General features: G+C 48.2%; 1 protein-coding gene across 1 annotated transcript; it reads left to right on the forward strand.

The window, feature by feature from the left end:
• Positions 1 to 17048: 17048 nt before the first annotated feature.
• Positions 17049 to 54697, forward strand: LOC147526288 (syncytin-2-like). The gene is made up of 2 exons (XM_086630127.1): positions 17049 to 17786; positions 54485 to 54697. Exons 1-2 carry the CDS (start codon positions 17049 to 17051, stop codon positions 54695 to 54697), a joined length of 951 nt encoding a protein of 316 aa, XP_086486253.1.
• The last annotated feature ends 17392 nt before the right edge of the window (positions 54698 to 72089 follow it).

Below are 72089 nucleotides of genomic sequence, written 5' to 3' on the forward strand. Positions count from 1 at the left end.
CAACAGAGTCGTGAAGGTGGTGGCTTTGGTTCCACAGGACTTCCGCAAGTTTACTGGACTGCGGATATCTCCAGCCAAAAGCCACAGATGACTTGCACCTTAATATTGCCAGATGCCCAGCCGTCCAGGATTCAGCTCCGAGGTTTGATTGACACAGGTGCTGATGTGACAATCGTCTCCTTCTCCGCATGGCCTCCTACATGGCCTTTAGCCCCCGCGGGGTCAGCCATTGCAGGACTGGGAGGAACCACACAGAGTTATCGAAGCGAACGACCTGTGGTGGTAAAGAACGCAGAGGGTCAAACAGCTACAATTCGGCCCTATGTCACTACAGCTCCATTTAACCTCTGGGGGTGAGATGTCTTGGCGGCCTGGGGAGTACGTATCGGGACAAATTTTTGATGGGGGCCACTGTACTGAAGGGCGCACGGTATCCTACGTTGCCTTTGCGATGGTTAGCAAACCAACCCATCTGACAACCCCAGTGGCCCCTACCGAAAGAAAAATTCGTTGCCCTTCATCACCTAGTTAAGGAACAATTACAACAGGGACACCTTGAAACTTCTACCAGTCCCTGGAATACGCCTGTCTTCGTAATTAAGAAGAAATCAGGAAAATGCTGCAAGACCTCCGAAAAATCAATGCAGTAATGGAAAGCATGGGGGCATTGCAGCCTGGTATGCCCTCACCCACCATGATTCCAGCAGGGTGGGAAGTCTTGATTATTGATTTGAAGGACTGTTTTTTCATGATCCCCTTACATCCTAATGACAAACCAAAATTTGCCTTTACTGTACCTGCGGTTAACAATGCTGAACCTGCAAAGAGATATCAATGGAAGGTCCTACCTCAGGGCATGAAGAACAGCCCGACTATCTGTCAATGGTACGTTGCTCAAGCTTTGTCCGGAATCCGTAAGCAGTTCCCTGAAGCATACTGCTACCATTACATGGATGATATCCTGGTAGCAGCATCCACCCAGGACGAGCTGCTGAAGATACAGCCTCGGCTACTCGCTGCTCTGCATTCTTATTGATTGCAAGTGGCTCTAGAGAAAGTTCAACAGCATCCTCCTTGGAGATATTTAGGAGTCAAAATTTTGGACCAAACTATACAACACCAAGAGGTGCAATTCTCGAGTTCTATTAAGACCTTGAATGACGCTCAAACTGTTGGGCGTCATCAATTGGTTACGTCCCTATCTAGGGCTAACCACGGCACAACTTGCGCCGCTCTTTAATATTTTAAAGGGGGACCCTGAATTGAATTCACCTCGAAAATTGACTCCTGAAGCGCGACGGGCACTAGAGGAGGTTCAACAGGCCATTTCTGCTCGTCAGGTTTACCGAATAGATCCCTCCATTGATATTACCGTTTTTATTACCACTCCAGATTCTCATCCAACAGGTATCATTGGCCAATGGAACAAACAGTGGTCTGACCTCTTGCATATTCTGGAATGGGTCTTTTTGCCGCACCAACCAAAAAAGACAGCATCTACGTTATTTGGATTAATTGCTTGTCTGATAATCAAATGCCGTCAGCGCTGTCTACAATTGATGGCAGCAGATCCTGCAATAATTGTTCTGCCAGTACAGCAGGAATACTTTGAGTGGAGCCTTACTAACAGTGCTCCTCTCCAAAGTGCGCTGGAAAATTTCTCAGGACAAATTGCATACCATCTGCCTAGCCATAAATTGCTGCAATTGGCAAGATCGACAAGCTTTACCTTGCGGTCAAAAAATAGCCGAGTGCCAGTACAAGGACCCACCGTCTTCACTGATGGGTCTGGGAAAACTGGGAAAGCTATTGTTACCTGGAAGGAGGAATCTGAGTGGCAGGTGCTGGAAGGCCACGAGTCAGGCTCAGCCCAGTTGGTTGAACTAAGGGCTGTTGCCATGGCCTTTCAACAGTTCTCGCAGGTACCTTTGAATTTGGTCACCGATTCCACCTATGTGGCAGATATAACGCAACGCTTAGATTGTTCACTTCTGAAAGAAGTGAATAATGCAGCTCTGTTTTCTCTATTAAAAACCTTATGGTGTGCAATTCAAGATCGATTTCACCCATATTACATCCTGCATATCCATAGTCATACTAATTTGCCAGGCTTTATAATGGAAGGCAACGCCAGGGCTGACATGCTAGCTAACCCCGCATGGGTAGCACCTCAGCCCGATAAAATCGCACAAGCCAAGGCATCACATAATTTTTTCCATCAAAGTGCGCATACCCTGCAGAAGCAGTTCCACTTAACGCCCACTGAGGCTCGGGACATTGTCAGCGCTTGCGCTGACTGCCACGGACTTGCGGCACCTCTGCCATCGGGGGTAAACCCCAGAGGCCTAAAGGCCCTGCAGCTTTGGCAGACGGATGTAACGCATGTTCCTGAATTTGGCAGGTTTAAGTATGTGCACGTGTCTATTGACACTTTCTCCTCAGCTATGTGGGCAACTGCTCATACTGGGGAGAAAAGTCGCGATGCCATTGCCCATTGGAAACTCGCTTTTGCGGTCTTGGGCGTGCCTTTTTCTATAAAAACCGATAATGGCCCGGCCTACGTCTCACAGAAGACGCGGCAGTTTTTACAACTATGGGGTGTAGATCATACTTTGGGTATTCCGCATTGTCCTACTGGCCAAGCCATTGTTGAACACGCTCATGGTACCTTGAAGCGTGTTTTAGAAAAACAAAAAGGGGGAATGCATGGAGAAACCCCGCAGAGTCGCCTAGAAAAAGCGTTATACACAATTAACCATCTTACGGTGCCATCAAATTCAAATAATCCCATTATTTTGAATCATTTTCTTTTGTTGCAGTCTTCAGGCGAGACGCACCTGCCCCGAGCAAAAGTCTGGATACGGGACCTACTCACTAAGACGTGGGAAGGCCCATATGAGCTTATTGCTTGGCGTCGTGGGTATGCTTGCGTTTCCACAGATACTGGGGTACGATGGCTACCCGCAAGACATTTCCACAGATACTGGGATACGATGGCTACCTGCAAGATGCGTCCGCCCTGACCTGCAACATCAGAAACAGAACAGGCAACATCCGAACGATGGCCAGAACGGAGATCATCCATCAAATGACCCTTCTAATGGAAATAATGACATCGGCCATCAACCTGTTCCTTCCACGAGTAGAGACTAAATTTCAAGTCTCCGTCGGAGTCAGAATGTTAGAATTAATAACTAAATGTATGACTGGTTTGCTAGATGTATCTCCCATGGTATTGCTGAAAAATCTCCCTGCTTGATTTAAACTAATCTTAAAACAAAAAGGGGGAATTGTGGAGAAACCTTTTGGCTGCTGCAGCATCCTGTGAAAGTTCTTTCCCTATGCAGGCTAACTAAGAAACACCTGTGGCTCGTTACACTGGGAAAGTTACCTTGAAACAGGTGCTGTAGCATTCAGCCAATCACTCTGGGAGATGGATGGTCAAGTGACCAATAGCCTTGACCCATCTAGCAAACCAAGTGACTCCTGACTATTTAAGGCAGGGCGTTTACTCCTCAAGGGAGGCTTTTTCTCCTGAGCCTTGGAGGAGTGTGGGTCTTCCTTAGAGTAGAGCCTGAAGCCTTTGCATTAGAGCATTGGTCTACTTGGTGCTGTTTGAAGCCTTCCAGCTGCGACAGGTACCCAAATGGAAAACAGGGATGGGGAGCAGAATGAAGCCCCCATAATCCAAGGGGAAATGGTTAGCGACCTACTACACCACTTAGACATGCACAAGTCTATGGGGCCAGATGGGTTCCAGCCAAGGGTACTGAGGGAGCGGGTGGAAGTGCTCACCAAGCTGCTTTCTGTTATTTCTCAGCAGTCCTGGCTAACCAGGGAGGTCCCAGTTGACTGGAGGTTAGCAAACGTGATGCCCATCTACAAGAAGGGCTGGAAGGAGGATCTGGGGAACTACAGGCCTGTCAGCCTGACCTCAGTGCTGGAGAAGGTTATGGAGCAGGTAATCTTGAGTGCCATCACATGACGCATACAGGACAACCAGGTGATCAGGCTCAGTCAGCATGAGTTTATGAAAAGCAGGTCCTGCTTGACTAACCTCATCTCCTTCTATTATGAGGTGACTTGCTTAGTGGATGAGGGAAAAGCTGTGGATGTTGTCTACCTAGACTTTCGTAAAGCATTTGACACCGTTTCCCACAGCATTCTCCTGGAGAAACTGGCTACTCATGGCTTGGGCAGGTATACTCTTTGCTGGGTGAAAAACTGGCTGGCTGGTCAGGCCCAAAGAGTGGTGGTGAACAGAGTTAACTCCAGTTGGCAGCCAGTTACAAGTGGTGTTCCCCAGGGCTTAGTATCGGGGCCAGTTCTGTTTAATATCTTTATCAATGAGCTGGACGAGGGGATTGAGTGCACCCTCAGTAAGTTTGCAGATGATACTAAGTTGGGTGGGAGTGTTGATCTCTTTGAGGGTAGAAAGGCTCTACAGAGGGACCTGGTCAGGTTGGATCGATGGGCCAAGGCCAATTGTATGCAGTTCAACAAAGCTAAGTGCCGGATCCTGCATTTGGGTCACAACAACCCCATGCAACACTATAGGCTTGGGGGAGAGTGGCTGGAAAGCTGCCTGGCAGAAAAGGACCTGGGGGTACTGGTTGACAGTCAGCTGAATATGAGACAGCAGTGTGCCCAGGTGGCCAAGAAGGCCAATAGCACCCTGGCTTGTATCAGAAATAGTGTGGCCAGCAGGACTAGGGAAGTGATTGTCTCCCTGTACTCAGCACTGGTGAGGCCGCACCTTGAATACTGTGTTCATTTTTGGGCCCCTCACTACAAGACAGGTATTGAGGTGCTAGAGCATGTCCAAAGAAGAGCATCGAAACTGGTGAAGGGTCTAGAGCACAAGTCTTATGAGAAGCAGCTGAGGGAACTGGGGTGGTTTAGTCTGGAGAAAAGGAGGCTGAGGGGAGACCTTATCACTCTTTACAACTACCTGAAAGGAGGTTGTAATGAGGTGAGTGTTGGTCTCTTCTCCCAATTAACAAGCGATAGGAGAAGAGGAAACGGCCTCAAGTTGCACCAGGGGAGGTTCAGATTGGATATTAGGAATAATGTCTTCACCGAAAGCGTTGGAACATGCTGCCCAGGGAAGTGGTTGAGTCACCATCCCTGGAGGTATTTAAAAGATGTGTAGAAGTGGCACTTAGGGACATGGTTTAGTGGTGGACTTGGCAGTGCTAGGTTAACAGTTGGACTTTATGATCTCAAGGGTCTTTTTCAACCTTAATGATTCTGTGGTTCATTGGTTGTTATGTGGCCATAGATGTGAAAGGAAAAAGTGAAGCTGTATTTGTTAGAAAAGTGGTATCCTCAGCACACTGTCAATGGATCCCTAATCAAATTATCAGAGGCTTCCATGGCTGGAGGAATTAATGAGTCAAGTTTGAAGCAGGACAGGTGTGAAGGGCAACATGGGACAAATCCTGAAGGGAGGCATTTGTACATTAACAGATGTCTTGTGGAGGGTGTTGTTGCAGGTTACTTGGCAGTGGGAGTCTTCTGTGGGAGGGGTTTCCCTGATGCCTCTCCACCACACATCACTCCTAGGGACCCCCTTCCTCCAGTGGGTTGTGTGGGTCTCTGCATCTTGGTAACACCATCACATGTTTCTGATCCTTCCTTCTGTCTGCAGCACCTGGCGACTCTGCTCCCTGGAGCCTGTTTTCTGCCTAGCTCTCTTCCTTTGTTTTTCCATTTTGCTTTTGCTTGTGAGCAAGTGAGCCAGGTGACTGTAACCTCTAGAGAACTTGGTCTCACAAAGTTTGAGGTTTGCTTTAAAAATTACTTTCTTTAACTGGGAAGTTTCCTTGTAAATCTTCATCCTCCCTTTGCTCCTCTCTTTCATAGTTTCACTTGCTTCTGTTTCTGTCAGTGTCCTCAGCTGATTGTGAATCCTGAATGAAGAGCAGCTGAGCTCACATGCTCTTTGTTTCAGAGAGGTTTTTCAGGATGGCCAGTGGTTCACAGTCACTCTCCTGTGTTGTGACCTGGATAACCTCCAGCTAAGCAGTGTGATGGTAGAGTGATACTTGGATGGGAAGCCTCCAGAGGAGTCCTGTGTGCTGCAAAAAGTGCAGTTAGTGATTCAGCTGGAAGTGCTTTTTTTAGTAATGAATTCATGTCCCAGGCCAGGGCTGATGTCAACCCTGTGATTCTTCTTGTTGGAAATGAACCAAGATACAAAGCCCTTTATGCAAGAGCTGAGGTGATAATACAGATCTCCTGGCCTCTGTCCACTTGGGGTAATTGCATTCTTCCTGAGAAATGTTTACAACTCATCCCTGTCGGATGCATTGTCATCACTTCCTGTGCTGCAGCAGTATGTGGGTGGCAGTACTTCAGCCATGTCTGAAGCAATTCTTATTGCTGCTCAGACTTAGAGCCCTTTGAGACCCTTCTCTGAAAGGTAGTGTCGTAGAGCAGGGAATTGGTGGAGGGTTTAAAATACATGTATGTTTACATATACACATGCTACACTTACTGGAGCTTGTTCTGCTTGTAAGCTCTCTGAAAACATAGCCCTGGTGACTAGCAGGTGCAGCTGGTAGATCTTCCAGGTGGGACCTCTCCTGGGATACCAGTGCAGGTTGACCTGCTAGCTGTATAGGTGCAGGTGACATTAATCAGAAACATTGAGTGCCTTCAGGGTTGTTTTAAGGACCAGTGCACCAGTAAGCTAGTGTGAGTGTGCTTCCCTGCTTCATGATGTAAAGGCTGTGCTTTTGGGGGACTGGCAGCATGGTTGGTCAGCTGCCCGCAGCACTCTGCGTGCTGTTGCTGCAACTCTGGTCAGAGCTGTCTTGTGCTGCTGGTGGTACTGCAGGGTGGTAGCCCATGCAGGAGGGCAAGCTGGGGAGCAGGGACTGCCCTTAAGCAGCTTTTGCTGATTATGCCTGCAGCTGGGGGAATGTCAGACCTGGTTTTGGGGAGTCTGATAACATCCTGGTTTTCAGACCCTGCTGGGCACAAGGACCTAGCCCCCACACAGTGCAATCTCCAGTAGTCTGTAATTACAGCACTGGGAGCCTGGGGAGGAGTCTTAAACAATGTCTTTGTGATAGTTTTGGTAGACCTCTAGGAGATTTCTATTAAGCAGTTGTCGTTTTCTCCCTTTGATGTAGCCTGGGAAATGCTACAGCATTGGATTTGGCTTGGTCTTTTTGGGTAGTTGGGAGCAGTGTCTCCCCAGCAGTAGAGTCTGGCCTTTCTTGCCTTGGCTCTGTGTTCCCGTGGGGTGGTTTAGTGGGTGGCCTGTGGAGACCACAGCCAGAGCCTGTTCTTGCAGCTAAACTATATGCTAGCACACCCACTTAAGTATTGGCAAAGCCTGTGTGGTGGGAGCAATGTATAGCTGCAGTGGGTGGAGAAGAACAAAGCTGAGGGTGCAGGAAGGACTTTACTTCCTACTGAAATCTGGGGAAAGGAGACAGTGGCAACAACCATAGCAGCCCTCTGGGGAACCAACCATGCACCCACCTGGAGTCATGCAGGAAACCAGGGTGATAACTGGAACCCCAGGAAAGAGGGAGGGAGGGCTGTAGTCAGAGGAGCAGCCTCAGCACTGATAAAAGACATGGTGGGATCTTTGAAGTGCTGAGGTGCTCAGGGTCCTTTAGTTCTGTCCATATGCTACAAATGTGCTTGGCTTGGACAAGCAATTACTGCCTTCCCAGTGTTTGGAAGGTTTTCTTGTGTGGACAGGATATTTCCCAGCCGAGCTGAACATGTATCTATGTGCTTGTCTTTCCAGGTGACCCAATACAACTGGAACAAGCAACCCCAAGAGCACACTGTGGGTGCTGACAGCTGAGAACTCCTTTTCCCATCTGCTTCAGCCCTATACCAAGGTTAGCACCCATTCAATCACTACTGCTTTCTCATCCTTGACCAGGGCTGTGTGAAGAAGCTGGAGAACCCTGTCCTCTCCTCCCCTTGGCCCATAGGGACAACTGTGTGGAGTAGATGTCACCCAGGCAAGATGTTCCCACAGCTCAGGCTTGCTGGATGTTCCTGCCTCGCATCTTGCTGGCAGTGTGGTGAAGGCAGCCTGGATGTGTATGACCAGTGCTGTTAAGACTGTTGAACTCTGCACACAGTTGTCAAGAGCTTAAGGACAGTATGTTTTAAGCCCTTAGGAACTTGCTGCTTGTCGCACTAATCCTTCTGTGTGCTGACAGTATTGAACAGGAGTGTTTCCCAGCTGCTGGTCTCTACTGCTTGCTGTTGTTCACCTGAACAGAGCTGAGACTTCACCCAGAGCTTGTGGCAGACATGATTCTGCTTTCTGTCAGAACCAGTTGAGCTCTGCCTGTGTTTTCCCAGGATTTTGTAGCTCAAGGAGGCCCTTGGCCACAGTGTATGAGGCTTAGAGCAACAGTGAAGTGTTTCAGGAGGACTGGTAGTCTTTGTATTGCCCCTGTCAAGAAATGCAAAGGTCAGGCCCTTGCTGCTCTGGGGTAACCAGCCTGGAGCAGGCTGTAGGTTTCCAACCCTGTCCTTGTGCCTGGATGCTTGCATGCCTGCCTGGGATCCAGCAGTGTCTGCCTTGCCTGTGCAGTGTGCTCTCATGGGGAAGGGAACCCTCATCAGCACTGTGCTTCCAGAGGGGCAGACTGAGCCCTTCTCTCACCTCAGAGCTCAGTTATTATTTGGCCAGGAGAGGTTTCATGGGGAAGCTGCTGCTTAGGACGTGTGGCTACCCAGGCTGCGTGGCTCTTCCTCTGAAGTGTCTGCCAGGGAAGTTTGGGGCCAGTCCAGAGACAGTTGGAGACTAGGCCTCAGGCCATCTCGTCCTTCAGCCTGATGCTGAAGTGGTACCCACAGTGAGTGAGACAGGAGTAAATTTACCTGGGAAGTTAAAAGGAAAGAAGGAAGAAGTTATTTGTTCATGTCAGCACTTTGCTGTGTGTTGCAAACTCCCAACCATACAATGGGGCAGCAGCAGAGCAGCCCCCTTAACCCAGCTGAGTTGTGGCAATCACTAATACCTGCTCCACGTTGGGATCTTACATCTCCCTTAGTGACAGAAAAGAGACATATTATGTGGCTAAGACCAGAAAAAAGGTTTGTCCTGTTCTGTTAGAGTTGCTTGCTGTTCCCAGTCCACCAAGCTCACAGTATCCTTTCAGGGTTCCCCTGCCTTTTGACAAGAGGCGCTTTAATACAAGTCTCACCATGTTGGATTCACTCCCCACCCCCACCCCCCCTGATGCACACACCCCACCCCTTGCTGACCAAATAGCTTGATACCTTCAGGGACAGCAAATCTCCTGTATATGTGTAATGCAGCAACTTTTCCCATTACCTGGTTGTAGCATGAACCTCTCATCTGGGTTGGGTGATATCCAAATCGGAGATCTGTGAGTTTATATTCAGTCTGAATTAACCATATTAGTTCAGTTTAGTGCAGCTGGCAGTAATCTGGAAGTCAGTTCATCTTGCAGACCCTTGGAGAGACTTGCTTCTCTCAGGAATGGGATGTGATGCTCTGTTGGCAAACTCAAAGACCTGGCAAAGTGGGAGTTATATCTTCAACAGAAAGTGGTCAACCTAACTTCCTTCAGCCTGCTCTTAGCATGCATGGGCTGCCATTGCCCCTTGGTCTTACCAGCTGATCTAGGAGTAGATCTTCTTTCCACTGGGAACCCCAAGGAAATGCTGCTTCCTCTTCAGAGATGGGGCCCTGGGTTCCTCATGACTACTGGTGCTGGAGTTATGTGAGGAATCTCCTCTTTATCTTGCCATCTCTGTTGCAAGTAGGTTGGGCATTCAAAGATCCTGTTCATGGGAGTGTTGAGACAGCTGGATGCTTGTTCAGTGCTCACAGCCCTCAAGAATGGAGCAGAAGATCATCTGCTGGGGCTAATTTTAGGCCTCTCAACATTGTTGGTGTCCTTCTGAGCTCCTATTTGTGTGTGATCCTGTGGCTCCCTGCTAAGAGTTATGTGAGAGCCCTGTATCCTTGTGTGCAAAGGTTTTGAATTCCTCACTTAACTAAAGTGTCTAAGCCAAATCCTTTCCATATCAGATGTACGTGTGTTGTGGTTTAACCTCAGCTGGCAACTAAATACCACACAGCCACTCGCTCACTCCCCCCTCAGCAGGATGGGAGAAGAGAATTGGAAGGGTAAAAGTGAGAAAACTCATGAGTTGAGATAAAAACAGTTTAATAATTGAAATAAAATAATGAAGATGATAATAATAAATTGTAATGAAAAGGAAAATAACAGAGAGAAGTAAAACCCCAGACAGACAAGTGATGCAAATGAAAACAATTGCTCACCACCAACTGACCGATGCCCAGCCAGTCCTTGAGCAGTGTTCCCCCCCTGCCAACCTCCCCCTAGTTTTATTGCTGAGCATGACATCATATGGTATGGAATATCCCTTTGGTCAGCTGTCCCAGCTGTGTCCCCTCCCAACTCCTTGTGCACCCCCAGCCTACTCACTGGTGGGGTGGGGTGAGGAGCAGAAAAGGCCTTGACTCTGTGCAAGCGCTGCTCAGCGATAACAAAAACATCCCTGTGTTATCAACACTGTTTTAATTACAAATACAAAATGTGGCCCCATACAAGCTGCTATGAAGAAAATTAACTCTACCCCAGCCAAAACCAGTACAATGTGTGACCCCTTTCTTAAGCCCTAGTGCCAAGCATCCTTTGGACTTTGCTTTGTGGGTGCCCATGCATTGGGAAGTGGGCTGCAGCTTTCCAGCTTTTCCCTGCCAAAAATGCAGCATCTCCCCTGTTGGCAGCAGTCAGATCTTGTTGTCTTAGATGAGTGCATATGGTGCAGCAAGCAGTCTTCTGTGAAGCCTCTGAGTGTGGAAATACTCCAAAGCCCACAGCTGAGCAAGAACCTAGCTCTGGCCTTCTCTGTACAGCTGGATGGCTGCTTGGCATCTGCCACTGCCATCCTCCAGCACAGCCCAGGGTGAGGTCTCCTGGCCTCTCCCTTGTTTGTACGCCCAAGACTTGGTCTCTCTGTGCTTTTTTTGTTTCCACCTGCTCAGGTGATTTTTGTCACTTATTTAGCAGTGCTGAGGTTAGTGCTGAGCTTTGCGAAGTTTTGTGTTGAGGCAAGACATGGCTCTGCAGTTTTGGCCTATCTTTATTTTTTAGCCTGTGTGAAACATGGTTGATGGTATCAGAAGGAAGTTGCACAGTCTCCTGTGCTCTGTGACTCATCCTGGATCAGGACTGAGGCTTCGCTAGCTTCCACTAAAACCCTTAAGTGATGTAACTGGTTGTGGTGGGCCCTACTGGATCTGAGGAAGGGCAGAGGAGGGAGGAGCAGTGAGTGTTGGAGTGTGGATCTTTGAAGAGACTGCACGAACAAATCCCTGTGTAAATAAAGACTGGAGCTGGGAAGTTAGGCCTCAAGAGCGGAATGCCCTTGAAGTAAAGTGTGGAGGAATTCCTTTCCGAGACTGGCCATAATATTCTCTCGGGTATGGACAATCCCTGTTTGGGCCCCAGAGCACAAGGTTACCAACTAGATTACTTTTGTCCTTCAAGTTATCTCAATGGCCTTAAAAGGAAATGTAGACTGATAGCCTGCCAAGATGCACGCCTCCTGGATGCCTCTCCAATGACCGCAATGAGGAGACTGAAGGGATGAGCTTATTACCTGTGTTCTGCTAGCGCTGCCCTATCACTATAGCCCACGAGAGTGTGTTTACGCCAAGCAAGCCAATTGTAGAATGTAGTCGTGTCACGCCACATTCCGCTATATAACCTGTGTGTTGTTTGTAATAAACGGAGCATGATTTTCTAACCATATTGGTGTATGGTCATGACTCTGGGCCGTCCACAGAAGGGCTCTGCAACAAGTGGCGCATGAGCAGGGACCCTGACCTCGCTTAAATGCGGACAAGCTCGCTTAAATGCGGAAAAACTCGCTTAAATGCGGAAGTCTCCATAGCATCGTGAATACGGTATTGGGAGCCTGTGGATGTGCAGCAGGGAAGGGCACGGGACAAAGAGAATCGCCGGAGCCTGGAAGTTTCGCAGCGGCCGAGCGAACCCCTGCAAGGTAAGACCGCGATCGAAACGGATGTGGCAATCAAGTTGTTAACCAGTATACTCTCTAAGAGAGGAGAAACGGTTAACCCTAAGGAGATAGAAAGCCTCATTAAGTGGGCGAAAGCAAATGGACATTGTAAAACCTGTCCGCTACTCTTTAATGTTGACGAATGGCATGAAGTGGGAGAACGTCTCTGGGACGCCACCTTAGCGGGAGGAAAAGAGCTAAAAACAGCAAAAGAAGTGGGACGGAGGTGGCGTGTCATAATTAACACCTTGCGGGAGATCAAAGCTGAGCGAAAAGTTGCTGCTGCGGCCATAGAAGCCCTGCAGCCAGATAACACCTCTGGCGAGCCGCACGAACCGCCACCCTCCCGTATTGCGCAGTTCTTTGGGGTCGGACATTTACACCCAACAAAAGGCATGCGAGCTCCCACCTGTTCTACTATCACTGAGGTGTGGAAACAAGACGAGGGGCTGGGAGAAACTGCGTTCGAACAAAAAACTGAGTCTAAAGAGCCTACGGGGCCCCCAGCCTGCTCAGGGACAACAGAGGAAGTGCCCGCCGCCCCTCCAGCGCCAACTGGGCACAAAGCGGAAGTGCCAGCCCAAGGGAACTCGGGGGGTGGTGACTGTACGGCTTCGTCATCCCTGTCGTCCGGCCAAGGAGGAGCCTCCTGTCACCCAAAACTTAACCCTGCTTTGCCCTCCTCTGGCGTGCCGGTTCTTTTGCAGCTGATGGTCCCTCGGCGGGAGGGGTCGGCAGCGGTTACGGAGCACGAGCGGCTGAAGCCGCGACAACGACAACAGCAACAGCAACAACAAGGCGGGCGGCCGGCACCGGACGGATGGGTCGTCGTCCCCGCCTGGCTGAGGCGAGGCAGGGCTGGCCCCCCGCCGCCGCTACCCCCGCGCCCCCCCCCCCCCCCCCCCCCCCCCGCCGCAGGCCGAGCCTGGAGAGCGGCCGTCTCGCCGCTGCCAGTGGCCCGGGTTTTACCACGAGACAGCACATCTTAACTTAGATCGTCTCGATCGACATCGTGGCAAAAAACTAATCCTTCTTTGTTCCAGCAATTTCAACAGTTAATATCAGTGTTGCAAAAACATAAACATGCGTATTCCATTGTACATCTGCGAGCGCACACCACGCTTCCAAGGCCTATAGCAGAAGGGAACAGGCGAGCTGAGCCTCTCACGAGTGCAGCTCTGGTACCAAACTCGCTCACGCAGGCAAAATCTTGCATGACTTCTACCATCAGAACACTGACGCTATTAGGTGACAATTTGGTTTAACACGACAACAAGCCCGCTCAATCGTACAATTGTGTACTAGCTGTTAAAATATGATCATGCCACCAATGAATGGTGTTAATCCTCGTGGTTTACGCTTGCAGGAACTTTGGCATATGCTTCTTATCAGACATATGTATTTTTTGTCATCATAAGGTATTGAGCATGTTACTGGTATGCCTTACAATCCTGCTGGGCAACCGATCATACGATACTCACATGGCACTTTGGAGAATATGCTTTTAAAACAAAAAGGGGGAATGACAGGGAAATGTCCCAATGAAACAATAGATAAAGTGTTATAGGTGTTAAATTTCTTAAATCGAGAGCTAAACCTTTTGGGATGAATAAAATGTCACACATGTCAAAATCAGGCACAGGCAGGGTTACAGCAAGTGGTTTTCCAACAACTGACTGAATTGGTTATGAGAGCATTAAGACGTGTCCCTGATTTTTGGGACAGGGGAGGTTTCCTTTGCTTCCATTCGGCAGGGAGCACAGGAACTTTATGAGCATTTCCTTGATCGGCTGCAAACAGCAGTTCAGAGACAAACAGAAAATCCAGCTGCTGCAGATGTCTTGCTATTCCAGTTAGTAATTGAAGATATCCTCTTAAGCACGTGCCAGGCCCATGTATACAGCAGTGTTGGTGACAATATTGGGGCAGCTGTAGCTATTGGCAGTGTTATAGCAGGATGTTTTAAATGGCTGAAAAATCCTGAAGCGGAAGGTGACCACCTAAAGAGTGCTTTCCAGCATCTATGCTCTCCATCCTTTTCTACCTTTTTACAATTTCATTTTATTTCGTTTTGCATCATGATGAACTGTCACCAGAGTTCTCTGCTCTGTAGTGGCAGAGCATTGTGTGTATCACTTTGGTGGTTCTCAGCATCATGAGGCATTTCGCAGGTTTACGTTTTCTGCATTTCACAGAGGTCTTAAGCTAAGACAATCACTTATCTTGAATAGCACATCCTACTCCTCGCCACCTATTTGCACATCCATTGTCCCATATTGACATGAATCAAATGAATACCTTTTGCACAGGCGAGCTCTTGATCCTATCAGAAATCGGGCAAAAACAATTGCAGATTTAATAAAGGGTGTCAGAATGAGGGCTCAAAAATTAGGCGATGAACAGCTCAAATTAGGACATATAATTCCCTCCACTACCCTATGGAATACTCCAATATTTGTTAACCCAAAGAAATCAGGAAAATGGAGATTTACGTTAAAAGTTTTAAGAGCTATTAATGCAATCATTTCACCAATGGGTGCATTACAAGCGGGTGTATCAAATCCTACTGTGATTCCAGAATGTTAGCATTTGATGGTGATTGATTTAAAAGACTGGGTTTTTTTACTTTCTTACTTTTTTATTTATTTACACCCTAACGATTGTCCTAGATTTGCCTTTTCAGTTTCCAGTGCTTAACAGTGAATGACCCACGCAACAATATCATTGGATTGTACTGCCTCAAGGAATGATGATTAGTCCTACAGTTTGTCAATTGCTGGTTGATGATACTTCCCATCAGGTCAGACAGCAGATCAAGCTCAGCAGATTGTACACGCCTGCCCTGACCGTCAGCGTATTGTGCCTTCAAATAATCCAGCAGGAGTAAATCCAAAAGGTTTATGTGTCAATGAATTATGACAAACTGATATTACTTATATTCAATCGTTTCTTCGATCTAAATATGTACATACACCTGTTGATATATTTTCTGCCTTTGTTGTTGCTACTGCTCACACTGAAGAAAACCATGGGAGTACCAAAGAAAATCGGGACAGACAGTGATCCAGTATGGTGCCTTTTTACAGGATTGGAGAGTGACTCACATTATCGGTATCCCTCATTTGCCTACGGGACAAGCTGTTATTGAACGAACTCATTTAATGTTAAAACAAATGCTTGATAAACAAAAAAGGGGGAGTCTTCCGTATATTTCCCCACAAGAATCCTTGGACAAAGCCACATATGTTTTAAATTTTCTTAATTTGTCTGCTTCTAGGCAACATACTACAGCTGTGGATCACAATTTTAAACCCAGTGCCATTTTTGCAGAAAAATCAACAGCATGTTATAAGAAACTGGGCTCAGCTCATGGGATGGCCCTGTGTCTCTGCTTACATGGGGAAGAGGGTATGTTTGTGTTCTTCCCACAGGTCCATACTGGTTACCAGCAAGAAACATAAAGCCAGCCAGGACTTTTGAAACTACAAATAGAGAAGGGGAGATCCAAGAATTAGCAGAGCAAGCAGAGATCACAGAAACACCGAATGAGGAGAATGGTTCAAATGGACAGACTCGTAATAGAAGATTTCATGTTAATATATCAACTGTTCTTATGTTTCTCATTGTTAGGCATATTATGTGTGTGAAAGTTGCTTGTATATATGCTTTGTGTCTTTTCTCCGATCGGAAGGTGTATGGATTCCACCCGTAGCTACTGGAAGGAAAAGAATTGACTGGTACCAAATTAATGACAAAGAATTACTAACTGGACTTAGTTGTGAGCGCGTAACTTTGAAAAAGGAAGCTAGGAGGATTGTTATTGAACAACATGTTGCGATTCGCAAAAAAACGCTGTTAGCCAGCAGAGCACATACTGGGCAGCCTTGTTGCACGCACTGGCCACGCGTGCAGCAACGCCGTGTCAGTACCTTTGTCATAGACTCTGTTGAGGGTGAAAAGAGATGGCTCAGAGTGGAGCTGAAGGAGGCTGCAGAGCACACTGTGTGGATAAACAGGGGACGCCCTGAAGGTGCTATGTCTGCCTCTCTTCTCCGCGATGACCCTGCTGATTGTTACCCTCCTGCTCAGCGGAATCTTGGGCATAGTCAAGATAGTAAGGCTCCCAGAAAGGGAAACAATATGCTAGTAACTGCTTCTGCAAGGCTGTACCAAAACAAAATGCCAGTAACTGCTTCTGCAGAGCTATAGTAGAGCTTAGTAAGGTATTCCTTCGTATATAAGGGGAGATCTATGTACTATAGGGACTTTTAGGAATGTATTTACCTCATACCACCATGATCCTAAGTCATAGACACACCCGGAATAGGCAAAGCACGCATGCTTATGATAGCTAGTGCAATTCCAGAGCAGAATTTGGGAAACCAGCTAAAATCATCGCAGCTTCAATATTTGCACCAGGAGTTGAAGTGGCACAGACGTTAACTACACTGAATAAGTTGGGTCACTTGGGCTAACAAAACCAACGTCTCACAATTCTGTTTATCTATGCAAAGTGCCTCTGACCCATTTCGCACGTGCCTTATTGGTGTGCCAATACTTTTGGCCAAATAATAGCACTAACATTACAGAGTTTCAAAGATTCGTCAGTACCTCTGCCCTCTCATACCAACAACCCAGTGGCATGAGACAGATCTGCAGTGGGTGGGATTGGCCTTTCGATGTGGGATCGGAAGTCCAAGCCGCCTTGATTAGATCACTCGATGTGACCATCCCCCGCAGGACTGCAAGAACTTGATCTCTTAGGCAGCCTGTTACCAGGAACATGGAAAAATGTTTCTGGTTTATGGAACCAGTTGATGAGTCATGATGCCATATGCAAAATCATTCGCCCTCCTATGCAACTTGTAAACGGCTCCAGAGTGGTTTGGTTCCAAACGCTGAAGCAAGCCTATCAGGCTAAATTAGGACGCAGTTTTTTCTTCCAAGATAAGCTGCGTTTCAATGTGTCCGGCACATCGATGTGGGGAGATGTAAAAACTGGAGCACTCATTGGGAAAGTATTTACACACGATACGCTCCTGCCCCCCGGAATTTTTCTGATCTGTGAAGATCGTGCCTGGCCCGGAATACCACAAGGAGCTATCGGTGGTCCTTGCTATTTGGGTCGCCTAACTCTCTTTGCCCCTAGCATTCATGATTTTCTAGCTGAACGAACAACCCGAACAAGTCGGGGTAAGAGGAGCCTAAAAGAATTTGACGGCACTTGTAATGACAACGTGCAGCTGCTGAATCCAGCTGAAATAGCAGCACTATCTGTCTTCCTTCTAGGAGCCTCTGACAGCAATGCTAATAGTCAGTTGGCTAAGCTTGCTTGTTGGGCATTGAAACAATTTAATCTTACCTCTAATATTCTCACTTCTCTATTGCTTGATGTAGATGATATCCAGCATGCTGTATTGCAAAATCGCGCTGCTATTGATTTTTTATTGTTAGCTCAAGGCCATGGTTGTACTGACTTTGAAGGCATGTGCTGTATGGACCTATCTGACCACTCTCAAAGCATTCATAAGCAACTTGCAAACCTTCAAAGTAACATGCATCATATCACGACACGAGATGACCGGTTCTCAAACTGGTTTGGTAGTTGGAACATACCAGGTTGGATAAAAGGATTAATCATACAAGGCATAACGATATTAGTTGCATTGCTGTTTATGATTCTCTTAGCAGGGTGTGTCCTGAAGTGCGCCTCTCGGGTCCTCCTTAAAGCAATGCCAGGACTATGGATTGTCCAAAAACAGAAAGGGGGAAGTGTGGAGGAATTCCTTTCCGAGACTGGCCATAATATTCTCTCGGGTATGGACAATCCCTGTTTGGGCCCCAGAGCACAAGGTTACCAACTAGATTATTTTTGTCCTTCAAGTTATCTCAATGGCCTTAAAAGGAAATGTAGACTGATAGCCTGCCAAGATGCACGCCTCCTGGATGCCTCTCCGATGACCGCAATGAGGAGACTGAAGGGATGAGCTTATTACCTGTGTTCTGCTAGCGCTGCCCTATCACTATAGCCCACGAGAGTGTGTTTACGCTAAGCAAGCCAATTGTAGTATGTAGTCGTGTCACGCCACATTCCGCTATATAACCTGTGTGTTGTTTGTAATAAACGGAGCATGATTTTCTAACCATATTGGTGTATGGTCATGACTCTGGGCCGTCCACAGAAGGGCTCTGCAACAGTAAAGGATAAGAAAACTATGCTGTATGATAAGGGAGTAGTGTTTGCTTAGAGCAGAGCTTCGCTAGGCGGGTGTTTTTTGAAATAGTCTGTTAAACACGATAAGCATATGTATCATCGAATAATGGTGTAGAAAAGATGTGGTCTCAGGATGACTGACAAAAGTTGTCTATATAAGCAATAAGAACTGCGCAATAAAGGAGATTCCTGCAGCTAACTCATATTGAGTTGTCTCTGGAGTCTTCAAATCCCGCTTCCGCAAGTGGTGCCCAATGTGGGGCACGACCACGGACCCGGAGAATGAGCTGGACTCATGTTCGGGACATACCCGGAGAATGAGCTAAAATCACATTCAGGATATACCTGAAGAATGAGCTAAACTCACGTTCGGGACATTCTGGAGAATGAGCTAAACTCACGTTTGGAATATTTATTACTTGTCATGAACGAGTGTTAATTTCACGGAAGGAAGGACGAGCGACTACAGGCGGCCTATAGAGGAAAGCCGGAGTGGATCCACTGTCGCGCCGGAGAATGAGCAGGGCTCACGTTCGGCACATACCCGAAGAATGAGCTAACCTCACGTTTGGGATATTCTCAGAGAATGAGCTAACCTCACGTTCGGGACCTTATTACTTGTCGTGAACGAGTGTGCTAATTTCGCAGAAGGAAGGACGAGTGACTACAGGCGGCCTATAGAGGAAAGCCGGAGCAGATCTACTGTCACGAATTAGGAACCAAAAGAAAGAAGAAATAAGAACCTAAAGACAAAAAAATAAGCGACAACTGCCTCAACAGGAGGAGGTAAGCGACTGGGAACAATGGGAAGCACGGCTTTAACAGAACATAAGTCTGTAGTTAAGGTGTTGACAAAAGTGCTAGAGAAACAGAACAGCACCATTAACAGTTCTGACTTGATAAAACTCCTGGTACTCCTGGTTTGGGTATCAGCTCACATACCAGAGGCAAACTCTTCAAATATATACATGACAAGGACTTGGGACACTATAGATGTTAAACTTTGGGACGCAGCCACCCGTGGGGATGCTGCCGTGCAGCGACAGCTGACAGCCCGGTGTGCTGCGTTCGAGGCGTTGAAGGGCGCGGCGGGAGAGAGCGAGGGCGAGGGAACATCAGCGTCCGGTAGCCCCGGCAGCGCCGCTGGCACCGGCAGAACCAGCAGCCCCATCCCTGCCTCCCCCGCGGCCCCACCGGCAGAGGAGCTGTGCGGAGCTGCCGGCCTGGGAAAGTCATCATCGAATCCTTTTGATCCAGGGCCCCGAACGAAAGACAGACTTATTGCTTTCCCCATCTTCCAACGAAGTCGGTACATCGGAGCACCGCGCCCGGCGGCGCCCCGGGAACGCCGCTGCTGCTGCCGGCCGGGGCCGCGGGCGCGGCGTTTGCCTCGGCGCTGCCGCTCGTGCGCGGAGCGAGCCGCGGCTGGAGGGGACGGAGACGCGGCAACAACAACAAGGGGGGCGGCCGGCACAGGGCTGCTGGGTCGTCGTCCCCACCCCGCCCGGCTGAGGCGGGAGGGCTGACCCTCCGCCGCCGCTGCCCCCGCCCCCGCCGGCCGCGCCTGGAGAGCGGCCGCTTGGCCCCGCCCCCCTGCCCGGCTGAGGCCCGGGGCCCAGGTTTTACCACGAGACAGCACATCTTAACTTGGATCGTCTCGATCGGCATCGCGGGGAATAACTAATCCTCTTCTGTTCCAGCAATTTCAGCAGTTAATATCAGCGTTGCAAAACCGTAAACATGCATATTCCATTGTACATCTGCAAGCGCACACCGCGCTTCCAGGGCCTACAGCAGAAGGGAACAGGTGAGCTGAGCCTCTCACGAGTGCAGCTCTGGTACCAAACTCGCTGATGCAGGCAAACATCTTGCATGACTTCTACCATCAGAATGCTGACGCTATTAGGTTACAATTTGGTTTAACACGACAGCAAGCCCGCTCAATCGTACAATTGTGTACTCGCTGTTAAAATATGATCATGCCACCAATGAATGGTGTTAGTCCTCGTGGTTTACGCTCACAGGAACTTTGGCATACACCTCTTATCAGACATATGTATTTTTGTCATCATAAGGTATTGAGCATGTTACTGGTATTCCTTACAATCCTACTGGGCAACCGATCATAGAACACACACGGTACCTTGGAGAATATGCTTTTAAAACAAAAAGGGGGAAGTGTGGAGGAGTTCCTCTCCGAGACTGGCCATAATATTCTCTCGGTACGGACAATCCCTATTTGTGCCCCAGAGCACAAGGTTACCAACTAGATTACTTTTGTCCTTCAAGTTAACTTAATGGCCTTAAAAAGAAATGTAGATTGATCGCCTGCCAAGATGCACGCCTCCTGGATGCCTCTCCGATGACCGCAATGAGGAGACTAAAGGGATGAGCTTATTACCTGTGGTCTGCTAACGCTGCCCTATCACTATAGCCCATGAGAGTGTGTTTACGCTAAGCAAGCCAATTGTAGAATGTAGTCGTGTCACGCCATATTCTGCTATATAACCTGTGTGTCGGTTGTAATAAACGAGCATGATTTCTAACCAAAAAAAAAAAAAAAGAGAGAAAGAAAAAAAAAAGAGAAAAAAAAGAGGAAAAAAAAAAAAGGAAAAACAAAAAAGGGGGAGCCTTCCGTATATTTCCCCACAAGAATCCTTAGACAAAGCTACGTATGTTTTAAATTTTCTTAATTCGTCTGCTTCTAGGCAACATACTACGGCTGTGGATCATCATTTTAAACCCAGTGCCATTTTTGTAGAAAAAACAACGGTATATTATAAGAAACTGGGCTCAACTCATGGGACGGCCCTGTGCCTCTGCTTACATGGGGAAGAGGGTGTGCTTGTGTTCTCTTTCCCACAGGTCTATACTGGTTATCAGCAAGAAACGTAAAGCGATGACAGAGACGCAGAATGAGGAAAATGGCTCAAAAGAATTGTAATAGAAGATTGCATATTGATATGTAAACTGTCTTTATGTTTTCTCATTGTTAGGTATATTATGTGTGTGAAAGTTGCTTGTATATATGCTTTGTGTGTTTTTTCCGATCGGAAGGTGTATGGATTCCACCCGTAGCTACTGGAAAGAAAAGAATTGACTGGTACCAAATTAATGACAAAGAATTACAAACTAGACTTAGTTGTGAGCACCTAACTTTGAAAAGAGAAGCTAGCAGGATTGTTATTGAACAAGATGTTGCGATTTGCAAAAGCCGCTGTTAGCCAGCAGAGCACATACTGGGCAGCCTTGTTGCACGCACTGGCCACGCGTGCAGCAACACCGTGGCACTATTTTTTTTTTTCATAGACTCTGTTGAGGGTGAAAAGAGATGGCTCAGAGCGGAGCTGAGGGAGGCTGCAGAGCACACTGTGTGGATAAACAGGGGACGCCCTGAAGGTGCTGTGCCTGCCTCCCTTCTCCACAACGACCCTGCCGATTGACACCCTCCTGCTCAGCGGAATCTTGGGTATAGTTGAAATAGTAAAGCCCTCGAAAAGGGATGTAATATGCTAGTAACTGCTTCTGCAAGGCTGTACCAAAACAACATGCTAGTAACTGGAGTTGCCAGCCTCGTACACAGGGTTTTCTTCGTGCAAGAAAAGAAAGGGCGAATTGTTGGAGTGTGGATCTTTGAAAAGACTGCACGAACAAATCCCTGTGTAAATAAAGACTGGAGCTGGGAAGTTAGGCCTCAAGGGCGGAATGCCCTTGAAGTAAAGGATAAGAAAACTATGCTGTATGATAAGGGAGTAGTGTTTGCTTAGAGCAGAGCTTCACTAGGCGGGTGTTTTTTGAAATAGTCTGTTAAACGCGACAAGCATATGTATCATCCAATAATGGTGTAGAAAAGGTGTGGTCTTAGGATGACTGACAAAAGTTGTCTATATAAGCAATAAGAACTGCACAATAAAGGAGATTCCTGCAGCTAACTCAATATGAGTCGTCTCTGGAGTCTTCAAATCCCGCTTCTGCAGGTGAGGAGGGAAGCAAAGCTTTTAGAAGTTCTTTTTTATTCATTCTGTTAAGTTGTTACATTCATTCATTGAAAGATATTAGCAGATATCACACCTGAGCATGGTTCAGCAGGGTCCTTTGTGTTCCCCTTGCATCTTGTGCCTGTGTAGGAGAGATGAAAGGGAGAGGAGCTCTTGCTTACATGCCGGGTTGAGTAACTGTTTAGTAGCACATAGCAATGGTAGGCAGCAGTTTTTAGGATAGGAAATGATCTTGTCTCCAGTTCAAGCCACAGCGAGGTTCAGTGCAGCAGAACAGAACTGCTTAAGTGGAAATGGACTGGGACTGGAGAACAGAGACTTACTGTCTTAGGAGATCATAGAATCATAGAATGAATCATAGAATGATTAGGGCTGGAAGGGACCTTCAAAGGTCATCTAGTCCAACCCCCCTGCAAGGAACAGGGATATCTCCAACTAGATCAGGTTGCTCAGGGCCTCGTCCAACCTGGCCTTGAATGTCTCCAGGGATGGAGCATCCACCACCTCTCTGGGCAACCTGTTCCAGTGTTCTACAACTCTCATGGTAAAAAATTTTTTCCTAATATCCAATCTGAATCTACCTCCCTCTATTTTAAAACCATTACCCCTTGTCCTATCACAACAGGCCCTCCTGAACAGCCTCTCCCCATCTTTCTTGTAGGCCCCCTTGAGGTACTGGAAGACCGCTATAAGGTCACCCCGGAGCCTCCTCTTCTCCAGGCTGAACAGCCCCAACTCTTTCAGCCTGTCCTCATAGGAAAGGTGCTCCAGCCCTCTTATCATCTTCGTGGCCCTCCTCTGGACCCTCTCCAACTGGTCCATGTCCTTCTTATGTTGGGGGCTCCAGAACTGGACGCAGTACTCCAGGTGAGGTCTCACGAGGGCAGAGTAGAGGGGGAAGAATCACCTCTCTTGACCTGCTGGCCACGCTCCTCTTGATGCAGCCCAGCATGCGGTTGGCCTTCTGGGCCGCAAGAGCACATTGCCGGCTCATATTGAGCTTCTCGTCCACCAGTACTCCCAAGTCCTTCTCCTCAGGGCTGCTCTCGATCCATTCACCACCCAGTCTGTATTTGTGCCTGGGATTGCCATGACCCAGATGTAGGACCTTGCACTTGGCCTGGTTGAACTTCATGAGGTTGACACAGGGCCCACCTCTCCAGCCTGTCGAGGTCCCTCTGGATGGCATCCCTCCCTTCCAGCGTGTCGACGGCACCACACAGCTTGGTGTCATCGGCGAACTTGCTGAGGGTGCACTCCATGCCACTGTCCACGTCACCGACAAAGATGTTGAAGAGGGCCGGGCCCAACACGGACCCCTGAGGGACGCCACTCGTGACCGGTCTCCACTTGGACATCGAGCCGTTGACCACTACTCTCTGAGTGCGGCCATTGAGCCAATTCCTTATCCACCGAGTGGTCCATCCATCAAACCCATGCCTCTCTAGTTTAGAGAGAAGAATGTCGTGCGGGACAGTGTCAAAAGCTTTGCACAAGTCCAGGTAGATGATGTCTGTTGGTCGACCCTTGTCCACCGATGCTCTCACCCCATCATAAAAGGCCACCAAGTTGGTCAGGCACGATCTGCCTTTGGTGAAGCCATGTTGGCTGTCACCCACCACCTCCTTGCTCTCCATGTGCCTTAGCATGGTTCCCAGTAGAATCTGCTCCATGACCTTGCCAGGCACAGAGGTGAGGCTGACCGGCCTGTAGTTGCCCGGGTCCTCCTTGTTCCCCTTTTTAAATATGGGGGTTATGTTCCCTCTCTTCCAGTCATCGGGGACCTCGCCAGACCGCCACGACTTCTCAAATACAATGGCCAGTGGCTTGGCAACTTCATCCGCCAGTTCCTTCAGGACCCGCGGATGGATCTCATCAGGTCCCATGGACTTGTGCACCTTCAAGTTCCTCAGATGTTCCCGAACCTGCTCTTCAAGTACAGTGGGCGGTGGTTCATCCTCACAGTCCCTGCTAGTTCTTTCCACAGCTTGGGTGGTAAGACAAGAGGCTTTATCAGTGAAGACTGAGGCAAAAAAGTCATTGAGTAACTCAGCCTTCTCTATGTCCCGGGTAACCAGAGCACCAGTATCCTTCCGGAGGGGGCCTACATTCTCCTTGGACTTCCTTTTGTCCCCTACATACCTATAGAAGCATTTCTTATTGCTTTTTATATCCCTTGCCAAATTCAATTCCTTCAGGGCTTTAGCCTTCCTCACTTGATCCCTGGTCACTCGTACAGCTTCTCTGTATTCCTCCCAGGCTATCTGTCTCCGCTTCCACCCTCTATAGGCTATCCTCTTCATTTTCAGTTGGTCCAGGAGCTCCTTGCTCATCCACGCGGGCTTCCTGGTCTTTTTGCCCGACTTGTTCTTCATCGGGATGCACCTCTGCTGAGCTTGGAGGAGGTGCTCCTTGAATGTGGACCAACTTTCCTGGGCCCCTCGTCCCTCCAGGGCCGCCTCCCACGGCACTTTGCCCATCAGGTCCTTGAAGAGGCCGAAGTCCGCCTTCTTGAAGTCTAGGGCACAGAGCTTGCTGTATAGTTTCCTTGCTGCCCCGTGGATCTTGAACTCCAACGTGTCGTGGTCACTGCAGCCAAGGCTGTCCTTAAGTTTCACATCGCCCACCAGTCCCTCCCTGTTGGTGAGCACAAGGTCAAGCATGGCACCCCTCCTTGTCGGCTCCTCTATCACCTGCAGGAGGAAGTTGTCGTCCACGCATTCCAGGAACCTCCTGGACTGCCTGTGCCCTGCCGTATTGTCTCTCCAACAGATGTCAGGGTGGTTGAAGTCCCCCATGAGGACCAGGGCTTGTGACCGCGAGGCTGCTCCTATCTGGCTATAAAGCGCCTCATCTGCTCTGTCCTCCTGGCCAGGTGGCCTGTAACAGACCCCTACCGTAACATCCCCTATCCGTCCCCGTCCTCTAATCTTGACCCATAAGCTCTCTGTCAGCTCGTCCTCCGACCCCAGGCGAAGCTCCACGCACTCCAGCCGGTTGCTGACGTAGAGAGCGACACCCCCTCCTCGTCTCCCCTTCCTGTCCTTTCTAAAAAGCTTATACCCCTCCATGTTGACACTCCAGTCATAGGAGTCGTCCCACCACGTCTCCGTGATGCCAATAAGGTCGTAGCCCTGCTCATGTGCACGCATCTCCAGCTCATCCTGTTTATTTCCCATGCTGCGTGCATTGGTGTACATACACTTCAGCTGGGCCTCCGACAAAGCCGACTCGCTGGCTGGAGCGACAGGGGTTCTCTTGGACGGCAGTGTAAGTTCGTTTGAACATACCTGCGATCCTTCCTCAGCCTCTGGACCCTCGGTGCTGGCACTGGTGCCATGCTGACAGCGGTATGAATCTGACTTCTTGGCTGGAGCGGCTGGAATTCCCTTCTTCTGTTCTACAGGTACTTCCAGCATATCTTTATCATTCTTGATATTCCCCCCCTCCCCCTTCAAATCTAGTTTAAAGCCCTGCCAATGAGCCCTGCTAGCTTTTGAGCTAAGACCCTGGTTCCCCTCTGAGAAAGGCATGTCCCATCCGGTGCCATCAGACCTGGTTCAGCGAAAGCCTCCCCATGATCAAAGAAACCAAATTTCCGTCGGTGGCACCAGCCTCTGAGCCATCTGTTAATCAAATCTGATTTTCTGTTCCTTTCTATGTTCTTTCCTGCCACTAAAGGGATTGAAGAAAACACTACCTGGGCTCCTGACCCTTTGACCAATCGCCCCAATGCCCTGAAGTCCCTTTTGATGGCCTTTGGACTTCTCTCTGTTAGCTCATCACTTCCGACCTGCATTACCAGTAATGGATAATAATCAGAGGGCTGTACCAGACCAGGGAGTTTCCTAGTGACATCCCTGACGCGGGCCCCAGGGAGGCAGCAGACTTCCCTGGGGGTTGGGTCTGGTCGACATATTGGCCCCTCTGTTCCCTTCAGAAGGGAATCACCTATGACAATTACCCTCCTTTTTCTTTTAACAGGGGCAGTCAGAAATCGTGGAGCAGACTGACTCCCCTTAGGCAACCCTCTGCATGGGCCCTCGTCTATGTTTTCTTCTTTTGATGAGGTTTTAATACCGATGGCAGTCCGACCCGGCTTTGGAGACACCTCCAAGCAGGGACAGCCATCACCCTCCCTGTCATCCAGTTCCCCTCGCAGAGCACTGTACCTGTTACATAAGGACACCTGGGGGGGCGAGGGAATTGCCAGGCAATTGCGCTTGCCACGCCGAGCAGGGACCTTGTGCCATTGCTCCTTGTCCCCTAATTCCTCACATTCCCTGATCCCCTTTACCCTCTCCACTTCTTCATTCTGCTCTGCCACAACCAGATTATGGCAGCTGTCAATTTCCCTCTCACTTTCCCTAATTATTCTTAACCTGCTCACCTCCTCCCTGAGCTCCAGCACTTCATCCTGGAGCTGCGCCACCCAGCTTAGCAGGTCATCAACCTGCTCACACCTCACACAGCCATCCTCAGGGTTGCTCCCAGCTACCAAGGATAAGCTGTGACATTCCTCACAGCCTGTGATCTGAACACCCACATCCCTTCGAGTGGGTGCTGAAAGCACATTTTTCCTCCTCCGAGTCGCCACCATGACTCCTTGATAACATGAAGCACTTCAAATCCCGTCCAAGGAGCTGTAAACTGCAGCAGTTGTCCCCTCGTTAGGCGGGAACAATAGCCTTCCTTAGCTCCTTCTTGGTGGACAACAACTCAGTCGTTGCCCTCCCTAAGGCTATTTATAGCCCAGTGACTCACAGCTGTGCTGGCTCCGCCCCGGCTCTCGCAGCAGCCCGCCTATGCCAGCACCGCCCCCAACAGCGGCAGATCTGGTCCCGGCTAGAAAATGCTTCCAGAAAAGCCCTAGAAAAGAGCTTTTCTTCGGCTTTTTCCTGCAGTAGCTCTCCCCAGTCGCAGTCTTACCTGCTCTGAAGTGGATCTCCGCAGAAAAACTGCTGCAGCCTAGCAGCCTAACTTTTTCCTCCCCCATTTCACTTACTTTATGAAAAATCCCTGGAAAGATATAGTGGGACAAGGAGGCACAGAGAATACAAAGAAACTAATCAAATATTGTAACCAATGGTGGCTGCTTTATAAGCTAGAAAATGAAGCTAAATGGCCCAGTGAGGGTGGAACACTAAACTATGACACGCTTTTACAATTAATGTTGTTCCTAAGAAGGGAAGAAAAATGGGATGAAGTTAAATATGCAGATATGCTCTTTGTTCTCCGAAATAACCCTGAATGACAGAGAGATTGCGGACTAATGCCTCCACGAGATCCTATAGTCCTCATATTAGAATAAGAAAACAAGAGGGAGAACAAAAATAAATTAAAAAGCTGCTGCTCAGCCTGCAGCATTGGACAAAGGTGTACTAGAATAAGTAAAACACTCCAGGACTCAGAACAAGATCTAAACGATATTTTCAAGCCTCCCCCCTCGGTCTCAGGAGCAGAATGAGGATTCAAACGAGACCCCTACTCCTCCAGACAGCCCAATATCCTCCTGCACTAAGAAAAAGCGGCCGGCGGCAACAGAGCAGCCAACAGCACCAATTCTGCAGGCACCCCTCCGGGAAGTAGTAGGACCGGACAATGGGACAATAAGAATTAAGGTACCATTTTCCTATAATGATTTAAGGGAATGGAAGAGAGCTGCTCAGGAATATCGCAGCAATCCAGTAAGCACTACCCAAAATCTTAGATTCATAATAAAGCAGCACAACCCTGATTGGAATGATATGCAATTATTGTTAGAATGTTTAACTGAGACAAAGAAACAATTAGTCATAAAAACTGTCAGGGATCTTGCAAAAGATCACTATGAGGCTAGGGGAGGAACAAAAGGAAATGGAATTTTTACTAGATACAGTGGCAACGTATTCAGTTTTAAATCAGGCCTTGATGCCTTTAGGAAATTATTACATTGTAGTAAAAGGAGCAACTGGCCAGAGTGAAAAGGCTTACTTTAAAATATAAACTGAGTAAGCAAGTGGGCATTCATAAATTCTTGTATATGCCAAACTCCCCAAAAGCCCTTTTGGGAAGAGATCTATTAGAACAATTGGGAGCCATGATAAAATTTAAAAAAAGGTGAAATTACTCTGGAGGTAAATGATCATCAGTATGTACAAATAATGAGCTTGCTTTTAGTTAATGTTCCCACAGAAGGAAAAATCGACGCAGAAATCACCTACCAGGTATATCCCAGGGTTTGGGCAACTGATGTTCCGGGACGTGCCAAAAATGCCCAGCCGGTGGTAATAAATTTGAAAAATGGACACAGAGCGGTAAGAATTAAACAATACCCACTAAAAAAAGAAACATAGGGAAGGGATTCATCCAATCGTAGAACAATTCCTAGAGTTTGGTTTATTAAGAGAATGTGAATCAGAGTTTAATACTCCTATCCTCCCGGTTCGAAAACCAATCTCTGCCTCTGGCAATTTTACAAATACAAACTAGACCCAGATCAAAAGAAGGGCTGAGCCCATTTGAGATTTTATATGGGCGGCCTTATGGAGTACAAAAGGGGGTGTCTTCACAAATTGGTGAAGAAATTATTACTTTCTATATGGTGGCATTGAGCAAACAACTCAGAAAAATTGAAAAACATGTATTTGGAACTCGGAGCAGAGGTCTAGATGGACCTGTACATAATATACAACCTGGAGATTTTGTATATGTCAAGTCTCTTGCAGGAAGAACTTTGGAACCACAGTGGGAAGGACCATTCCAAGTACTCCTCACCTCCTACACAGCAATCAAGATCAAGGAGCAGAATGCCTGGATTCATCACACCAGAGTAAAGAAAGCCCATAGATCTCCATGGAAGGTCACGCAAGTCCAACCAGGGAAATTACTTTTCTCATGGTCATAATTATAATTCAGGGGTGGGAAAGCCCTTATAGCCAGAATGATACTGAGTGGCCTTGGTCTCAAGCCTATATTAGGTATACTGGATCCATGGGGAAATACTCTGCTCTAGAAGGTTTAAATCTATCTACCATGGTTATGTATGGAAATCAAGAATATTTAAAACGAGAATGGAGTAAGGATACAAAGGGAATTCACCAACTTCAAGGAAATGTAGGGGGAAAAAAAGGTAGGATGCTGAATGATTAATGGCCCCACCCATAAAAAGGCATCCCAAATTACTATCTCAATTACTCCCACAAATAAAAGAGCAAAGATCTGTGCTTCTGAAGAATTAGATTGTTGGCATAATTTCACACTAGTACAAACCACTGAAGTGGTTTGTCTCTGGGCCGATAGTACTATTGGACCCTCATTCAAATTTAAACAACAGTGCCCGCTGCGATAGTTACACATGATAAAAAAGATATATCCATCACACGACCTATGCCAGCACCTAAGCTCGAACCCAAAATTTATGAAATTGGTCTGTATGTAATAAGAAACACAGAAGAGCAGCGAGTGTTATTCAACCCAGAATGGTCTCTCAAAAGGGTTGAGTTATCAATGCAAATTAACATTTCAGAAATCCAACCGTTGTGTTCTCCTTTCTTACGAACCTCTTGTGAAAGATGGACTACTTGGCAAAGAAAGAGGAAGGGTATTTCTCAAAGACGAAAACCAAGAGACCTGACGGGGCTGTTAGGAACAGGGTTGGGAGTTCTGAGTACCATAGACTCAGAAGTAATAATGAACAAGCTGGCCACTGTCACTACAGTTCTGTCAAAACTGCAACAGCCCTTACAATCCTCATTATTGACTTTAGGAGCTCACTAGTGGTTAGCATCACAAATCTTATCAGACTGGGAACAAACAAACACAAGAGACCACAATATAATTGTAGATGTGATTGACGGGCTACAAGCCAATATCTCACTAGCCCTGAGTTGTGTTCAGGCCCAACTATGGATGCAATCGGTAACCGCCTCTATTATAAGAGAAGGAGAAGAAGGGATATTTCCCACTGAAAAAAGGTAGTCTGGGATGGTGCCACAAGTAAAGAAAGAGAGCTTCAATCCTGGTGGAATATGGTAAATTTTACTTATAACCTCACCACGCACACAGTTACGGCCTTTGTACTAACCATTCATAATGCTCTAATAACTGTGATCCATCCCATCATAACTTTAGGGATATACCATGACAGAACCCTGCTTTATCCTTTTGAACATAGAACATGGGCCCAAAGGGTAAGAGACAGATGGCAAACAGTAGATGTAGAATCCTGCATCGTGCGAGAACAAGGATTTCTATGTGAAGGTAATAGCATATGAGCACAAGCTATCTGCCTTGATACTGATCAAAAGGTGTGTCATTTTGAAATTTGCCCTGATGTTGGCTCAAAGACGATCATAATATATGCAGGGAAAGGTTGTGCGTGTCTATGAACAAAACGTGGCTCCATATTTGTAGAAGGGATGGAAGTAGAAACTAAAAATCATTCAAACTTCTGCATCTGTAATTTCACTCAGATCATGGGATGTGACTTCCATTATTCTGCTCCCGTCACATCCCATCAAATTCTAAAGTATTACCCACACCTATAGAAACAAATTTAACTCTGACAAAGAAATTGCTGCAACATCCTGGTTTAATGCAAATACTGGGGAAATTAGAAAGAGCGGGCAGAAAACTCTGGTGACAGTTCATTATGATGCAAAGGAGATAAGAAAATTGTAAAAAGAGTAGAAAAGGATGGAGAACATAAATGGTGAGAAGCACTTTTGGATAGTCACCTTTTACTACATCCTGTTATATACTGTTAATAGCTACAGCTGCTTTGATGTTGTTACTAACACAGCTGTACATATGGGTTTGGCGCATGTTTAAAAGGGTCTCTTCAATGCACGAGGCATTATATCAATCGGGAAACTTAGGCAAGTAAAAGAATTTGTAAAGTAAAAGACCTGAACTTGTGCAGGTCAGATGTGTGGGGTTGATGTAAGGTGGTGCACACTGCTATGATGCCTGTAGCCAGAGTTCATCTGGGACTAGGATGTTCAGGGAAAACTGGAGGGGAAAGTCTGTGAGCTGCCCAAATGGCCCTGTGTCCACAAATGTCATGATCCTTGCCTGAGCTGTGACCCCTCCTTCCAGCTCTGAACTAGGGTACAAAGCCTCAGAAATTCCCCTGAAAACCTTTTCACCATTTCTAATCCACCATAGTGTCTATGTCCAATATAGGGTGATTTTAAGATCTGTACAGGCTGCCCAATTCTGTCAAGCGCTACAGTTCCAGTAATCTTAAAACTCCCAGATGACCTGGACTTGTTTCTAAAATGTCCCCTGGACTCCAGACCCTGGTGTTCCCAAGGGAGAGCAAACAAGGAGGTGGAAGCTGGAATGTGGAGCCTCTGGGAAAGCTGCCTCTGGCTTCCAACAGGTTCCTTCCATTTTCAGAGAGGAACAACTTGCTCCACGCTGGCAGCTGAAGCTTCCTTCTCACGGAGGAAACTGGGACACTGGTACCTCACGTTGAAGGCTATTTGAGATCAACAGCTCAAGCACTGCTCTTCATGTATGTGACCATCAGTGATTGGCGTGATAATTGGCAATATTATGGGCGCAGATGATGGTGGAGTTTAGTCAGAATCCATCGAGCCAAACAGTAGTTCCTTCTGACCCCACTTTCACAGCCTATTGTTTCTGATCTTTCCTCTGGACTTAGTCCCCAAGATGTGCTATGAAATGTCAAGAAGTGGATGCAGAGCTGTCATGGTTTAACCCCAGCCAGCAACTAAGCACCACATAGCCGCTTGCTCACTCCAGCAATGGGATGGGGGAGAGAATCAGAAGAGTAAAAGTGAGAAACTTGTGGGTTGAGACAAAGACAGTTTAATAGGTAAAGCAAAAGCCGTGCACACAAGCAAAGCAAAACAAGGAATTCATTCACCACTTCCCATCGGCAAGCAGGTGTTCAGCCATCTCCAGGAAAGCAGGGCTCCATCATGCGTAACGGTTACTTGGGAAGACAAAATGCCATAACTGCAAACATCCCCCCTTCCTTCTTCTTCCCTCAGCTTTTTATGCTGAGCATGACGTCATATGGTATGGAACATCCCTTTGGTCAGTCGGGGCCAGCTGTCCCAGCTGTGTCCCCTCCCAACTCCTTGTGCACCCCCAGCCCACTCGCTGGTGGGGTGGGGTGAGGAGCAGAAAAGGCCTTGACTCTGTGCAAGCACTGCTCAGCGATAACAAAAACATCCCTGTGTTATCAACACTGTTTTAATCACAAATACAAAGCATAGCCCCATACAAGCTGCTATGAAGAAAATTAACTTTATCCCAGCCAAAACCAGCACATTCTCCACCCCTTATTCCATATCATTACATCATGCTCAGGTCCAACCCTATCCAATACATTTTCATTAACCACCACCCCTTTTCCCATCCTTTGATATATATACACAGATATCATTCTCTTAGTCTGTGGGCCACCCCTGTAAAATATCTGTAAAATGTCCATTGAGTTCATTTAGTCCATGACTTTGGGCTCCATCTGTTATGGTGGTCACTCAGGACAAGAGAGGTAGTGTGTTGTGTGGAATTACTGGGCACCAAAGCCAGCTCAGGCCAGGTCACCGCTGCACTTTCACTGCTTCTTGTAAGGCTCTTCATCCATTGGTTCAGGTGGTTCCTGCTACAGTAATTCCTATAACATGCAACTCAGATCATGGGTTACAACAATTTAAAGGTATATCCATTATAATCTCCACCCCTGGTCCCTTTGGACTAGGCCTTAAGTTTTAACATTGCAATGAATTCCTCCCCTTGCCTCTAGCCTGGCTAGCAGCAAGGAGTTCCTGCTACAATACCTTTGACATACGGCAGCCACAGCAGTGGTGACATACAGCATCATGTAACACTGGCATCGTACAACTTAAAACATGGGTTATTTTCACCCAGGATTAAATCTCCTTGAGGTACACATTGGACTCCCTCATCCTTCTGCATTACTCACCAAGTACACTCAGGTCCTTGGGCAAAAACAATCCCACAAATAGGTTTACTCTTTCCTGAGGAAGGAATAACCCAGACTGTTTTTCCCAATGTCGTGGTTTTAGGCTGATCCAGCAACTAAAACTCACACAGTCTCTCCTTCTCCAATAAAGTGGAGAGGAGAAAAATGTAATAAAGGGACTGAGGGATGAGACAAGAACAGAGGGAGCACCCACCAACCATGGTCCTGGGCAAAACAGACTTGGCATTCTTAAAAGCAAAACAATTTATTAATGGTTACTTAGAAGGACAAAGGGAAACAAAACCGGTTACTCGAGAGGACAGAAAGAAACAAAACCAGATCTTAAAACCGACACCTTCCCCCCCTCCCTTTCCTTTTCCTCCCGGCTCTACCTCCTCCCCCCAGCAGCACAGGGGGCAGGGACTGGGGGAGTGCAGGTCAGTTCATTCCGTGCTGTTACTGCTGCTTCTTTCTTAAATGAGAAGGAGTCCTTACACCCTTTTCCCCTGCTCCAGTGGATCCCCTACCCACGAGGAAAAATCCACAAACTTCTCCAGCGTGAGTCCAGCCCACTGGAAACAATCCTTCCCCACAGATTGCTCCGGTATGGGCTTTACCACAGTCTCGGATACTTAGGGAGTTGTAGCCACTCGCTCCGGCGTGGGTCGTCACGCAGACTCCAGATGTCTCTCTGCCTTGTCGTGCACCCCAACACGACCATCCTCAGGCTCAGGCATCTTCTCCCCACGGGCTGCGAGTGGGTCTCTGCTCCCCCAAGGCCGTCCTGGTTGCAGGGGGGCCACCTGCTATCTCACCACCAGCCGCAGGGGAAACTCAGCTCCAGCACACCTCCTCCCACTCCATCCTCACTGACCTGGTGTCGATGCAGCTGTTTCTCTCAGATCTCAGTCCTCTCCGGGTGAACTCAGCCCAGTGGGCACCCCGGGAGTGGGGTGCCCCCGAGTTCCCCAGCTGGCTCCGCCGCCGCAGCTCCCGGGCAGCTGCCCGGCCGGGAGCCAGGGAGTGGGGGCAGTGCCCTCCTCCCTTCTCTCCTCGATCCTGGGCAAAAGCACCTCTTCCAGTTCCTTTGTCCTGACTTAAATAGGGCAATTCGCAGAGGCGCCCTATTGGCTCAACCCCGAGGGGGATGGCAGTCTGATCCGGTGGCCAGAACTAAGCCTAACCCGGTTCCAAAACCAGGGAGGTCGCAGGGAGCAAAACCCCTCTCCTGCCACCAGAACCCCCACCCCCTCCACATCAAACCATGACACCCAACAAGTTCTTTATATGTACTATGGGGATCTTATTTCCTTTAACAGTGTGCAGGGGTTTTGAATGGGCAGGGCCAAGTCGACTGGCAGATCCTCTAGTGTTAACTAGCCAGGTGGCTTCTGCTAATGTGTATCCCAATGTTTGAATGTCCCTGCCCCATTGCTCTCAGTGTAGTTTTTAGTAGTCCATTGTATCATTCAATTTTCCTGAAGGTTGGTGCACAATAAGGGGATGTGATATAACGAGTCAATGCCATGCTGTTTGGCCTAGGTGTTCATGAGGTTGTTTTGGAAATGAGTCCCTTTGTCTGATTTAATTCTTTCAGGGGTGTCGTGTTGCCATAAAACTTCCTTTTCAAGGCCCTAGATAGTATTCTGGGCAGTGGCATGGGTCACAGGGTATGTTTCCAACAATCCAGTAGTTGCTTGCACCATTGTAAGCACATGGCGCTTGCCATGGTGGGTTCATGGTAGTGTGATATAATCAATTTGCCAGGCTTCCCCATATTGATATTTCAGTCATCGTCTTCTATACCACAAAGGCTTTAGCCGCTTGGCTTGTTTGATTGTGGTGCACGCTTGATCATGAAGCCCATTTGTATGTTGCATCCCTTCCTAAATGTCCCATAGCTCACCTTTATGTTCCCAGTCCAGATCCACCTGAGACACTTCAATTCTAGCAGCCTGGTCCACCTGCTCATTGTTTCGATGTTCCTCAGTGGCCTGACTCTTGGGTGCGTGAGTATCTATGTGACGTACCTTCAGAACTATCAGTGCGATCCACTTACTCTGTGTAGCATCAGTTGCATGATGTATAGAGGAGACTCTTCCTCTGAATATCCAGCCCAGCACAGGCAATCAAGGTGCCAAAAGGAGCTATGCTTCAATACCAACTACTTCTGAAGCAGCTTGAATTCCTTCATATGCTGCTAATATTTCTTTTTCAGATGGAGTGTAACAGGCTTCAGATCCTCTGTATTTTCGGCTCCAAAACCCTAGAGCTCAACCTCGAGTCTCCCCTGGTGCTTTCTGCCAGAGGCTCCAGGTGGGGCCATTATCCCTGGCTGAGGTGTAGAGCACATTTTTTACATCTTTTCCTGTCCAGACTGGTCCAAGTGCTACTGCACAAGCTATCTCATAGAATCATAGAATCGTTAGGGTTGGAAGGGACCTTAAAGATCATCTAGTTCCAACCCCCCTGCCATGGGCAGGGACACCCTCCACTACACCAGGTTGCCCAAAGTCTCATCCAACCTGGCCTTGCACACTTCCAGGGATGGGGCATCCACAACTTCTCTGGGCAACCTGTTCCAGTGCCTCACCACCCTCTGAGTGAAAAATTTCTTTCTTATATCTAACCTAAATCTGCCCTCTTTCAGTTTAAATCCATTGCCCCTTGTCCTATCACTACACGCCCTTGTAAAAAGTCCCTCTGCTCTTTTGCACTTCTGCGCTTTTGCTCTACTGCTTTTTTTTCTCTCTCTCCCAGTACTCCCACTCTCAGAGTACTATCTCTCTCTCTCTCTGCCCCTCTCTATTTCAGGGGCTCGCATTCGTCCGGTTTTGCAGTTTCGGGACGAGACGGGCTTCGCATACGAGGGGGTGGTGAGCATCTATCCTGTGTATTAAATCATCTGTATTAAATTGTTCTTATCTCAACCCACGGGTTTCCCGTTTCTCCTTTAATTCTCTCCCTCATTCCTGGGGGTGGGGGAGGGGGAGTGACCGGCTGTGTGTGTGGTTCAGCCTAACCCACGACAGTCATAATTGGCGCCCAACGTGGGGCCTGAAGGGGTTGAGATAACGATGTTGCTGGCTGGAATGCTGTTTGTTATGCTTGCATACATGTTACCGGACATTTATAATTTATTGCCTTATTTACCCTATATGGTGTTAGGTGGAATGTGGTGCCCAATGCACCTTGATACTGTCGAACTTTAGAGGGGCAGAATCCATCTCTATTTCTGGAGTGACAGGGGGGTCTCAACAACTGACTGTGTTAGAGGCTGAAGTGAGCCTAACTGGAGAGCAGTGGCAAAAACACCCTATTGTAACTGGCCCAGAAGCACTGTGCATCCTTGGCATAGATTATCTTAAGAGAGGGTATTTCAAAGACCCAAAAGGGTATCGGTGGGCTTTTGGCATAGCTGCAGTAGAGACAGAAGAAGGCAGGCAGCTGTCTACTTTGCCTGGTCTCTCAACGGACCCTTCTGCTGTGGGGTTACTGAGGGTCGAAGAACAACAGGTGCCAATTGCTACTACAACAGTGCACCAACGGCAATATCGTACTAACCGAGACTCTCTAATTCCTATCCATAAGTTGATTCGTCAACTGGAGAGTCAAGGAGTCATCACAAAGACCCGCTCACCTTTTAACAGCCCTATATGGCCTGTACGTAAGTCCAATGGCGAGTGGAGGCTGACGGTAGACTATCGTGGCTTGAATGAAGTTACACCACCATTGAGTGCTGCCGTGCCAGATATGCTGGAACTTCAGTATGAACTGGAGTCAAAGGCAGACAAGTGGCACGCTACAATTGATATCGCTAATGCGTTTTTCTCAATTCCTTTGGCACCGGAATGCAGGCCACAGTTTGCTTTCACTTGGAGGGGCATCCAGTATACCTGGAATCGACTGCCCCAGGGGTAGAAACACAGCCCCACTATTTGCCATGGACTGATCCAGACCACATTGGAACAGGGTGATGCCCCAGAACATTTGCAATACATTGATGACATCATTGTATGGGGCAACACAGCAGAAGAAGTTTTTGAGAAAGGTGAAAAGATAATCCAAATCCTTCTGAAAGCAGGCTTTGCCATAAAACAGAGTAAGGTCAAGGGACCTGCCCAGGAGATTCAGTTTTTGGGAATAAAATGGCAAGATGGGCGTCGTCAGATTCTGATGGACGTGATTAATAAAATAACAGCTATGTCCCCACCAACCAACAAAAAGGAAGCACAAGCTTTCTTAGGCATTGTGGATTTCTGGCGAATGCATATTCCCGACTACAGTCAGATTGTAAAACCCCTCTATCAAATAACCCGAAAGAAGAACAATTTTGAATGGGGCCCAGAGCAAAAACAAGCCTTTGAACAAATTAAACAAGAAATAGTCCATGCGGTAGCCCTGGGACCAGTCCGGACAGGACAAGATGTCAAAAACGTGCTCTACACTGCAGCCAGTGAGAATGGTCCTACCTGGAGTCTCTGGAAAAAAGCGCCAGGGGAGACGCGAGGTCAACCTCTTGGGTTTCGGAGTCGAGGATACAAAGGATCCGAAACCAACTATACTCCAACTGAAAAAGAGATACTGGCAGCATATGAAGGAGTCCGAGCTGCTTCTGAAGTGATTGGTACAGAAGCACAGTTGCTCCTGGCACCCCGATTGCCAGTGCTCGGCTGGATGTTCAAAGGGAGCGTCCCATCTACACATCACGCAACTGATGCCACATGGAGCAAGTGGATCGCGCTGATCACACAAAGAGCTCAGATAGGAAACCCCAATCGCCCAGGAATTTTGGAAGTGATCACTAACTGGGCTGAAGGTAAAGACTTTGGAATGTCACCAGAGGAGGAGGAGGTGACACGTGCTGAGGAGGCTCCACCTTATGATGAACTATCAGACAATGAGAAGAAATACACTCTGTTTACTGACGGATCCTGTCGCCTTGTAGGAAAACATCGAAAATGGAAAGCTGCTGTATGGAGTCCTACTCGACGGGTAGCAGAAGCTACCGAAGGAGAAGGTGAATCAAGTCAGTTCGCAGAGGTGAAAGCCATCCAACTGGCTTTAGACATTGCTGAACGAGAAAAGTGGCCAATGCTCTATCTCTATACCGACTCTTGGATGGTAGCAAATGCCCTGTGGGGATGGCTACGGCAATGGAAGCAGAGCAGCTGGCAATGCAGAGGTAAACCCATCTGGGCTGCCCCATTGTGGAAAGACATTGCTGCTCGAGTAGAGAAGCTGGTTGTAAAAGTACGACATGTAGATGCCCATGTACCCAAGAGTCGGGCCACAGAAGAACATGAAAACAATCAACAGGTGGATCAGGCCGCCAAGATTAAAGTGGCTCAGGTGGATCTGGACTGGCAACATAAAGGTGAAAAATTTCTAGCTCGTTGGGCCCATGATGCCTCAGGCCATCAAGGAAGGGACGCCACATACAAATGGGCTCGCGATCGAGGGGTGGACCTAACTATGGACACTATTGCAGAGGTGATCCATGAATGTGAAACGTGTGCTGCAATCAAGCAAGCCAAGCGGTTAAAACCTCTTTGGTATGGAGGGCGTTGGTTGAAATATCAATATGGAGAGGCTTGGCAAATTGACTATGTCACACTTCCACAAACTCGCAGTGGCAAGCGTTACGTGCTTACAATGGTGGAAGCGACCACTGGATGGCTGGAAACCTATGCTGTGCCCCATGCCACCACCCGGAACACTATCTTGGGCCTTGAAAAGCAAGTCTTGTGGCAGCATGGCACCCCAGAAAGAATTGAGTCAGACAACGGGACTCATTTCCGTAACAATCTTATAGACACCTGGGCCAAAGAGCATAGCATCGAGTGGGTATATCACATCCCCTATCATGCACCAGCTTCTGGGAAGATTGAACGATATAATGAATTGCTAAAAACCACACTGAAAGCAATGGGTGGTGGAACCTTCAAACATTGGGATACGCATTTAGCAAAAGCCACCTGGTTAGTCAACACTAGAGGATCTGCCAATCGAGCTGGTCCTGCTCAATCAGAACTTCTACGTACTGTAGAAGGAGATAAAGTCCCTGTAGTGCATATGAGGAATATACTCGGGAAGACAGTTTGGGTTATTCCTGCCTTGGGTAAAGGTAAACCCATTCGTGGGATTGCTTTTGCTCAGGGACCTGGGTGCACTTGGTGGGTGATGCAGAAGGACGGGGAAGTCCGATGTGTACCTCAAGGGGATTTGATGTTGGGTGAAAATAGATGATAAAATGTATTTAATTGCATGATATTAATTGCTGAATAACCCTGTCCCTGCATACCATCATTGCTATGGTTGTCACATTGTACTAATGTCATTATATTAAGAATCATCCAGGTTAATGAAGAATGAACTTCGTCAGAATCAGAACTGATTCCAAACACCCAGCAACTTCTTCGAGATCAACATCTTCAACCTGCAGACAGCGGCTGGATACACCAACTACGAGCTCCAGGTGCCACACACAACAAAGACTACGTGTCATCCATTCTACCGACTGAGCGAATTCCACGTCATCTTTCCTGCCCTGAGAGACTGCTACAACAGATGAAGACACATTTTGGAGGGATGACCCATGGCTAAGGGAATAGTATATATGTAAGGTTTGAGCATGACGTGCATAGTATGGAATAAGGGGTGAATACTGTCCTAGTTTTAGCTGGGACAGAGTTTTTTTTTAACAGCTAGAAGAGCTCCATGTTTTGGTTTTACTCAGATGCCCCTCCAAGTGAAAGCAAACTGTGGCCTGCATTCCGGTGCCAAAGGAATTGAGAAAAACGCATTAGCGATATCAATTGTAGCGTACCACCTGGCTGTGGAATATGCTGCTGGCGCACTTAGTATAATCTTCTGCCACATTAGTCGTGTGCACTGGACGTCATCTGGATCTTCGAGTCTTGGTCCGTTTCTCGAGTCAAGATAAATCAACTCTCGCACAGCCAGTTCTCTCAGATACTGAATAGCTTTTTCTATGTTGGTCCACTTGCTTACATTACATGGCACCTCGTCCTTGTAGGGGTACCTTTCCTTTATAGCTGCCAGGAGTCGTCTCCAGAGGCTGCGGACTTGTGTCTGACTTCCAATTGCTTTATCAATGCCTCCATCCATGGCAAGGGCTCCCAGCTGCCTAGTTTCACTACCATCTAACTCCAGACTATTGGCTCCCATGTCCCAGCATCTGAGCAACCAAGAGACAATGGGCTCACCTTTAAGACGGCCATAATCTTTTCAAATATCTCACAGCTCGCTCATTTTTAGAGATCTGGTGTTTATCCTCTCATCTATGATGTCACTCCTCCTCCATTGAGATTTCCTCTGGGGTGAAACAGAACGCTCCCGCTTCATTTCTCGTGATGGCCCTGGTTGCTCTTCATCATCATCATCCTCTCCTCTGCGTTCTGACTTTCGCACACATTTCCTCGGTTGCTCTTCCTCCAATCGTTGTGATGGCCCTGGTTGCTCTTCTTTGTCTGGTTGCTCTGATGGCCCTGATCGCTCTTCCTCATTTGGTTGTTGTGATGGCCCTGATTGCTCGTCTTCATCTTCTAACTTTTGTATACATTTTCTTTTCCTTACGGGGGCAACTGATACCATTGTAGTCTGAGTAGCTATAGTGCTTGTCATGGGAGTTGAGATGGCAAGCACAATAACCCGAGAAATAAATTGATATACACCCCTAAATGGCCGATTGATTTTGAATATATAGATAATTAAACATATATTCAGGAGACCTTGCAGGACAACCAAACCGGTTAAATTATTCCAATGATGTTCGGCATTATCAAAATCAACGTAAGCTTTTGTGAATGAAAAGTCACCAGTATAATTGGCGATGATATCCGCCAGGTGACGCTCAAAATTAATAAACGAGCTCCACATCACCATCCCCCTCTGCACCGCCGAATACAAAGACTGAGCCGGTCCCAGCACCGATGATCTTATCAGAGTTACACCGTACAGTATAGAAAAACCCTTAATTACCGATAACATACTTTTCATGCCGGTCCAACACCCAGAGCCAGAAAACCGCATAAACATTCCGCCTAACATCATATAGGGTAAATAAGGCAATAAATTATAAATGTCCGGTAACATGTATGCAAGGATAACAAACAGCATTCCAGCCAGCAACATTGTTATCTCAACCTCTTCGAGCCCCACGTTGGGCGCCAATTAAGACTGTCGTGGGTTAGGTTGTAAACCACCCCACACACACAGCTGGTCACTCCCCCTCCCCCAGGAATGAGGGAGAGAAATTAAAGAAGAAACGGGAAACCTGTGGGTTGAGATAACAATGATTTAATACAGATGATTTAATACAGTGTATGTGCTCACCACCCCCTCGTATGCGAAGCCCGTCTCGTCCCGAAGCTGCAATCCCGGACGAACGCGAGGCCCCGAAATAGAGAGGGGCAGAGAGAGAGAGAGAGAGAGAGAAGGAAGGAAAAGCAACAGAGCGAAAGCGCAGCAAGCGCAAAAGCCAAAGCGCAAAAGCCCTTCTTCCCGGCTGCCCCTCACTTTTGTACTGGGCATGACACTGCATGATATGGAATACTAATTGGCCAGTTTGGCCCTCAATCTTAAGTTCCACCACAAATCACAAGGGGAATCGTGGCCCCCTTGTCCCAGCTATGCTCCCCCCTTATCCCGCCGTGCTTCTGCACTCCGGCACACTGAAAAGTCCTTGGAGTTTCACGTCCAACCACAAACACCAGCTTGCTATCAACATTCTTCTCAGAGCGAGCCTCTGAGTAAAACCAAAACAGGGAGCTCTTCTGGCTGTTAAAAAAAAAAAACTCTGTCCCAGCTAAAACTGGGACACTGGCCAATTAGTATTCCATATCATGCAGCATCATGCCCAGTATAAAAGCGAGGGTCAGCCGGGAAGAAGGGCTTTTGCGCTTTGGCTTTTTTTTTTTTTTTGCACTTTTGCTCTTTTGCGCTTGCTGCGCTGTTGCTCTGCTGTTTTTCTTTCTTTTCTCTCTCTCTCTGCCCCTCTCTATTTCGGGGCCTCACATTCGTCCGGGATTGCAGCTTCGGGACGAGACGGGCTTCGCATACGAGAGGGTGGTGAGCACCTATCCTGTGTATTAAATCATCTGTATTAAATTGTTCTTATCTCAACCCACAGGTTTCCCCTTTCTCCTTTAATTCTCTCCCTCATTCCTGGGGGTGGGGGAGTGACCGGCTGTGTGGGGGAGGAAGTTTTCAACCTAACCCACGACACAGCCGGAGATAGATGAAGCGATTGAAAATGAGAGTGACTGAGTTATTTTAATGATAATTAGTTATACCTAGGAGATGTGTTTTTAATTTTAATTGTTTGGTAACAACAGGATTGGGATAATAATAATCCAGTAAATAATGGGTCAGGGCCACTCAGTCTGTTTGCCAGGCTGGCTGCTCCCAATGGAGAGGCTGTTGGGTGCAGAGTTCCAGCAGGTTGAAGAGCTGACACCAGCAAGGCTCCTGTCATAGTTTTAATTTAATTTAATAGTTTTCTTCATGGAAGAGTGATGTCCCCATGCACATGTTCATTTTGCAATTGCAAAAGTGCCTTTGAGAAGTACACACATCATCTCTCAGAGCTTATGGGGCAAGATGCATCTCCAAAGGGGGGATGCCACCCCTGCATTGCCTGCATTCTGCTCATGCCAGCAGGCTGGCTCATGCTATGCATGTCTGATCCAAGTTCGCATCAGTAAAGCAATAAAGGACCTGAATGCAGAAACGAGCCAGAGCCAGGGTACATCCCTGGGGAAGTGTGAGCCGGCACTGCAGGACCTTTCCCCCACTGGAACCTGTGCTCAGTTTACCTGTTTGACCGAAATGGCTGTAAAACTGGAGATATGAATCATGCTTGGAGAGTTTCCAGCCGGAGGATTCAGAGCCTTACTGGAAAAGGAGGGGGTAGACAGCACTGCTGAGCAATGGTGGTAGGATCAAGTTGGGCTGCTTTCTTTCTCCCAAACCCCACATGACCATCATAGCTCCAGTATTGCCTCTCTTCCATCAGCTGTCTCCCAGTGGAGACACACATCCACCTGAGCCACTTTAATCCTAGCAGCCTGATCCACCTGTTGGTTGTTTTGGTGTTCTTCAGTTACCCTACTCTTGGGTAAGTGAGCATCTACATGACATATCTTCACAACTAGCTTTTCTACCCATGCAGCAATGTCTTGTCACAACGGGGCAGCCCAGATGGGTTTGCCTCTGCGTTGCCAGTTGCTCTGCTTCCACTGCTGTAGCCACCCCTACAGGCCATCCATGAGTCAGTGTAGAGATAGAGTATCACAGAATCAGAATCACAGAATGTTAGGGATTGGAAGGGACCTCAAAGGATCATCTAGTCCAATCCCCTTGCTGAGTACTGGCCACTTTTCTCATTCAGCAATATCTAAGGCCAGTTGAATGGCTTTCACCTCTGCAAACTGACTGGATTCACCTTCTCCTTCTGCAGCTTCTGCAACTTGTCATGTAGGACTCTACACAGCAGCTTTCCACCTTCAGTGTTTTCCTACAAAGTGACAGGATGCATCAGTGAAAAGGGCATATTGCTTCTCATTATCTGATAGTGTATTATTTGGTGTCACCTCCTCCTCTGGTGACATTCCAAAATCTTTGCCTTCTGGCCAGTTTGTAATCACTTCCAAAATTCCCAGGCGACTGGGGTTTCCTGTTCGGGCCCTTTGTGTGATCAGTGACATCCACTTACTTCATGTGGCATCAGTTGCATGATGTGTAGAGGAGACCCTTCCTTTGAACATCCAGCCCAGCACCAGTAGTCAGGGTGCCAGGAGGAGCTGTGCTTCAGTACCAACCACTTCTGAAGCAGCTCGGACTCCTTCATATGCTGCCAATATCTCTTTTTCAGTTGGAGTATAGTTGGCTTCGGATCCTCTGTATCCCCAACTCCAAAACCCAAGGGGTCGACCTTGAGTCTCCCCTGGTGCTTTCTGCCAGAGACTCCAGGTAGGACCATCCTCCCCGGCTGCAGTGTAGAGCACATTTTTAACATCTTGTCCTGTCCGGACTGGCCCAAGGGCTACTGCATGGACAATCTCCTGTTTAATTTATTCAAAGGCTTGTTGTTTCTCAGGGCCCCTTTTAAAATCATTCTTCTTCCTGGTCACTTGGTAGAGAGGGCTCACAAATAGACTGTAACTTGGGATAAGCTTGTGTTTGTTTCTTACTAGTCAATGGAGACATAGCTGCAACTTTGTTGATCGCTTCCACGGGGATGTGACGACGCCCGTCTTGCCATTTTATTCCTAAGAACTGGATCTCCTGTGCAGGTCCCTTGACCTTGCTTCATTTTATGGTGAAACCAGCCTCCAGAAGCATTTGAACAATTTTCTTCTCTTTCTCAAAAACTACTTCTGCTGTGCTCCCCCATATAATGATGTCATCCATGTACTGCAGATGTTCTGGAGCTTTGCCCTGTTCCAGTGCAGTCTGGATCAATCCATGGCAAATGGTAGGAATGTGTTTCCACCTCTGGGGCAGTCAATTCCAGGTATACTGGATGCCCCTCCAAGTGAAAGCAAACTGTGGCCTGAACTCTGCTGCCACAGGGATCAAGAAAAATGTGTTAGCGATATCAGTTGTGGCATACCACTTGGCTGCCTTTGACTCCAGTTCATACTGAAGTTCCAGCATATCCAGCATGGCAGCACTCAGGGGCAGTGTGACTTCATTCAGGCCACAATAGTCTATTGTTAGCCTCCACTCTCCATTACACTTGTGCACTGGCCATATGGGACTGTTGAAGGGGAATGAGTTTTGCTGATTACCCCTTGGCTCTCCAGTTGACAAATCAGCTCATGGATGGGAATCAGAGAGTCTTGGTTGGTGCCATATTGCCGCCAGTGCACTGTCATAGTAGCAATTGGCACCTGTTGTTCTTCATCCCTCAGCAATCCCACAACAAAAGGGTCCTCTGAGAGGCCAGGCAAGGTAGACAGATGTTTAATTTCCTCCGTCTCCACAGCAGCTATACCAAAAGCCCACTGGTACCATTTTGAGTTCTTGAAATACCCCCTCCTGAGGTAGTCTATGCCCAGGATGCACGGGACCTCTGGGCCAGTCACAATGGGGGGCTTTTGCCACTCATTCCCAGTTCTGACTCATTTCAGCTTCCAATACAGTCAGCTGTTGAGATCCCTCTGTTACTCCAGAAATACAGATGGGTTCTGCCCCTTTATAGCTTGATGGCATTAGGGTGCATTGTGCACCGGTGTCCACTAGAGCCCTATATTCCTGTGGGTCTGATGTGCCAGGCCATCAAATCCACACAGTCCAATAAACCCTGTTATCCCTCCCTTCCACCTGGCTGGAGGCAGGGTCCCTCTAGTCCTGCTCACAGTATTCATCGCTCACCTTTTGTAAAAATGAACTAGAAGTCCCTTCAAGAGGATCAGAAATGGGGTCAGCCCTTCTATACTGTCTGGGGAGCTGCCTGCTGGAATCCGGAGCAGCATTTTACTTGGAAGAATCCCCTTCAGTGATTGTTTTTCCTTTCAACTCCTGTACCCATGCCCTTAGGGTCGAGGCAGGTTTTCCATCCCACTTCCTCATGTCCTCTCCATGGTCACGCAGGAAAAACCACAGGTTATCCCACGGTGTGTGCACTCTGTGTTCTCTCTTGATCAGGGGAACGCTTCTAATAGCTGAGACACGGGTCCGTACAGATGGAGAGTGGGACATATCCTCTTTGAATTGCTGGAACTCCTGGGACAGTTTCTCCACAGCTGCAATGCAGGCCGGTACATAGGAAGAGATACTTCCTTCGTATTGCCGGAGTTGACCAGCCAAGTCCTGCACCATTCATTCCTCACCTTCTCTCCAGGACATTATTGCCAACAAGTTGGCATAGGATGCTGGTGCACTCTGTAGGAATTTCCGCCACATGGGCTGATTGCACAGAACTTCATCTGGATCTGTGGATAACTGCTCGTTATTCAGATGGTTGTAAATCACCTCCAGCATGGCTAACTCTCTCAGGTACTGGATACCTCTTTCCATGGTGGTCCACTTGTCTGGGTGACATGTAATATCATCCTTGAAGGGTTACCTTTCCTTCATGCTTGACAGAAGTCACCTCCAGAGGCTTAGGGTTCATGGTTTTCTTCCAATTGCCTTGTCGATGCCCCCTTCCCTAGACAGGAATCCCAGCTGCCTAGCTTCCCTACCTTCTAGTTCCAGGCCATCGGCTCCATTATCCCAGCATCGGAGCAGCCAGGTGACAATGTTCTTTCTCATGTTGAAGGCGGCTGAAATCCTTTTGCCTATCTTGCAGCTCACCCAGGGATAGGGATCAAATGGTTACCGTCTCATGTGTGGGCTCTGCCTCATCCTCCTCCTGTTCTCGTGATGGCCCTGGTTCATCTTCATCCCTCACTAAGTGAACTGATTTCTTTGTGCACTTCTTCTGTACAGGGGTGACTGATACAGGAACAGGTGGGTTCTCTGGTTCATCTGCAGTGTCTGTCATTTTGCCATCAGATCCAGGGACCTCCTCTCCCCTTTGAGGGTGCCGAATAGTGTTAGACAAGGCAGCTCAGTAGGCATGGGCCAGGCCCCAGCACATTGCACTGATCAGAGTGTCCCAGGGATTGCCAGGGTGACAGCACACTTTTTCCAAACATTCTATTAGTTTTTCAGGATTCTGCACTTGTTCAGAGGTGAAGTTCCAAAACACTGGAGATGCCAACCATCTTAGGCATTTGTCCATGTTCTCCCACGCACCCTGCCACTCATAACTATGTGGCATTCTCTCAACAGTCCATAGTGCAGAAAGGTATTTATTAAGGATTCTAACCCTTGCCTCACTTCCAGTCTCAATGATCGATATGAGTTTTACTCAAAGGTCCCTTGTAACTAGTAACTACAGAATGAGTAGCTCCGCTTTCTATTAAAAAGTCTATAGTTTTGTTCCCCAGCTTTACTGGAACCAAGGGATCGGCTGGGGAGACTTCCAACTTGTTTTCTTTTTCCCCCAGTCCCCTTCAATCCTCATTAACATATTCCAACAGAATAAGATCTGCATCTCTCTTGTCCCCTGCTCCATTCCTTCCCTGTTGGATAGGACACTCATTTTTCCAGTGTCTCTCCTTTCTGCAGATGGTACACTGGTTCAGACCTAAAAGGAGGCATCTAATTGGGGTGCATCCCCATCCAGCCCCGTTCCATTCTCCTCTTCCCCAACCTCTTCCTCTATCTTTTCCTCTGATATTGTTTCCATTTATTGCTACCGCTGACAGAGATGCTTGCAGTTTCATTCTATTCTATTTTTCTTTCTTTTCCTTTTCCTCTTTATTATTATATACCTTGTAAGCAATCTCTAAGAGTTGAGAAACTGACATTCCTCCTGCACCATCTACCCTCTGTAACTTTCTTCTAATGTCCTATGCCAATGTCCAATAAACAGCATATTAAACATCCTATGATTTGTCTCCTCATCTGGATTCAGATCTGTCCATTTCCTTGCTACTTCACACAATCTTTCATAAAAGGCTGAGAGACTCTCTTCTGAACCCTATCTTACTTCATAATGTTTGGTTATCACCCCATGTTGAATCCCGTACAATATTAACTGCTGATCCTTTACTACAGCCTTTACAACACTTTTCCTTTCTCCTTTCTTTCCTTGTCTCTTCTGCCAACACATACACTCCATTATCATCCACATTTAACAGTTTACATTTTTTTCTGTGTTTCATGATCATTTCTTAAAGAGAAAAATAAATCAACATATAGTGCTTCATCCCATTTATCCATCCTTCTACGAAACAACATTAATTACAAAATAGTGTTATATTTCAGAGTTCCGTTTTCTGGCCACTTTTCTTTATCATCCAAATCATACATAGGCCACCATTGTCTACAATATCTCAACAATTTTTCTTTAGTCATGGGATCCCCTCTGAATGTCTGTATACCAATGCACGCAGCATGGGGAACAAACAGGAAGAGTTAGAAATCTGTGTTCGATCAGGGGGTTACGTGTTGCGGACCGCCTGTACCTTCCCACAGTGGGTCGCAACCAAACAGCTGTTGCGACCACGATGTGTCTCACAATCAGAAGGCTCTTCTAATCTCCAACAGAGAGCTCCGACTCACTGCTCTCCAGGAGCTCCTATCACTCCAACCTCCAGGAGGGAACTGCCCCACTCCCTCTTGGGAGTGCCCCATCTTTAAGCCTCCCATAGGTCACGTGGTCTCCAGCTGACCACCATGACTCACAGCACCTGTCTCGACAAGGCACAGGTGCTTCCCATGTAGCAGCCAGGAACTCCCCCAACAATTCCCCCTTTCTTTTTTGAAAAAAAGGCCTAATAGCCTTTAGGGGTTTCTAATGTTCCGATTCCATTTTTCGTCACCGTTTGTCAGATGCCTTGGAACGAAATCATGGGGGAATCGTTCTCATTTTTTGTCATACTATGACGGCGGATATATCCATTGATCCGGCGACGATGGATACATCCACCCTGGCTGCTCTGGCTGCTTTTTCTGTTGATCAACCTGTGGCTGCCGTAATGCTCCTGCAAAAGCTTTGTCCGGACCATCATGCATCTGCGTATGCTTTCTCATTCTTTTATTTCTTGGCCAGCCGTTAGTGTAAACCTCTGACTCGCATTGCTTAACAAAATGGCCCATCTTTCTGCACCTGTAACATCTCTGTTTCCCACATTTATGACGAGTGACTGGGCCATTAACTTTTCCGGCATTTATTATCCGCCTTTGACCCTTCCGCCCTGGGCATTCCGATTTTATATGTCCCAGGTTTCCACATCTATAACACTTCTGCTTTCTAACACGCAAGGAACCCGAGAGGGCTAGTGCCACGGGGAACGCACTAGGCCCTCCCCTCATTTCTGTTATAGATGATTCTTTATTGTTAACTGGTACCCCCAGAGCTTCAGCCAGGTCCCAGTCCCTGGCCTCTATTGCTTTTGTTCTAACCTCATCCCAGAAGCGAACTGGGTCATGAGGCTGAACTGCTACTGTAGTCGCTCCCAAGGGGTCTGATTCCAATAAACAGGCGGATTCTGGCGACTTTCTCCTTGGCTTAGGTGCGGTTGGTAACTTCCCAGCAGAACTATCACTTGCTTCAGAGGTCTTTCTTATAGTCTCTCTTGCTGCAGGGTGGGTCATGGCCTGCTGCAGCATCTCCACTACAGCTGCTAACTGCCGGGATACTCCTTGTAATAGTGTCATAACTTGCTGTAGTATTATTGGCTGCTCCAAACATACCTGGGCCGGATAACCGGGTACTGCGGGATATGAAGTTGCCAAGGGTGGGGCCAATCGCTCAAATGGTGGAGCCGTAGGCATAATAACGGGGGAAGGGAGAGCTGTTGGGGCAAAGGGTGGGGGACATTTTAACACCTCCTGCAGGGTGGGGCAGAGAACCTGCACAGTCCCCACAACTTTCTTGATATCCTTGAACAGTGAAGATAGACCTGATTCACTGTCCATGCTGTCTGAGGCCAATCCTCCCTCAGACAGTTCATCATCTTCTTCAAAACCTTTGCCCATTGATACATAACCTGTTGCTTGAATTATATTATCCAAGGCCCCCCATGTACGCAATAGGTCAGTTTTGGTTAAGTCCTCATTCTCAAAGACTACTTCACAAAGCAACTTATCCCCCATTTTTTTCCAAAGCTCTAGGTTAAAAGAGGCACTGAGACTCACTAGGTCTTCACGCTCCACCGCCCAGTTGAGTAAGTTATATAGATCCTTGCTTCTTATATTGGCCCCCACAGCCATTATCACAGATTCAAGAAATGCAAAAGTCTGGCCTTCCTTTACAAAGTTCTGTCTCATGTCCATTCCCAGCGGCTCACCTTGTTCCAGATGTCTAGGTCAAAACTGGTCAATCCGCAGCTCCTGCCGCTCTCAGGCTTCGCTGGGCTCTGTATCTTGTATCTACCACACTTCACCCTGCGGTCCAGGCAGTTCACACTTCAACAAATCAGGGTCACCAGATATCGCAGACCACCTGTACCTTCCCACAGTGGGTCACAACCAAATGGCTGTTGCAACCACAATGTGTCTCACAATCAGAAGGCTCTTCTAATCTCCAACAGAGAGCTCCTATCACTCCAACCTCCAGGAGCAAACTGCCCCACTCCCTCTTGGGAGTGGCCATCTTTAAGCCTCCCATAGGTCACGTGGTCTCCGGCTGACCACCGTGACTCGCAGCACCTGTCTCGACAAGGCACAGGTGCTTCCCATGTAGCAGCCAGGAACTCCCCCGACAGTTACGATCTTGTGGCAATTACTGAGACTTGGTGGGACAGCTCGCATGACTGGAATGTGGTCATGGATGGCTATGTCCTCTTCAGGAAGGACAGGCCAGCAAGGCGAGGTGGTGGAGCTGCTCTTTACATGAGGGAGCAACTAGGGTGCATTGAGTTCTTTCCAGGAGCGGATCAGGAGCAAGTTGAGAGCTTGTGGGTGCGAATTAAAGGACAATCTGGCATGTGTGATACTGTTATTGGTGTCTATTACAGACCACCGGATCAGGATGAGGAGGTTGATGAGGCCTTCTACACGCAGCTGATAGCGGTCTCGCAAATGCAGGCCCTGGTTGTCATGGGGGACTTCAACTACCCTGATATCTGCTGGAAGGCCTACTCAGCCAGCCATCCGCAGTCCAGGAGGTTCCTTCAGTGCATTGATGATAACTTCCTGATGCAAATGGTGGATGAGCCTACTAGGAGAGGAGCGCTGCTGGATCTTATTCTCACTAATAAGGAGGGTCTGGTGGAAGCGCTGAAGGTCGAGGGTAGCCTTGGTTGTAGTGACCATGAAATGGTGGAGTTCAGGATCTCATGTGGCAGGAAGAGAATACCTAGCAGAACTAGAACCCTGGACCTGAGTAGGGCCAACTTTGATCTTTTCAAAAAACTGCTAGGAGAAATCCCATGGGACAGAGTACTAGAAGGTAAAGGGGCCCAAGATGGTTAGCCTTCAAGGACCTCTTCTTCCAAGCTCAAGACCTGTGCATCCCAACAGGTAGGAAGTCAAGAAAGGGTACCAAGAGACCTGCATGGTTAAATGGGGAACTGTTGGGCAAACTCAAGTGGAAAAAGAGAGTGTACAGATCATGGAAGGAGGGGCAGGCCACTTGGGAGGAATATAGGTCTGCTGTCAGAGGATGTAGGGAGGCAACTAGGAAAGCTAAGACCTCCTTGGAATTAAACCTTGCAAGAAAGGTCAAGGACAACAGAAAGGGCTTCTTCAAATACATTGCAGATAAAACTAACACTAGAGGCAATGTAGGCCCACTGGTGAATGAGGAGGGTGCCCTGGTGACAGAGGATAAGAAGAAGGCAGAGTTACTGAATGCCTTCTTTGCCTTAGTCTATACTGCTGGAGGCTACCCTGATGAGCCCCGGAACCCTGAGGCTCCTGAGGAAGTCAGGATAGAGGAGGAGTCTACCCTGGTTGATGAGGACTTGGTTAGGGACCAGTTAAGCAACCTGGCCATCCATAAATCCATGGGTCCTGATGGGATGCACCCACGGGTGCTGAGAGAGCTGGTGGATGTCATTGCCAGGCCACTCGCCATCATCTTTGCTAAATCGTGGGGAACGGGAGAGGTGCCTGAGGACTGGAGGAAAGCAAATGTCACTCCGGTCTTCAAAAAGGGCAAGAAGGAAGACCCAGGTAACTATAGACCGGTCAGCCTCACCTCCATCCCTGGAAAGATAATGGAACAACTTATCCTTGGTGCTGTCTCTAGGCATATCAAGGATAAGAGGGTCATTAGGGGCAGTCAACATGGCTTCACTAAGGGGAAGTCGTGCTTGACAAACCTGATAGCCTTTTATGAGGACATCACCCAGTGGGTGGATGATGGTAGAGCAGTGGATGTGGTCTATCTTGACTTCAGTAAAGCATTTGACACAGTCTCCCAAGGCATCCTCACAGCTAAACTGAGGAAGTGTGGTCTGGATGATCGGGTAGTGAGGTGGATTGTGAACTGGCTGAAGGATAGAAGCCAGAGAGTAGTGGTCAATGGGACAGAGTCCAGTTGGAGGCCTGTATCCAGTGGAGTCCCTCAAGGATCAGTACTGGGACCTGTATTGTTCAACATATTCAACAATGACTTGGATGAGGGAATAGAGCGCATGGTCAGCAAGTTTGCTGATGACACTAAACTGGGAGGAGTGGCTGACACACCTGAAGGCTGTGCTGCCATTCAGAGAGATCTGGACAGGCTGGAGAGTTGGGCGGAGAGAAATTTAATGAAATACAACAAGGGCAAGTGTAGAGTCTTGCATCTGGGTAAGAACAACCCCATGTACCAGTACAAGTTGGGGACTGAACTGTTGGGGAACAGCACAGGAGGGGAAAGGGACCTGGGGGTCCTGGTGGACAGCAGGATGACCATGAGCCAGCAATGTGCCCTTGTGGCCAAGAAGGCCAATGGCATCCTGGGGTGTATTAGAAGATGTGTGGTTAGTAGGTCGAGAGAGGTTGTCCTCCCCCTCTACTCTGCCCTGGTGAGGCCGCATCTGGAATATTGTGTCCAGTTCTGGGCCCCTCAGTTCAAGAAGGACAAGGAACTGCTTGAGAGAGTCCAGCGCAGGGTCACAAAGATGATGAAGGGAGTGGAACATCTCCCTTATGAGGAAAGGCTGAGGGAGCTGGGTCTCTTTAGCTTGGAGAAGAGGAGACTGAGGGGGGACCTCATTAATGTTTATAAATATGTAAAGGGTGACTGTCATGAGGATGGAGCCAGACTCTTCTCACTGGCATCCAATGATAGGACAAGGGGAAATGGATATAAACTGGAACATAGGAGTGTGGATACTAGAAAGCTAGAAGCAGAGAAATTTTCCAGCTGCTGCAGCATCCTGGGAAAGTTCTTTTTCCCATGCAGGCTAGCTGAGAAACAGTTTGAGGTTTTTGTAAACTAAGACTCTATCTTGCACCTGTAGCTTGTTATGCAGTCTTGTTTATGGCACACTGGGAAAGTTGTTTTGAAATGGGTGTTGTAGCATTCAGCCAATCACTCTGGGAGTTGGATGGTCAAGCGACCAATAGCCTTGGCCATTCTTGCAAACCATGTTATATATACGGATTTGTAATTAATTAAAGTATTGGCATTTTGGCATTTTCTCCTGGACCTGAATTCTATGTCATTCTTTTCTCCGTCCTCAGTACAACTTCGACATTTGGTGACCCTGACGTGATACAACCACAACTAAATTTAGAAGGTACGTGCTCCCCCCGAGGCTCCGGGCACGGAACTCTAGACTGAAAAGATGGGGCAAAGCTCCACAAAAGAAAGCACGATATTTTCTGCCTTCAAAAATGTGATAACGATCGCAGGAGCTGACATAAGTGACGAAGCTCTCTGTGAATTGCTAAATTGGGCAGCAGAACATGAGTTTGTAGCTGATCCTAATGCTGCCCTTAGCCCTGAAGCTTGGGAACTGTTAGGGGATAAGTGAATTCATGAGACCGTGTTTGGAGATAAGAGCGTACTCGACCTGCTACGTACGTGGGGGTCCCTATATGACATAATGCGGAAGTGGACAGCAGGAAGAGAAGGGAAAGAATTACCGGGCTCTGATGAATCTGCGGGTGAAGGCTCTGAAGGGGACGATGAGTTATTTGAGGGATCACTGACCCCGGACAGCACAGGCAGCGTACTCACCGCGTCTCCGCTGCCCTCGGGGACTGAGAGACTCGCGGGGACTGCGCGGGGGTCCTATCCCTCCCCGCGGGATTATGTTCCACCTAAGTACCCCTCTCCACGCGATTTTGTGATGCCGGAATACCCCTCTCCAGTAGAACAGTTAGCAAAACTAACCGGACAAAGGAAAGCGTTGGAGCGCCCCCCACCCTCTGCCCCAGCGGCCTCCCCCCTACTCCTCCGCACTGCGGCCACCCGTACAGTCGGTTACTTCAGTTACTGCAGCGGGATCTGTCCTTCCTACGGCTCTGCCATTCGCTCCTCAGCCAGGCCAGGCGCCGCTCGCCGCCCCGCAATCGTCCCTGGCACAGTTAGCTCCACAACAGGGCTTGGCACCGCTGCCTGCTGCTCCGCAATGGGCTCTGGTGGCGCCGCAGGGACCGTCCGCGCCGCTCCTGGGCGCGGCCATAGGACCCTGGTCTTCCGCGGCTCCGTTTCCGCCGCCTTCGTGTCCCACGCCGTCACCCGTAGCGCTCAGCTATCCAGTGCATACGCCAGCATCCGGGTATTTCCTGGTGCAGGCGCAGATGGCGCAGCCGTCGATGGTGGATTTCTTGGTACACCAGCTTATGGCGGTTTTGCGAGAAATATCACAGCAACTAGCCGTGCTGACGGAGGTGGTGCGGCAGGCTACTGCTGCTGGACCCGTGCCGAGACGACCTGGGCTGGCTGTGCCAACCGGCCCAGTGGCGGCTCTGGAAGTTATTGCCCTCATTGACAGGGCTTTAAACTAGATTCGAAGGGGGAGGGGAGTATTATCAAGAATGATAAAGATATGCTGGAAGTACCTGAAGAACAGAAGAAAGGAATTCATAGATTTCATAGATTTCTAGGTTGGAAAAGACCTTAGAGATCATCGAGTCCAACCATCCCTAATCCCCATTAAACCATATCGCTAAGTAGATCATCCACCCTATTCTTAAACACATCCAGGGATGGGGACTCAACCACCTCCCTGGGCAGCCTATTCCAGTGGCTGACAACCCTTTCAGAGAAGAAATACTTCCTAACATCCAACCTGAATCTGCCCTGACTAAGCTTATACCCATTTCCTCTTGTTCTATCACCCATCACTAATGTAAAGAGCCCTTCCCCTACCTCCCCACCATCCCTTCACCTATAGGACTTATTGATCTCCAAACCCTGCAGGACCTTATGGCTGCAGTGGGAGGTTGTGGCGCCGCAGGCTTCTGTAGCCCTTTCAGTGGGGATTCGGAGTGAGTACAAGGATTTGGGCTTAAATGCAGCTCCTTAAGTGCAATGGGTGGATGCTCCAGATGAGGCTGGTCAGGGCACTCGGAGCTTGTTGGTGTACTTTAGACCCTGACATCATGTTTGGCGGGATCTCTTGGCAGCCTTTAAATCCGTGTGGGATTCATAGATTCATAGATTTCTAGGTTGGAAAAGACCTTAGAGATCATCGAGTCCAACCATCCCTAATCCCCATTAAACCATATCGCTAAGTAGATCATCCACCCTATTCTTAAACACATCCAGGGATGGGGACTCAACCACCTCCCTGGGCAGCCTATTCCAGTGGCTGACAACCCTTTCAGAGAAGAAATACTTCCTAACATCCAACCTGAATCTCCCCTGACTAAGCTTATACCCATTTCCTCTTGTTCTATCACCCAACACTAATGTAAAGAGCCCTTCCCCTACCTCCCCACCATCTTTTCTCAAGTATTTGTAGGCTGTAATCAGGTCTCCCCTCAGCCTCCTCTTCTCCAGGCTAAACAGCCCCAACTCCCTCAGCCGCTCCTCATAAGTTTTATTTTCCAGCCCCTTGACCAGTTTAGTCGCCCTTCTTTGGACTCGCTCCAGGAGCTCAATATCTCTCTTAAAGCGAGGGGCCCAAAACTGGACACAATATTCCAGGTGCGGCCTCACCAGTGCCGAGTACAGTGGCAGGATCACTTCCCTGCTCCTGCTGGTCACACTATTCTTGATACATGCCAGTATCCCATTGGCCTTTTTGGCCACCTGGGCACACTGCTATTCCAGCCACTCCAGCCAGGAAGTCAGGTTCATCTGGGTTCCAACTTAAATGCCTCTATACCAATGCGTGCAGCATGGGAAATAAGCAAGAGGAGTTAGAAGTGTGTGTGTGCCTGTTGGGATATGATCTTATTGGCATCACGGAGACGTGGTGGGATGAATCCTATGACTGGAGTGTCAAAATAGAAGGGTATAGGCTCTTTAGGAAGGATAGGAAGGGGAGAAGAGGAGGAGGAGTTGCCCTCTATGTCAAGGAGCAGCTAGAGTGCATGGAGCTGCACCTGGGGACGAATGAGGTCCCGACTGAGAGCTTATGGGTTAGGATTAAAGGGAGAGCAGGGACAGGGGACATAGTAGTAGGGGTCTGCTACAGACCACCTGAAGTCCTTTGATAAAGAAGGTAAAGCTGCTACCTGGAAAGAGGGAAGTGTGCTGGAGTTGGAATGAATGAACTGGGTCTCTGCTCACTGTAAAGCCTTCTTGAAAACCAAAAAACTGTAAAACAAAAAGGGGGAATTATGGCTATCACCCAGCTGGCTTGTATTGGTAATTATCTAATTAAGGTTTAGGCCCTGCCTACAAAAGGTGGGCCATTTCCCCCTGTCTGTGGGAGATGGAACCATGTCTTTGGGACTGCAGCCTAGGCTGGTGAGCAACACACCAGGAGGCCTGCATGGATGAACAAGGAGCTCCTGGATCAACTTGGACACAAAAAGAAGGCCTATAGAGGGTGGAAGCAAGGACAGGTAGCCTGGGAAGAATACAGAGTGATTGTCTGAGCAACCAGAGATCAGGTTAGGAAAGCTAAAGCCCTGATAGAGTTAAATCTGGCCAGAGAAATCAAGGGCAACAAGAAAAGCTTCTATAGATATGTCAGTGATAAAAAGAGATCTAGGGAAAATGTAGGCCCTCTCTGGAAGGAAATGGGGGACCTGGCTACCTGGGATATGGAGAAGGCTGAGGTTCTCAATGACTTCTTTGCCTCAGTCTTCACTGGCAAGAACTCCAGCTGCACTGCCCAAGTCACAGAAGGCAAAGGCAGGGACTGTGAAAATTAAGAACTGCCCACTGTAGGAGAAGATTGGGTCTGAGACTATCTTAAGAACCTGAAGGTGGAAAAGTCCATGGGACCAGACAAGGTGCATCCGTGAGTCCTGAGGGAACTGGCAAATGAAGTTGCTAAACCACTATCCATCATATTTCAGAAGTTGTGGCAATCTGGTGAAGTTCCCACTGACTGGAAAAGGGGAAACATAGCCCCCATCTTTAAAAAGGGGAAAAAAGAAGACCCAGGGAACTACAGGCCAGTCAGTCTCACCTCTGTGCCTGGCAAGATCATGGAGCAGATCCTCCTGGCGACTATGCTAAGGCACATAGAAAATAAGGAGGTGATTGGTGACAGTCAACATGGCTTCACTAAGGGCAAATCCTGCCTGACTAATTTGGTGGTCTTCTATGATGAGGTTACAGCATTGATGGATAGGGGAAGAGCAACTGACATCATCTACCTGGACTTATCCAAAGCATTTGATACTGTCCCACATGACATCCTTGTCTCTAAATTGGAGAGACATGAATTTGATAGATGGACAAGGAATTGGCTGGATGATCACACTCAAAGAGTTGGCTGGATGGTTGTACTCAGAGAGTTGTGGTCAACAGTTCTGTGTCCAAGTGGAGGCCAGTGATGAGTGGTGTTCCTCAGGGGTTGGTACTGGGACCAGTGCTATTTAACATCGTTGTTGGTGACATGGACAGTGGGATCGAGTGCACCCTCAGCAAGTTTGCAGATGACACCAAGTTGTGTGGTGTTGTGGACACAGTGGAGGGAAGGGATGCCATCCAGAGGGACCTTGACAGGCTGGAGAGGTGGGCCTGTGAAAACCTCATGAAGTTCAACAAGGCCAAGTGCAAGGCCCTGCACGTGGGTCGGGGCAATCCCATGCACAAGTACAGGCTGGGCGGAGAATGGATTGAGGGCAGCCCTGAGGAGAAGGACTTGGGAGTGCTGGTGGATGAGAAGCTCAACATGAGCCGGCAATGTGCGCTGGCAGCCCAGAAAGCAAATCGTATCCTGGGCTGCATCAAAAGAAGTGTGGCCAGCAGGTCGAGGGAAGTGATTCTGCCCCTCAACTCAGCTCTCATGAGACCCCACCTGGAATACTGTGTTCAGCTCTGGAGTCCCCAACACAAGAAGGACATGGAGCTACTGGAACGAGTCCAGAGGAGGGCCACGAAGATGATCTGAGGGTTGGAGCACCCCTGCTATGAAGACAGGCTGAGAGAGTTGGGGCTGTTCAGCCTGGAGAAGAGAAGGCTCCGGGGTGATCTTATAGTAGCTTTCCAGTACTTAAAGGGGGCCTACAGGAAAGCTGGAGAGGGACTTGTTACAAGGGTGTGTAGTGATAGGACAAGGGGCAATGGATTCAAACTGAAAGAGGGGAGATTTCAATTAGATATAAGGAAGAAATTTTTCACTCAGAGGGTGGTGAGGCACTGGAACAGGTTGCCCAGAGAAGTTGTGGATGCCCCATCCCTGGAAGTGTTCAAGGCCAGGTTAAATGACGCTTTGGGCAACCTGGTGTAGTGGAGAATTTCCCTGCCCATGGCAGGGGGGTTGGAACTAGATGGTCTTTGAGGTCCCTTCCAACCCTAACCATTCTATGATTCCAAGTGGCACCGAGTGCAGTGCCAGGAGCCCCGGCGGCGGCGCCTGCACGGACAGTGGTGCCGCTGCAAGCCGCAACGCCCCAAGCTGCATTGCCGTGTGTAGCTCCGCAACCGTCCACGGCTACACTGCCCGCTGGCCTGGCGCCTGTGCCCTGCCAGCCTTCCTCATCCGTGAGGCCCGACGATGCAAGCAGTGTTACTGCGGACTCACTTACTACACTGCGGGAAACTGGCGGTGGTCAGACATCGGCAACCAGTAACACAGCTGGCCTACAACCGTCCTTGGACGCTTCCCGAATGTAAGGTGACTGTGCGTCCAAATAATTCAAAACGCTTCTGGGAAGCAGTAAAGAGGCGGGCTCTGGAGGCTGGGGACTGGGATTTAATAGAGAAAGTCGGGATGCCTGAAGATGAAAAGGAACCTGAGCGGGTTGTTATAGTGCCTCAAAGTGCTGTGCAGGTAGATCAAGGTGGTAGTGAACCCACAGAGGGGTATCATCCAAGCCTTTCCTGTACAGAAAGCTCTTCCTAACTCAGGTCAGTCTGACCAACATGAAGTTATCGCTTGGAAAGTGGTCCAAGATCTACAATCCAAAGTGGCACAATATGGGCTAGGGTCTCCTCAAGTCATGCAGATTATTAGAGTGCTGAATACTGAGCTGCTCCCTCCATTTGATATTAAGCATTTAGGTCAGGTATTATTTCAACCTGTACAATATTCAGTTTTTGAGGCCAATTGGAGAAGGATGGCTGAAAAAGCTGCAGCTGGGAATATGCAACTGCCTCCAACTGATCCTAGACATGGAGTTCCAGCAGATGCTCTTATGGGAGCTAATGCCTTTTCTGATCCTGATCTTCAAGCTACCTGGCATCCTCAGATCCTTGAGCAGGCTCAGAAGATTGGTATGGGAGCCCTATTAAAAGGCATGGACATGGCTGCTCCTAAAACATGATATGTGAAAATATCTCGGGGGTAGAAAGAGCACTTTTTATCTTTTGTGGAAAAGATTGCTGCAGCCCTCGAGAAGCAGGTTGAAGATGAGACCTTGCGGCAGCTGTTGTGCAGACAACTAGCAAGAGATAATGCCAATGATGAGTGTAGAAAGATCATAGATGCTTTGCCAGGGGAACCCACACTAACAGACATGGTTGAAGCCTGTTCCAAGGTGGGATCTGAGAATCATAAGTCTGCTCTGGCTGCAGTTCTGCGGCCTATTCAATTAAATTCTGATCGTGGACTAAAAAGGCAACCTAAGGTTGAGAGCAAGCAGAAACAGATTAGACAAAAGAAGAAAATTAAAGAGAACAGGGGAGCTGCTCACTGCGAGAGATGCGATAGGCCAGGTCATTTTGCAAAATACTGTGAATGTGTACCATGCCAATGGTCAACTTTTGATACGCTTGGGAAACTCAACCAGGAGCGCAAAGGGGATGTGCGCTCAGACACAAATACTTCCCCAGGGCATGGCACCGACACAGGCCTACTCAGCCAGCTTAGAGCCGGCACCCAGGGATCAATCGGAGTGGATGTGCACACCGCAGCAACAGTCATCTTAGAATCCTGTCATGTTTATAAGGTTCCCTTGAATGCATTTGGGCCCCTAGGACAGGGACTGAGTGCATTGCTGGTGGGAAGATCTAGTGTCACTATTCAAGGGATCTTTGTACACCCAGGAGTTATTGATGCTGACTTTACAGGCCAGATTTGTGCTATGGTTTCCACACCCACCCCTCCGTCACTATTCCTGAAAAGACTCGAATTGCTCAACTTGTGCATTTCAAGTCGTGTGTTTCCAGGACAGAACAACGAAGTCGTGGAGATGGTGGCTTTGGATCTACGGGACTTCCGCAGGTCTTCTGGACCGCAGGCATCTCTAGCCAAAAGCCGCAGATGACATGTACCCTAACTCTACCAAATGCCCAGCCGTCCAAGATTCAGCTTCGAGGTTTGATCGACACGGGGGCTGACGTGACAATCATCTCCTTCTCTGCATGGCTTCCTACATGGCCTTTAGCCCCTGTGGGGTCAGCCATTGCAGGGTTGGGGGGAACCACACAGAGCTATTTAAGCGAACGACCTGTGGTGGTGAAAAATGCAGAGGGGCAAACAGCTACAGTTTGGCCCTATGTCACTACAGCTCCGCTTAACCTCTGGGGGTGGGATGTATTGGCAGCTTGGGGCGTAAGGATTGGGACAAATTTTTGATGGGGGCCACTGTGCTGAAGGGCGCAGAGTATCCTACGCTGCCTTTGCGGTGGCTAGTAAGCAAATCCATCTGGCAACCCCAGTGGCCCCTACCAAAAGAGAAACTAGTCACCCTTCATCAGTTAGTTCAGGAGCAATTACAACAGGGACACCTTGAGCCTTCCACTAGTCCCTGGAACACTCCTGTTTTTGTAATTAAGAAAAAAATCAGGAAAATGGAGATTGTTGCAGGATCTCCGAAAAATCAGTGCAGTGATGGAAAGTATGGGGGCATTGCAGCCTGGTACGCCCTCACCCACCATGATTCCAGCAGGGTGGGAAACCCTGATCATTGATTTGAAGGATGTTGCTCACCACCAGCCTAGGCTGCGGCTCCAAGAATGTGGTTGCATCTCCCACAGACAGGAGGAAATGGCCCTCCTTTTGTAGGCAGAGCCTAAATCTTAATTAGGTCATTACCAATTCAAGCCAACTGGGTGATATATCCATAATTCTCCCTTTTTGTTTTACAGTTTTTTTGGTTTTCAGGAAGGCTTTATAGTGAGCAGAGACCCAGTGCATTCATTCCAACTCCAGCACGCTTCCCTCTTTTGGGGTAGCGGCTTTACCTTCTTTATCAAAGGACTTCTCACTTGGGCTCTTTTGGCTCTGGCTCCAGCTCAGGATCTGGCGACGGAGTCGGGGTCAATGTCTTCAGGGTCTCTCGTGAGGATCACACTGGGTCACCAGATGTTGCTCACCAGCCTAGGCTGCAGCTCCCACAGCCAGGAGCAAATGGCCCGCCTTTTGTAGGCAGAGCCTAAATCTTAATTGGGTCATTGCCAATTCAAGCCAGCTGGGTGATATATCCATAGAAGGATTGCTTTTTCACTATTCCTTTACATCCTGATGATAAGCCAAAATTTGCTTTTACCATGCCTCCAGTTAACAATGCCGAACCTGCAAAGAGGTATCAATGGAAGGTTCTACCTCAGGGTATGAAGAACAGCCCGACTATCTGCCAATAGTATGTCGCTCAAGCTTTGTCCGGAGTCCGCGAGCAGTTTCCTGAGGCATACTGCTACCATTACATGGATGATATCCTGGTGACAGCATCCACCCAGGACAAGCTGCTGAGGATACAGCCTCGGCTGCTCGCTGCTCTGCATTCTTATGGATTGCAAGTGGCTCCAGAGAAAGTTCAGCAACATCCTCCTTGGAAATATTTAGGAGTCAAAATTCTGGATCAAACTATACAACACCAAGAGGTGTGTCGCAGCTGGAAGGCTTCAGGCGGCTCCAAGCAGACCAATATTCTAATGCGAAGGCTTTAGGCTCTACTCTAAGGAAGGCCCACACTCCTCCAAGGCTCACGAGAAAACGCCTCACCCTTAGGAGTAAATGCCCTGCCTTAAATAGTCAGGAGTCACATGGTTTGCTAGATGGGTCAAGGCTACTGGTCACTTGACCATCCATCTCCCAGAGTGATTGGCTGAATGCTACAGCACCTGTTTCAAGGTAACTTTCCCAGTGTAATGAGCTACAGGTGTTTCTTAGTTAGCCTGCATAGGGAAAGAACCTTCACAGGATGCTGCAGCAGCCAAAAGGTTTCTCCACAATTCCCCCTTTTTGTTTTAAGATTAGTTTAAATCAAGCAGGGAGATTTTTCAGCAATACCATGGGAGATACATCTAGCAAACCAGTCATACATTTAGTTATTAATTCTAACATTCTGACTCCGATGAAGACTTGAAATTTAGTCTCTACTCGTGGAAGGAACAGGTTGATGGCCGATGTCATTACTTCCATTAGAAGGGTCATTTAATGGACGATCTCCGTTCTGGCCATCGTTCGGACATTGCCTGTTCTGTTTCTGATGTTGCAGGTCAGGGCGGACGCATCTTGCAGGTAGCCATCGTACCCCAGTATCTGTGGAAACGCAAGCATACCCACGACGCCAAGCAATAAGCTCATATGGGCCTTCCCACGTCTTAGTGAGTAGGTCCCGTATCCAGACTTTTGCTCGGGGCAGGTGCGTCTCACCTGAAGACTGCAACAAAAGAAAATGATTCAAAATAATGGGATTATTTGAATTTGATGGCACCGTAAGATGGTTAATTGTGTATAACGCTTTTTCTAGGCGACTCTGTGGGGTTTCTCCATGCATTCCCCCTTTTTGTTTTTCTAAAACACGCTTCAAGGTGCCATGAGCGCGTTCAACAATGGCTTGGCCAGTAGGACAATGCGGAATACCCAAAGTATGATCTACACCCCATAGTTGCAAAAACTGCCGCGTCTTCTGTGAGACATAGGCCGGGCCATTATCGGTTTTTATAGAAAAAGGCACGCCCAAGACCGCAAAAGCGAGTTTCCAATGGGCAATGGCATAGCAACTTTTCTCCCCAGTATGAGCAGTTGCCCACATAGCTGAGGAGAAAGTGTCAATAGACACGTGCACATACTTAAACCTGCCAAATTCAGGAACATGCGTTACATCCGTCTGCCAAAGCTGCAGGGCCTTTAGGCCTCTGGGGTTTACCCCCGATGGCAGAGGTGCCGCAAGTCCGTGGCAGTCAGCGCAAGCGCTGACAATGTCCCGAGCCTCAGTGGGCGTTAAGTGGAACTGCTTCTGCAGGGTATGTGCACTTTGATGGAAGAAATTATGCGATGCCTTGGCTTGTGCGATTTTATCGGGCTGAGGTGCTACCCATGCGGGGTTAGCTAGCATGTCAGCCCTGGCGTTGCCTTCCGTTATAAAGCCTGGCAAATTAGTATGACTATGGATATGCAGGATGTAATATGGGTGAACTCGAGCTTGAATTGCACACCATAAGGTTTTCTCTATTAAAAACAGAGCTGCATTATTCACTTCTTTCAGAAGTGAACAATCTAAGCGTGTTATATCAGCCACATAAGCAGAATCGGTGACCAAATTCAAAGGTACCTGCGAGAACCGTTGAAAGGCCATGGCAACAGCCCTTAGTTCAACCAACTGGGCTGAGCCTGACTCATGGCCTTCCAGCACCTGCCACTCAGATTCCTCCTTCCAGGTAACAATAGCTTTCCCAGATTTCCCAGACCCATCAGTGAAGACGGTGGGTCCTTGTACTGGCACTCGGCTATTTTTTGGCCGCAAGGTAAAGCTTGTCGATCTTGCCAATTGCAGCAATTTATGGCTAGGCAGATGGTATGCAATTTGTCCTGAGAAATTTTCCAGCGCACTTTGGAGAGGAGCACTGTTAGTAAGGCTCCACTCAAAGTATTCCTGCTGTACTGGCAGAACAATTATTGCAGGATCTGCTGCCATCAATTGTAGACAGCGCTGACGGCATTTGATTATCAGACAAGCAATTAATTCAAATAGCGTAGATGCTGTCTTTTTTGGTTGGTGCGGCAAAAAGACCCGTTCCAGAATACGCAAGGGGTCAGACCACTGTTTGTTCCATTGGCCAATGATACCTGTTGGATGATAATCTGGAGTGGTAATAAAAAAGGCAATATCAATGGAGGGATCTATTCGGTAAATCTGACGAGCAGAAATGGCCTGTTGAACCTCCTCTAGTGCTTGTCACGCTTCAGGAGTCAATTTTTGAGGTGAATTCAACTCAGGGTCCCCCTTTAAAATATTAAAGACTGGCGCAAGTTGTGCCGTGGTTAGCCCTAGATAGGGACGTAACCAATTGATGACGCCCAACAGTTTCTGAGCATCATTCAAGGTCTTAATAGAACTCGAGAATTGCACCTCTTGGTGTTGTATAGTTTGGTCCAAAATTTTGACTCCTAAATATCTCCAAGGAGGATGCTGTTGAACTTTCTCCGGAGCCACTTGCAATCCATAAGAATGCAGAGCAGCGAGTAGCCGAGGCTGTATCTTCAGCAGCTCGTCCTGGGTGGATGCTGCTACCAGGATATCATCCATGTAATGGTAGCAGTATGCTTCAGGGAACTGCTTACGGATTCCGGACAAAGCTTGAGCAACGTACCATTGACAGATAGTCGGGCTGTTCTTCATGCCCTGAGGTAGGACCTTCCATTGATATCTCTTTGCAGGTTCAGCGTTGTTAACCGCAGGTACAGTAAAGGCAAATTTTGGTTTGTCATTAGGATCTAAGGGGATCGTGAAAAAACATTCCTTCAAATCAACGATCAAGATTTCCCACCCTGCTGGAATCATGGTGGGTGAGGGCATACCAGGCTGCAATGCCCCCATGCTTTCCATTACTGCATTGATTTTTCGGAGATCTTGTAGCAGTCTCCATTTTCCTGATTTCTTCTTAATTACGAAGACAGGCATATTCCAGGGACTGGTAGAAGGTTCAAGGTGTCCCTGTTGGAATTGTTCCTTAACTAGTTGATGAAGGGCGACTAATTTTTCTTTTGGTAGGGGCCACTGGGGTTGCCAGATGGGTTTGTTTGCTAACCATCGCAAAGGCAACGTAGGATACTGTGCGCCCTTCAGTACAGTGGCCCCCATCAAAAATTTGTCCCGATACGTACTCCCCAGGCCGCCAAGACATCCCGCCCCCAGAGGTTGAGGGGAGCTGTAGTGACATAGGGCCGAATTGTAGCTGTTTGACCCTCTGCGTTCTTTACCACCACAGGTCGTTCACTTCGATAACTCTGTGTGGTTCCTCCCAGTCCTGCAATGGCTGACCCCGCGGGGGCTAAAGGCCATGTAGGAGGCCAGGCGGAGAAGGAGACAATTGTCACATCAGCCCCTGTGTCAATCAAACCTCGGAGCTGAATCCTGGATGGCTGGGCATTTGGCAATATTAAGGTGCAAGTCATCTGTGGCTTTTGGCTGGAGATATCTGCAGTCCAGTAAACTTGCGGAAGTCCTGTGGAACCAAAGCCACCACCTTCACGACTCTGTCGTTTTGCCTTAGGGACACTTGATTTGAAGGGTACAAGTTGAGCGATCCGAGTCTTTTCCGGTATTGTGACAGGGGGGGTGGGCGTGGAAATCATTGCACAAATTTGTCCTGTGAAGTCAGCGTCAATAACTCCTGGGTGAACAAAGATCCCTTGAATGGTGGTACTAGATCTTCCCACCAATAATGCACTCAGCCCATGTCCTAGAAGCCCAAATGCATCCAAGGGAACCTTATAGACCCGACAGGATTCTAAGACGACTGTTGTTGCGGTGCACACATCCACCCCGGCTGATCCCTTTGTGCTGGCTGCAAGCTGGCTGAGTAAGCCTGGGTTGGTATCATGCCCTGGGGAAACATTTCTGTCTGAGCGCACATCCCCACTGCGCTCCTGGGGAAGTTTCCCCGAACGTGTCAGGGGTCGGCCATTGGCATGATACAAGGATTCACAATATCTCGCAGAGTGGCCTGGCTTATCGCATCTTATGCAGCGAGCAGGTCTCCTGTTATCCTTGTTTCTTCTATGTCTCATCTGTCTTTGTCTATTGTCCCTCTTAGGTTGTCTTTTCGGTTCCGGGTCAGCATTTTTGGGTTGAATAGGCCATAGAATTGTGGCCAGAGCAGACTTGTAGCTTTCAGATTCTAGCTTAGAGCATGCTTCGATCATTTCTGTTAGTGTAGGCTCCCCTGGCATGGAATTCATGATTTTTCTACATTCTTCATTGGCATTGTCTTTTGCCAGCTGCTTACATAGTAGTTGTCTCAGGTTTTCATCTTCGACCTGTTTTTCAAGGGCTGCAGCAACTTTCTCTACGACAGATAAAAAGTGTTCTTTCTGCCCCTGATAAATCTTCACGTACCGTGTTTTTGGGGCAGCCATATCTATGCCCTTTAAGAGAGCTCCCACGCCGATCTTTTGGGCTTGCTCAAGAACTTGGGGGTGCCATGTAGCTTGAAAATCAGGGTCAGCGAAAGCATTGGCTCCCAGTAGAGCATCTGCTGGAGCTCCGTATCTGGGGTCAGTTGCGGGTAATTGCATGTTTCCGGCTGCAGCTCTCTCAGCCATTCTTCTCCAATTGGCCTCAAAGACCGTATATTGTACTGGTTGAAATAATACCTGACCTAGATGTTTAATGTCGAATGGGGAGAGTAGGTCAGTATTTAATATCCTGATGATCTGCATGACCTGAGGAGAGTCTAACCCGTATTGTGCTACCTTGGTTTGCAGGTCTTGGACTACCTTCCAGGCGATGGTTTCGTGTTTGTCAATTTGACCTGAGTTAGGAAGCGCCTTTTGTACTGGGAAGGCTTGGATAAGATCCTCTGTTCGTTCATTACTTCCCTGAACAATCTGCTCAGACCCCTTTTCAGGCAACCCAACTTTTTCTATTAGATCCCAGTCGCCAGCCTCCAGAGCCCGCCTCTTGACTTCTTCCCAGAACCGTTTTGAACTTTTTGGACGCACAGTCACCTTGCATTCGGGAAGCGTCCAGGGACGGTTGTGGGCTGGCCATGTTTGTTGTTGTCTGACTGTCGCCACGGCTTCCTGCAGTGATGAAACATTATCAGGCAGGGGTGTGTCCAATGGCTTCTGACAGGATGCAGACGCTGGGCCAACGGGTCGTGTAAAGGCGGAGGCTGTGGCCGGTTGTGGAACAGTCCATGGAGATGCAGTCTGGGTTGCGGAAACTTGTGTCAGCACCACTGTCTGTGAAGGTGCCACTGCTGTTGTCAGTGGCATGCTTGGCGCCACTTCCGGGGTCGTTGCTGGGCCGGTTGGCACGGCCAGCCCAGGTTGTCCCGGTACAGATTCGGCAGCAGTAACCTGCCACAACATTTCCATCAATGCCGTTAGTTGTTGCGACATTCCTTGCAAACCTGCCATAACCTGCTGTATTATGAAATGCGTTGTTCGGGGTTGCTCCATTTGTGCCCGTGACAGATAGCCGGGCGCTATGGGTGATGCCGCAGGACATGAAGTCGCGGTAAACCAGGGTGCCATGCCCGGGAACGGTCCTTGTGGTGCCTGGTCTGGTTGAGGGGCCAATGGCGGAGCAGTAGGAAGAACATGTTCTGCTGTAATGGCTGAAGTAGCCGGTTGAGATGCAGAAGAAGGGGAGGCTCTTGGGGCAAAGGGTGGGGGACGCTCCGATGCTTTGTCTTGTCCAGAGGAGCATTCCCGCAAAAAATCACAAGGAGGACACTTGGGTTGGACATAATCTCGCAGGGAGGGATAAAGCTTCTGTGCAGTCCCCACAACTTTCTCCATATCTGAGGACAGCGGGGGCACAACTGGTGCACTACCCGTGGTCAGTCCCCTTTCAGATAACTCATCGTCCCCTTCAGAAACTTCACTTGCGGATTCATCAGAATCTGGCAATTCTTTTTCCTTCCTTTCTACCGTCCATTTCTGCATTACATCATATACAGTTCCCCAAATACGTAGCAGACCAGTCAGGTTCTTTCATCCAAATACTGTTTCATAGGTTAGCTTATCCCCTAGCTGCTTCCACGCTTCTGAGCTAAAGGGGGTGTTGAGGTCGGTCAGGCATTCATGCTCTGCCGCCCAATCTAACAGCTCACAGAGAGCTTCATCACTTATTTTAGCACCTGCAATTATCTTTGCAGGTTTGAGAATGGAAAACATCATGCTTTCTTTTGTGGAGCTTTGTCCCATCATTCTAATTTGCAGTTCATCCCTTGGAGCCCCGTGTACGGAAGCACGTATCTTCAGACCTCAGTTGTGGCTGGATCACGTCAGGGTCACCAGTTGTCGCAGTTGGAAGGCTTCCGGTGGCTCCAAGCAGACCAATGTTCTAATGCAAAGGCTTTAGGCTCTACTCTAAGGAAGGCCCACACTCCTCCAGGGCTCAAGAGGAAATGCCTCACCCTTAGGAGTAAATGCCCTGCCTTAAATAGTCAGGAGTCACATGGTTTGCTAGATGGGTCAAGGCTACTGGTCACTTGACCATCCATCTCCCAGAGTGATTGGCTGAATGCTACAGCACCTGTTTCAAGGTAACTTTCCCAGTGTAATGAGCTACAGGTGTTTCTTAGTTAGCCTGCATAGGGAAAGAACCTTCACAGGATGCTGCAGCAGCCAAAAGGTTTCTCCACAGAGGTGCAATTCTCGGGTTCTATTAAAACCCTGAATGATGCTCAGAAATTGCTGGGTATCATCAATTGGTTACGTCCTTATCTAGGGCTAACCACGGCACAACTTTCCCCGCTTTTTAATATTTTAAAGGGGGACCCCGAGTTGAATTCAGCTCGAAAATTGACTCCTGAAGCACGATGAGCGCTGGAGGAGGTTCAATAGGCTGTTTCTGCTCGTCAGGTTTATCGAGTGGATCCCTCCATTGATATCACTGTTTTCATTACCACTCCAGATTTTCACCCTACAGGTATCATTGGCCAGTGGAATAAACAGTAGTCTGACCCTTTGCATATTCTGGAATGGGTCTTTTTGCCACATCAGCCAAAAAAGACAGCACCCACATTGTTTGAATTGATCGCTTGTCTGATAATCAAATGCTGCCAAAGGTGTTTGCAATTAATGGCAGCGGATCCTGCAACAATTGTTCTTCCAGTACAGCAGGAACACTTTGAGTGGAGCCTTACTAACAGTGCTCCTCTGCAAAGTGCGCTGCAAAACTTTTCGGGACAGATTGCTTATCATCTGCCCAGCCATAAATTACTGCAATTGGCAAAATCGACAAGCTTTACCTCGCGGCCAAAAAATAGTCGGGTGCCAGTGCAAGGACCCACTAACTTCACTGATGGGTCCAGGAAAACTGGGAAAGCTATTGTTACCTGGAAGGAGGAATCTGAGTGGCAGGTGCTGGAAGGCCACGAGTCAGGCTCAGCCCAGTTGGTTGAACTGAGGGCTGTTGCCATGGCATTTCAGCGGTTCTCTCAGGTACCTTTGAATTTGGTCGCTGATTCTGCTTACGTAGCAGACATAACCCAACGCTTAGATTGTTCACTTCTGAAGGAAGTGAATAATGCAGCTCTGTTTTCACTATTGAAAACTTTGTGGTGTGCAATTCAAGCTCGAGTTCATCCATATTACATTTTGCATATTCGAAGTCACACCAATTTGCCAGGTTTTATAACAGAAGGCAATGCCAGGGCTGACATGCTAGCTAACTCTGCGTGGGTAGCGCCTCAGCCTGACAAAATTGCACAAGCCAAGGCATCGCATAGTTTTTTCCATCAAAGTGCGCATACCCTGCAGAAGCAGTTCCACTTGACGCCCACTGAGGCTCGGGACATTGTCAGCGCTTGTGCTGTTACGGACTCGCTGCACCTCTGCCATCAGGGGTAAACTCCAGAGGCCTAAAAGCCCTGCAGCTTTGGCAGATGGATGTAACGCGTTTTCCCGAATTTGGCAGATCTAACTATGTGCACGTGTCTATTGACACTTTCTCCTCAGCTATGTGGGCGTCTGCTCATACTGGGGAGAAAGGTAGCGATGTCGTTGCCCATTGGAAACTCGCTTTCGAGATCTTGGGCATGCCTTTTTCTGTGAAAACCGATAATGGCCCGGCCTATGTCTCACAGAAGATGTGGCAGTTTTTACACCTATGGGGTGTAAATCATGCTTTGGGTATTCCGCATTGTCCTACTGGCCAAGCCATTGTTGAACGCGCTCATGGCACTTTGAAGCGTGTTTTAGAGAAACAAAAAGGGGGAATGCATGGAGAAACCCCACAGAGTCGACTAGAAAAAGCATTATATACAATTAATCATCTTACAGTGCCACCAAATTCAAATAATCCTGTTATTCTGAATCATTTTCTTTCGTTGCAGTCTTCAGGCGAGATGCACCTGCCTCGGGCGAAAGTCTGGGTATGGGACCTACTCACTGAGAAGTGGGAAGGCCCGTGTGAGCTTATTGCTTGGGGTCGTGGGTATGCTTGCGTTTCCACAGATACTGGGGTACGATGGCTACCTGCAAGATGCGTTCGCCCTGACCTGCGGCACCAGAAGCAGAACAGGCAACCTCCAAGGCAACCTTCAAATGATGGCCAGAATGCAGATCATTCGATTGATGATCCTCCTGATGACGACCAAGACATCGACCATCAGCCTGGTCCTTCTACAAGCAGAGACTGAACTTAAAGTTTCTTATGTTATGGAGTCAGAATGTAGAGCCCTTAAGGCTATTTAGAATTAATGACTGGACGCATAACTGGGTTTGCTATATGTGTATCTCTTATGGCATTGCTGGAGAATCTCTCTGCCCACTTTAAATTAGTCTTAAACAAAAAGGGGGAATTGTGGATACTAAAAGGCTAGAAGCAGAAATTTTCCAGCTACTGCAGCGTCCTGTGAAAGTTCTTTTTCCCATGCAGGCTAGCTGAGAAACAGTTTGAGGTTTTTGTAAACTAAGACTTTATCTTGCACCTGTAGCTTGTTATGCAGTCTTGTTTATGGCACACTGGGAAAGTTGTTTTGAAATGGGTGTTGTAGCATTTAGCCAATCACTCTGGGAGGTGGATGGTCAAGCGACCAATTGCCTTGGCCATCCTTGTGAACCATGTTATATATATATATGGATTTGTAATTAATAAACGGCTGATGCTGATGCTGCCGCTGCTGATACTGCTGCTGCTGCTCCTGCTGTTGGCGTTGGTATTTTCTCCTGCACCTGAATTCTGTGTCGTTCTTCTCTCCGTCCCCGGCACGGCAGTGACAGGCATACTGCTTCTCATTAGCTGATAGTTTATTGTATGGTGGGGTCTCTTCAGCATGCGTCACCTCTACCTCCTCTGGTAACATTCTAAAATCTTTGCCTTCTGGCCAGTTTGTGATCACCTCCAAAATTCCTGGGCGATTGGAGTTTCCTATTTGAGTCCTTTGTGTGTTCAGTGTGATCCACCTACCACACATAGCATCAGTTGCATGATGTATAGAGGAGAATCTTCCTTTGAACATCCAGCCCAGCACCGACAGTCAGGGTGCCAGGAGGAGCTGTGCTTCAGTACCAACCACTTCTGAAGTGGCTCGGACTCCTTCATATGCTGCCAATATCTCTTTTTCAGTTGGAGTATAGTTGGCTTCGGATCCTCTGTATCCCCAACTCCAAAACCCGAGGGGTCGACCTCGAGTCTCCTCTGGTGCTTTTTGCCAGAGACTCCAGGTAGGATCGTTCTCCCTGGCTGCAGTGTAGAGCATGTTTTTGACATCTTGTCCTGTCCGGACTGGTCCAAGGGCTACTGCATGAACTATTTCTTGTTTAATTTGTTCAAAGGCCTGTCGTTGCTCAGGGCCCCACATAAAATCATTCTTCTTCCGGGTCACTTGATAAAGAGGGCTTACAATCTGGTTGTAATCTGGAATATGCATTCTCCAGAAACCCACAATGCCTAAGAAAGCTTGTGCTTCCTTTTTGTTGGT

The sequence above is a fragment of the Tauraco erythrolophus genome, chromosome W (genome assembly GCF_009769465.1).
Source record: "Tauraco erythrolophus isolate bTauEry1 chromosome W, bTauEry1.pri, whole genome shotgun sequence".
Classification (NCBI taxonomy): Eukaryota; Metazoa; Chordata; class Aves; order Musophagiformes; family Musophagidae; genus Tauraco; species Tauraco erythrolophus.

What these genes read in the sequence shown, in the direction of transcription:
- LOC147526288 (XM_086630127.1), top strand. Translation starts at nt 17,049, where the DNA reads ATGTGGGGAGATGTAAAAACTGGAGCACTCATTGGGAAAGTATTTACA. An exon ending in TCCTGAAGTGCGCCTCTCGG is followed by an intron (nt 17,787 to 54,484) that starts GTCCTCCTTAAA and finishes TTCCTGGTGCAG; the next exon opens with GCGCAGATGGCGCAGCCGTC.